The sequence below is a fragment of the Melozone crissalis genome, unplaced genomic scaffold (assembly GCF_028551555.1).
Source record: "Melozone crissalis strain CALT ecotype California unplaced genomic scaffold, PUWL_Pcris_2 ptg000027l_1, whole genome shotgun sequence".
NCBI lineage: Eukaryota > Metazoa > Chordata > Aves > Passeriformes > Passerellidae > Melozone > Melozone crissalis.
In genome coordinates, this window is record NW_026535805.1 from 23675164 (window position 1) to 23746789 (window position 71626).

Sequence of the window (71626 nt, forward strand, 5' to 3'; positions counted from 1 at the left end):
TGACCAATCTATACCTCCCATGGCAAACCTTGAGGCCACTACCTCTTGTCTGGCTGTTTGTTGTCTTGGGGAAAAGACCAACCCCAACCTGGCTACAGCCTCCTTCCATCCTTCCACATGGTTGTAGACAGTGATAAGGTCTCCCCTGAGCCTCCTCCAGGATAAACAATGCCAGCTTCCCCAGCTGCTCCCTATAGGACAAGTGTTCCAGATCCTTCACCAGCTCCATTTTCCTTCTCTGGACTCACTCCAGCACCTCCAGTGAAATTGACATCTATGTGGAAAATGAAAGACTGCTGGAAATAACAGTTCCTTTATCATATCATGCTTTTGTGTCCAATAGTATATTTGTAGTGGTCTCAATACTCAATCAGAAGAACTTTAAAAATGAGGTCTAGCAACTATATTAATGTTTTAAGCAGAATAAAAGTCTTTATACAAACAAAACTGATTTCAAAAAAGCTAAAATTTATCAGAACGTGCATTTGGCAGTCTTATGCAGCCAGTTTGTTTGAGCTAGGAATGAAGAGAACAAGTTACATGGGTTTGTGAAATTAGAGGGCTTTGAAGATAGAACATTAGCTCAGTTAGCACAGGGCCCTGGGGTACATACGCAGGCTCTCTTGAATCTCTCAGTACACAAGGCACATCATGTAGATTTTTGTTTCTTTCAAACTTTCACTCTTGCTTATGATTTTAAGCAGCTCAGCCACGCCAAGGTAACTGTTGAAATCAAGGTGTATTCAATAACGGTGTTTGGTATATTTTCTCTCTGTCATACTGCTTTTCTGTTCTGTGATCTTAGGTCAGGTTTATGCCGACAGTCAAATGAACTGTCACTGACCCACAAAGGGACACCTATCCCCCAAATTCCAATCTCAGTACAGTTGAAGGACACCTTCTCTAATGTCAGGCTTCCGCGGCGGAAAGCGCTTCCCACGGCGCACCGAGCTCTCCCCGTTCCGCCCTCGGTGCCTCGGTGCCTCCCCGCCCTCCCCAGGCCCGCCCCTCAGCCGCGCTCTCGCGATACCGGGGGCGTGGCCGTGCCCGGGGCGGGGCGGGAGCGCCCGGCGGTACGGGCGGCGTTCGGGGGCGGCGCCTCCACCCGCCCCCAGCGACTCCCGCCGCGGGCCGGGCTCTGCCGGCCGCACCGAGCGGCTCCCGGGGCGCGCCGAGGGAGCGCCGTTCCGCCCCGCGTGTCGGCTCCTCGGCGCCAGCTCCTCTCGGCCGCCGCGCTGCTCCGGGGCCCGCCCCGGAGAGGGGCTTTCCCGCGGCGCCCCGGCCGCGCTGCGCTGCCGCACGTCCGCGAGTCCCCGCTGCTCTTCCTCGCCGTTGTTGCGGCCTTGCCGGAGCCGGAGCCCCGCGGCAGGTCGGAGGTGAGCCGAGCCCCAGCCCCCGGCCGGCGGGGTGACGCCGGCCCGACGCGGCCACCCGGCGGGAGCGGCCCGCTTGCCCCGGAGCCGCCGCCGCCGCCCCCGGCGGGGGTCCCGCCCGCAGAGAGGCGGGGGCGAACCGGGGCGGGCAGAACTCCTCGTTCGTGGCTCTGTCCAAGGTCTCTTGGAATCGCTTCTCCTCCCGAGCGCTGTGCCAGCGTCACGACGCTTTCGTTCTTTCCTAGATAACTTTAATTATTTTCTGGTCAGATGTGGAGCTCCTCCTGTGGCTCCGCTCGGCTTTTTCATCACTACTTCGATGGACAAGTGACAGAGTCAGCTCCCTCCTACGGTCGAGACAAGAGACTGTTTTTTTTCCTGTGGTTGTTGAGGGAGTTCTGTCAGTCTGGCAGGTTCGGCACATGCTGCACCTCGTTCTTTTATGCTGTCTGTGCAGAATTTTGACCTTGCAGTAGAGAGGCCTCTGGGACAGAAAACGTCAAACTACAGAAACGGGCATTTTTTTCTAATGTTTTTCTGCCCTGGATCCGTTCAGTTGTAGAACTTTTAACATTTAAGTGACATCTCAGTGGAGGTAATGCAGTTTGTTTTGGTGCTAGCAGGGTACAAAACGAGTTACAGGCAACTTTCTGGTTTCAGGAAATTGTAGTCCTTATGGAAGGAATTAGGGGCTGAGAACCTTCCTCTTGAACACAAAGTTGTTCAGGCTTGTGGCTCCTGTGATTTGCATGTCAAATTCAGTCAGCTGTACGCTTTGGAAGCCTTCAGCAAGGTTTGGAAATTGCTGCTTTGCACACGGTGACTTAGTGCAGCTGTTCAGAGGACTGGAGTGTGGCAGGCATACTCAAGCTGCTCGACTGGGAGTATGCAGCAAGGAGGGAATAGGCTGTAAGAGCCTTGATCTTGCAGCAGTCCTTTCCATTTTCCCCTTGTCCTGGTACCTTCAGCTTTATCTTTTCTACCCAAGTGCTGTAAAGAGCTGAGCATCTATACTCTAACAAAACCTTCCTGAAAGTAAATGCATCTTTTTCAGGGAAAGTGTGCCAAATTTGTTTCTAGAAATAAGCCATACATCAAGATCATGAATTAATGTATTACCTCATTAGATAATTTGTTTTTATTTCTAACTCCATCCCAATGAAAGCTGGAATGCCGACTGCTTCAAGTCCACATCCAGATTTGCACCTTTACTGTCTTTTGAAGTTGAGAGGACGAGGACGGGAGAACAAATAGGATGCCTTAAGCGCCTCCTACAAAGTTAAGCATCTTCAAGTATGCAAAAGCCTTCCTCTCCTTAATTGTTTTTTTGGTTTTTTAAAGTGAAGCTAAAATCATTATTGGGTTTCATCCCTCCTGGGTATCTGTCAAGTTTGGCATGCATACAGCTAGAATGAAACTAAAGTGTTTATGTCAGTTCTGTTGAAAGAATACTGGCTTGATTAATTTCTGTTTAATTTTTGAAAATGTAAGCCATTTTATTGTGACAAAGTTCTGAATCTTAGCACTGGTTTCTGTGACTATTAAAAAATACATGAACACAATTGAAGTTAAATTTGTATGGACTAGGGAAGATTTATAAGAATGACCTAATTTTAAAAAGTAGATTAGTTTCCACAAGGGAATATACTAAAACTTGAATTTTGCTTTGTATTCATAGGGTAGAACACGGACACAGGAAGAATCCAAAAACAACTGAAGACCATGGCAACACACTGGAGAAGAATCCTGACAGTATTTGTGACAGCTCAAGTACTATTAGTGATAAATGCCTTTGAAGAAGAGGATGTACCAGAGGAATGGATTCTTCTGCATGTTGTCCAAGGTCAGATTGGAGCAGGAAACTACAGTTATTTGAGACTAAATCATGAGGGAAAGATCGTTCTTCAGATGCGGAGTTTAAAAGGTGACGCAGACTTGTACGTGTCTGACGTGACACTGCACCCCAGCTTTGACGAGTACGAGTTACAGTCTGTGACTTGTGGCCAGGACATCGTGCACGTGCCCGCACACTTCCGCCGCCCTGTGGGAATAGGGATTTATGGGCACCCCTCTCACCTGGAGAGTGAGTTTGAAATGAAGGTGTACTACGATCGAACAGTGGTGCAGTACCCATTCGGTGAGGCTTCTTACAACCCTGAGGAGATGGAGGCAAACCAGAAATACTCACAGTCTACAGAAGATGAATCTCAGGATGAGGAGTCTGTTTTCTGGACTATACTTATTGGAATCTTGAAATTAATACTTGAAATCCTTTTTTAAATTGATACACACTGGACTTAAGTCACACTTCATCCTGTGAAATTGGTATGAATGACTTGCTGTTGTACTTAATACTCACTATGTTTCCTGAAGAGATATTTAGGTTACATTTCCAAAACCAGAAAGGAAGTGGGGAGAAAAAGCCATATTTAATTTTATATTGAAAATCCTCCCCAATATGTAAAATGAGCAGCCAGGACAGTATTTGCAGTGCTCTTCAGAGACCAGGGCTTAAAAATGAATGTATAGTTGGGATCTTGTTAAATTCACTTAAAATAGGTGCTTAGGAAAATCAATTCCAATTCAGTATTTTCTATTGTTTTTTATAAAGAAAAATGAATAAACTACTGCACTTCAGTCCCCCTCTCAATTTAGAGCATATTTAAAAATAAAACCTGCTTCTTTTCTGAGCAAGCATCTCCAGTAAAACTGATCAGCAACGTGTTTGAGTGTATCCATGAAGTTGAGGAGCTTAGGGTGAAGGAAGGAGAAAACAATCAATCACCTAAGGGAATAGATGTCTGTATTCTGACTGCATGTGCTCTACATCACATCAGCCATCTGTCAAACAGAGGTTGGTCCAGTCACTCATCACCACTACAAATCCATGACCTGAATCAAGTGCATGTTGCTTCTTTGCTATTACTGCAGGGAGAGGGAGCCTTCAGCTGTTGTTACTTGTCAATATGTCATTCTCGTCTCATTAAAAACAACACAGCATTCAGGTATCTCAAACTTGAGAGGTGCTTTCTTACACTTCCCTTGATAGCTTTTTGTGATTGATTTTTTTTCCAAGCACATATTTATGAATAAGTCATTAGCTTGCGCAGAAAATTTCTGCTGAAAGGGATTTGCAGTATATTGTAAGAAGGTCATCTCATGCCTACTCTTCCTTAGAAGTTACTTTTACCAGGAATACTTTTTGCTTTGGTTGAGTATTTCAGAATAACCAGTTGCTATGCAAATAAAGTACATTACATTGCTCTGTAATTTTCTTTTCACAGGGCTTACTGATAAGTGCACTGAAATAAACAAGTATGTTGCTATAATTTTATACAAATGCATCTATAATTTAAATTTCATTACTGAAAATCTTCTCTTTTTTGAGTGGTAATTTGGCTTGCCTCTCTCAACATCTGACAGGACAGTAGTGACTTGTATCACAAAAATCACTATATAGACAAAGTTTATTTAGTAAAAAGAAAAAAAAAGTGGTATTGCTCCTCTTATAGAGTGGTTGATTAAATAGCACCAGAGTATCACTTTAATTTGTGCAGTTAAATTTTGGACAGCAAGTATTTAGGGCTTTCCTAGCCCTCCTTGCTGTTTTTCCCCCTTCTTCCTCCTCTTCTGGGTACAGGAGGGTCTTTCTGACAACAATCACAAATCCAGCGACCTAAGAAAAGAAAGTTATCAATTATTGGGAAACTAAGTTTGTTGTTCTCTTACCTATTTAGGCAGCCCTTCACCATTCTGTTAGATGCTTATCTATTTGCAGTATTTCCTTTAATGCAAACAACAAATGCTTTTAAAATTAAGCATCCTTTCTATAAAGCAGCATACACAATTCACATTCATTATGTGTAACCACTGGCTACACCAATCTTCATGGACCTCAAGAAGTGCCAGCACTCCAAGGAGGTGGTTATTACGTAAGAGTTTTACAAACAGTGCTTGAGTTTGCCCGTCATATTTTCAGGTGAATGACTACAGTTCAAGGTTGTGAAGTTACCCAGAGCAGAAATCAATGGCAGCTGGGGAAGCATTTAACTTTTTATTACAACAGCTGGAATCAATGGCTGCTTTGGTAATTTTGTAGTTTTGTAGACATATAATCTATTTTGATTATATTCTTAGGTCAGCCTCAAAGTGAAATCAGCCACAGAACCTGTACAGTTGTGACAGCTAGGTCCAGTGCTTCCCAAAATGGGGCAGTACAGTGTGTTTTAAGTACTGTCCAGGGAATACTGTCACTGCCACTGAATACGTATTCATGAACTTACCATGGATGTGGAACTACATGTAAAGCAACGGTACCACCTGTTATTTTCTTTCTACTGCCCTGAGCTGGCCACAAGATATGAGTGACTTGGCAATTTAAAGCTGCTGGCTTGCCTGCCTACCTATGGAGGTACTTCTGTTGCAGTTTTGATGTTTAAGAATAAAAAAGGAAATGAAAGGGTTTAAAGAGATATTTACAAATACTAAATTGAGACAACTATTTCATTTAGAAGCTAAAACAGCACAATTAATGTGAAAGCTATACTCTAGCAATATGCAGCAATACAGTTTCTTTTACAGGTTTCTTCAGTGAAAAGAGGCAATTATTGTCAGTATTCTGTGGAAATGGAGAAAACATAGTTCTGAGCGAGCCTGTTTGGGTTATGCTGTAAAAGCCAATTATATTTCCTGCACAGAAAATGTGACGTTTAACTGTGCACAACCAAATATACAGAAATAAAGCTTAGTAAAAAAATTGGGTCCTATAGTGTGAATGTTTTCCTATACTGTTTGTTTCTTCCTCTTATTCTTCACACTTGTTTTAAACTATTATTTCGAAAGAATATGTATTAATTCATTAGTTCAAGTATTAATTCTGAGAATGAGCCCAGGACTTAAGAGGAAGAGGGAAGGAAACAAGTAACTCTTGCTTTATTACCTGAAGGGATAGCATCAAGCCCCACACAAAAAGTGTGATAACCACGGTCACATACATCACAGAACATCATTTCTTCTTCATGGTGAGGCTGCCCACATATAATGCAGGTTTTACACTCCATACATTGCCAAGGGTAAGTCTTAATCATAGCAACAAGCTCCGGGGTCATATCAAGGCAAGAAGGGTGGCCTAGATTAAAACCAGCATTATTATTTTTATGCCTGAAATGAAATTTAAAATTAGTTAGACTGTTTGCTTTTACCAAACATGAAGCTTAGCTCACCTCCTGGTGAGATCCCACAGTGTGAGCACAGAGAACATGAAAGAGAGATGGGGTCGTAACAAAGAACAGAAAAGGCAACTGAACTCCTGCTACATATGGAGTACACTAAATATGTCCACAAACAGATCTGGATCCTTAGGAATTGACTTAGTGGATGTAGATACTCACCACTGTTGTCACACTGGGAGCAATGTATAAGAGCTTCAGGTTTTCCTTTCTTGTTGGACTCCTTACCCTTCAGACAAATTCCACATATAGCATTTGGAATGACCTTTGGCTGGAAGGGTAGAAGAGGGCTATAAATTCATTCCAGAAGAATTTACAGATTCAACAGGAAATGTCATCTCCTTAACTATTAAAATCTATAAACTATCTGTCAGGATGTGTGAACCCTGAAACACGTGACAATCACTGACAAGCAGCAGCACTGAAAAAAATCATAGATTAAACTACATACAATTTTCCATTTGTTATACATAGTGAGTTTTATGTCAATCCAGTTGGATCAAAAGCAAGTACTTGGCTCTTCCCATTAATTCATCACCTAACATTCTCCTTATGGTAAACTAAATGTGACATAGCGTGAAAAATTTCAGGAAGATTCTTCCAATATAGAATACTCTTTATGAACTTCTGTGTGGATTTTCTCTATATGAAGGAAATATATAGGGGTTTTTCTGCATTACATTTGTCCCTACATATAGAAAATTAATTATAAAAATAATAAACTTGATTTTTTTCCTATCTTCAGTTTCAAATTATATGGTTAGCTATGCTGCACAGGGCTGTATTCCTTTTATCATTCCTTCTTGTATCCAGTCATAATCATTTAAGAAACAAAAGTCTTGCATTTGACTAGAGATTTTAACATTTATAATTTTTCTAAGTTATCATCTAGAGTGTGTCTGGATCCATGAGATCCATTTAAAGGGCAAGAAAAATAGTAGGCTGTTAACATGTGAAATATACATCTGCCTAGGTATTCTGTACATCAACTCCGTAGATACAACAAGAGTGTCATCCTGATAAGGCCTTGGGAAGAATTAAAGCATTCTGAATTTCAGAAACACGGCAGTAGTTACAGTGTTGAGCTTTGACTGCTGCACACTGAACTCAGTGAGAAATGTAGTCTACAATTAATGTAGACTCACTGATGTTAAACTGACTAGCACCAGTTTTTAAAAACAATGTTGCTGCAAAGACCCCAACTAGTAGAGGGAGCTAAAGGCTCTAAACAGCTGTCAATAAGAAGAATCCCAGTCAAGTACCAACCACTCGTGGGGAGAAGAATGAGGTTTAATTTTAAAACAAATTTAAAAAGTGAAAACACAAAATAAATAAATAAATAAAATTACAAAGATCTTTTGCAATACAACTTATCTTTAAGTGTGTTTATTTCCCCAGCCAGTTTTTGACAGCACCTAGCAAGGTAATTAGTATCTTGACTCATTTCTAAAATCAGGATGCATTGCTTTAAGTTCTCTGAAGTTTTCAATGTGCTTTTCATGTCAAACCATGGCTACAGCCTGCATCAAATTGTTCGGTCTAAGGAGTTTTACTCAAGAAAGCAAAATACCCCAACAAATGTTTATAGGTAACTTCCTTCAAAAGATGACAGAGGCATTCATAGACTTTTTTTTGCTTATTTATTTTAAAAAAGCAAAGTCAACCTGTTTTATACATAAATATAATAATAAACAGTAAAAGAAGTCTAACACACAAACATCTCTACAAAATAATAAATATAATGGAAGGAAAACCACGCATTAACTCTTTTACTGTTAACTATACTACATGTCCTACATGTATACCTTTATACCCTGCTCCTCCCAACAAAAGTGGCACATGCTTAAACCTTGTCAGCGTGGCAGCATCTACCCTTCCATTGTTTAGGCTATTTTTAAATTATATTGTAATATAAGAAACCAAGCCTTTCCGGAATAGCAAGCAAACTTTTCTAATCAGACTTCTGGCTTGTTACAGATTTGTATTTTACTGCCTTTAATATACATCAGCACACTTCCCAATACTCCAGCCAAAGCGAGCTGCTTTTTGGACACATCCAAGTCTTACAGGTGTGTGCAGTTCACATTCTGATACACATAACTCTCTAGGCAGACACTGCTACAGATGCATTTATTAACAATGCTTCCATCTAGACTTAGTTCACTAACCTGTATTCATTAGAAACTGTGCATATTAAAGGGGGGTGAGAATCACAGCCTTTTAAGAATGAAGTTCCAACAGTATGGAAGTATTTTTACAAAAACAACAACAACGAAAATTTTAAAAACTCAAGACTATTCACATTTTAATCCAGTTCCATTCTATCACCATAAATGGCTTTTAGAAATGCTATTAAAAAATGTGTCAATTCCAAAGGAGAAGTCACAATATCCCATCTCATTAGGAGTAAATTTTCCTTTCGATATCCCCATCTTACTGGGATAAGATATGAGAGAAAATGAATGCAGGGTCAAAATGACAACTGTGATGTGTAGGTTTTCACTTCCATGCTGCTGTGCTGCAGGTCTCAAAGCAGCTTTTCAACTACACCATTTTTATTTTACGTCCTATTCTGAATGCAAAGCATTACATTTTCATATACAGTGACCCAAAACAGAAGTGTTGCAAAATAAAGATACTCAATACATTTCAGTTTTATGTGCAAAAAAATCTTTTGTACTTTTAACAGTACCCTGCGTGTGCAATTGTAGCAGTCAGTCCTGCAGCAATAGACTCACTACTTGGAACATGACAAAATGTAAAACACATGCTAATCGTTCTTTGTTAAAGAACTGACAATAAAAAAGACTCCATATAAAATACAGTATTTCTTTTACTTGAAAATAACTCAGTGGAAATGTATGGAATCCTGTAATACTCATAACGTGGCTATACATATATACGCTGATGCCATAGCAATTATCCCTCAATTTTAACTACAAGTAACCAAAAGATTAGTGTCCTACAAAAATAGTCCAATATTAGAGAACAATACAGAACAAAAGTATTATAAAGATTTCACAGGAAAAACATTTTGAGTCAGTTAAGCCTTCGGCTCAAAGTGCCTTAACATGCAGGCACATATGGTAGGTATATTGTTATCTGATGTTTTCATAGACTCACAAACAAGAATCATTCTGTCTTGCCCATTAAAACAGCTCATGTAATTTGTCTTATTGCAGTATTTCAAACGTTCCCACAAATAAGAAAGCCAATCCTCTCACCCTCCTAACACATCATCACCACCCCTGACTTAACCACAGCCAGACGGTTGATGCAGGCAATGTATGCTGACATTGTAAAGATGAGGCACTGTAACTAAGACCTTGTTACTGTGATACTGACAGAATCACAGTAAGTGCGTGCTGTGGGAATCCATTCTCAAAATGCAGTGCTCTATACTAATACCACTCTTGTACAATTTTAAGTTCAAATCAAAGCTCTGCTCCACCAGTCCTCTCACTATGCACTCATAAGGCCATTAAATAAATTCAACTAATCAAACACTTGGGCATCTTGCAGCTAAGTGAAGCTTCTGTAAACTAGTGGCACACAATTTCTAATGTCAAGTTAAACAAAGCTAAAGAAAAATTTCAGCCTTCATCTTTGGATTTCATGGGAATACTGAAATGCATTCTATGTCTACAACTTCTTACAAAGTTACATATAAAAAAATATATATATGTGGTAACCACATTCTAAATCTACACAGTTCACGCATTTCTTAATAAGTTCCTGAAAACAGAAAAAGCAACTGGAGCTTGCTGTCTGTAATGAACCTGTACAGATACTGTATGTAGAGGAAATTTATCAAAGCTGTCCAATTGTTGCTGGAAATTAGCTTCTTATTGTAAGTTATAGTTTATTTACTATTAACTTGGTAAACACAGATAGTAAATATTTATAAACACAAAATGCAAGCCATCAACAGCTCACTTTTGCTGAGACAGATTCTCAGTATGTACAAACTTGTCACTGACAAAAATGTTCCCTGTCCCTTAACTATCAATAAGTAATCCTCACTGGTAAACACTCAACCCTATCTTAACTTAGTGTTTTCCCTCCTTATGGATCTATTCCTGCTCCCACTTAAGTCAATAGAAAATTCTCATTCCTCTCAGTGGAACAGGACTAGACAATTACCTGCTTTAAATGTGTTACATTTTATTCAGATCCTCTCTCAGTATGCAGAATAGTAACATATAAACAATGCATGTCAATTCCCACTTCTGAAAAGTATTTTTATCATAATTCTTGAAATTATTATATAGAAACACTGAAGACTGGGGTCTTAGGTTCGGCAATCACTGCGTGATAGCTGCAATGTCTTAACATCCTCACCAAGTTTCTAGTTTAGATAGAAGCATATTGCCCACAAATGTTACTACATAGTATGAACTACTAAAAAAAGCTATTTTCCAAATACTATTACAGGGGTTACATAGTGTGGCCTATACAGCTGCAATAAGCTTTTTGCCTTCCATCCTATACATCATAATATTGCAGGATAAAAGGCTGTATTTAAAATTAATGTTGTAACAATATGCTCAGCCATACCACTGCACTTTATAGGACTGATCTCTTGGTATGCTGCCATACAAAATAGGAAAAAAAGTAATGGATAGTGAGTGCTAGCTTCAAACTGGCACACATTTCTGACTGCTATGTTAAAGCAGACAGAAAGATGTTGAGTTCCAATGATAAATCCACAATGGATTTTTCTAGCATTATTGCTATGAATCTAAGAAGTAAACCCAATAGGAGGCCACTGTACAGTTAGGGTAAAGAAAAGCCCCACACAAAATATAAGCAAAAAGGAAATAAGGAAGCAAACAGATGGAGCACACAACAGGAGAACAGCTAGTGAAGTACAGCAAGCAGAAGTTCCACATTATTAAAAAAACCAAATACTTCAGGAAGAAGCTGGTGAGTAAAATTCAGTCAGGGGCTTTTTTCTTCAACCTTGTACCCAGGAACTGATTTGGGTAATACAGAACGTTTGGAACCATCTTTTCTTGGAGTAGCACTTTTGTCTCTTGTTTTTTGTCTTCCCTGAAAAGAATCCTCCTGGTTGTCTGTGGCGCAATCACCTTCAGATACATTGCCAGACGAATTGTCCTATAATAAAAATACCATAGCTATATATTTTTTTTTTGGATAGACAGACAAGTCTTTCCTATGCCCCTTAGAGTCAACTAAGGTAAGAGAAGGATATGTCATTCCTTCTGCATAAGCATGGGGTTTATCACAATCTAGAACACCTTTGTTCACAACATTTATCATCTGTTTTTTTCTGGTTTTAGAGACTGCATCAGCAGTCATGTTTTTGCAGTTGGTCTTGGTACCAGTGTGGGGAGCACAACAGCATAATTCTCTGAAGTGTTTTCATTAGAAATCAGCAATAAATCAACTAAATGCAATATGCTGTTTACAACACGTAAAGGGCCAGCAAAAAGTTAAAAGTGCCCCTGTTATGTATTTAAAGCATACAAGGACTGCCATGAATTAAACACGTGAAGGTTTTTTTCTGCCATCCTCACCTACTGTTTTCACCAGGAGCAATCTAAGTATTTAATTTGGACTGCAGCAGAAGAATGCCATCAATGGCAAAACACACTTCCATATTTAATACAGAGCCAAACAACAGAATTTATTTTGCAGTAAAAGCTTCTTTTTTCTTTTTTTGAGGAATAAGGAGGCAAGAAAGAGGGGAAGAGGTTCAAAGATGGTGAGAGATCAATGTAGGCATAATTAAGAGCAGCAGCACAAGACTTTTCTCAGAAAAGTGTTAATAAAGGCTTCCAAAAAGCTCCAGAAGGAAGCAGTGTGATTACTCACATTTATCACAATAAAACCCAAGAGGCCAAATAACAATGGTGCCCTACATTAAAACACACTCTGTAAAAACAACAGTAATCAGCCTGTGCCCTAGGACCTAAAATCAAAACAGACAAAACAGACACAGAGCAAATGGTAGAGTGTAACACAAAAGCAGACTGAACTACGTGGCAACAAGAGATGGTAAGTTTCACCAGTACTTCAGGGGAAGGGTTATTTAGGTCAGACCCACTAAAACACTACAGAAGAGAAAACTGCTACCAACTCCAACAACGGAGCAGGGGGAGGTGTGAAAAAGGAGAAGTGTATTGTGGCACTCACCAGGGAGATCTGACAAATGGGAGATACTCCTTATCTGACCATGTCCCACCTCTGTTTTTTTTTCTGTCCTATATGCCCCCCTCAATGACTAACTATCCAAGAACCCCTGCTCCCACAGCCAAAACCACTTCACAGGAATCTGATTATCAATCTTCCACACTTCTCTACACTATTCAAACTCAGGGACATTTTTCCTTCTGCATTCTGTCACAAAAAAAATTTCTGAGCCTCTGTGAAAAATCAAAAGGATAGCCTGCTTGGTCCAGTTACTTTTCTTTACCATTAGTGAGAATGGAATTAAATGGAAAAGGAATCTGGGGAAAAAATGGTTAAAGACCAAATGACCAACTGTAAAAAAGCTGGAGTATGATTAAACTGAAAACTCCAGTTGACATTCAGCATGCTATGTTTCTATGATTTCGTCTCAAAAAAATGCAAGCAGAAAGAGTGTATTAAATACCTCTCTCTCTTTTTGTTAACCTACAAGCTGACCTCTTCCTTTCTTCAATTATAAGTTTCTTACAAAATTCAAAGAAGAGAAATATTTACATGACAAAATTTAGAGTTGTACATATCCACCATCAAACATGTTCATCAATCATGCTAGAAATTGCTAAATGCACTGTGAAATTCCACTGCTGTTAAAAGTAGGGTTAAACTTCTGGAAAGAGATTGTCCCCAACATACAAACTGCACCAATACACCAATGGTTCAGGTGTACTCAGCTGATTTGAATCTCAGCTGGGCTCTTGAGCATTTAAAGCTCTATCAAGATAGGTATGTGAAAGTTTCCCTTAAGTTTCAGCTAGCAGTTAATTTTGCATTTGCATAAGTGTAGAGAACATAAATATCTTTTAAAAGATGTATTGTAAGGTAATAAAAACACAATGCTTTTTACCTTCTTTTTAAATTGGAATTAAGTTACTGCTTCTACACTTAGTGTAGAAGTACACTTGCTGCTTCCACATCACAGAAAAAAAAGTTATGAGGTTATTAATGCCTTTGCTTTGGGGACAGATTCTGTGGGACTTCCAACAGCAAAATATACAACAAAATATACCTGAACTATAATATTCATTCTCCTCAGAAATGCCAGCAACTTCCCCTTGGGAAAAAGGCTATAATGAAGAGCTGCATTGGGAAGTTTCTTCAAAATTTCTTTAAACAAAACAAACAAAAGAAAGTTTTAAAAAAGGAAGAAAAAGCCTGAAATATTTGTTCAATTTACTCTGAAAATGGACCAAAACCAAAAAGCAATGGAGAGCAATGTTATGAAATAAACAGAAGTACTAAAAAAGGTCTTCCCTTCATTTTGCAAATGTTAAAAGATTCTAAGAAACTAATTAAACTAACAAAAGTCAAGGAAAAGGATTTTTTTGTTCAAGAATACTTTCAATTTGTCTCACCGAATTGCCTTTGGTTTTCCTTTTTTCATCACCTCGCCCTTCCTCTGCATCATCTGAATCTCCATCACTGTCCAGTGTAAGCAGCTCCGGATCCAAAGGAGGTTCATAAAGGGCTGTGTTTAGCGGCAAGTAACGAAGTTCATCTGGAGAGTATCTGAAGTTAAATAAATAAAATGCATTCATTCATGTGTACTTCATGCGTAAGTATTAAGTTACACAGTATGCAGGGACTTCAATAACAGTCTCCTTTTTTTCAGGAAGCCACATGCAAACATGCAGTTCGGAAAACAAAGAAAACATACTAATTTCTCCTTCCAAATGTGATGCCATGTATACTGCTTGTCTTCTTTGTAGAGCAGATATTCATGGAACACAATTTGCAAAGTTTTACCCAATCCATGTTACTATGCCCAACAGACCATACACTATTTTATTCATGTACTGAGCCCCCTAACATGTGCACAATTCTAACCCAGGGCACACAAACATGTCCAAAGCAAAGTAAACAACAGAGCTGTACAGCTGATTTTAAAGAACAAAAAACTGCAAGAAAACAAGAAAATGTAGTTTCAGATGAATGTACAGGTGTAATCTCACTGCTTGTAGCCAGATACAGCTCAACATGCATAATCCATGCTTTTTCTTTTTAACATTAAAGACTAAGAAAAAAAGTGGAAGCCCTCTTACTGCTGAGGACAAGCACTGTAAGGAACAGGATACTATTTTGCTGCATATTATGAAAGGTCACGCCCTTCACTGAGATGGAAAAGCAGTTTCACTAGCAGCTTACAATTGCAAAATAAACATAACATGAAGTAATTTTAATTCAATTGATTTAATAAAATTGAAGTCCTTCAGGAACATCCTGTAACACACAAATTTAGGGTGGGCTGTATGAACACTGGAAGGAGCAAGGCACATGCAGACAAAGAGCTTCTCTACAGAAAACCAAGCACATACAGCATGAATACCATCTCTACTGTACAATAAGAAGACTTCAGCAAAATCTTCAAATCTGTATAGATTTGTTCAACAGTAGCACACTGCTAGTAAAATCTTAAATTTATGTCAACAACACGTAAGTCAAGTAACACATTTTTCATGAAATGTAAAGTTTGCAATGTCTTTCTCTCTCACTTAAAAATCCAACATCAAACTTAAACCACAAGACCAAACTTTTTAAAAAGAGTTTCTAAAAATTCAAAATGGAACAGCAAGACTCGTGATCAGAAACCAGCATAACAACACTGACACAAAAACATTAATTTTAGCACATGCAGAGGCAGATGATAAATAAACAGGAGGGTGGCAGGAGTGAAATCAATGTCCCTTTTTACCATGGTAAATACCTGAGCAGGCTAAATCTCAGGCACTGCAATACATCAGCAGAGACAGTGCTCTTGCAGTCAGTGCTGTTTTCTTAACAACAGCTGTCACACTATGCATCTTTGAAGACTATCAAGTGTCTAAAACTAAAATTAATTTGAAACCTTAATGCAAAGACAGTGAAATGTTTTCCACCTGCTAGATGGAGACAAAAGAGATCAGTGCAACAGAATTGGCAGCTGGAATGCTTTTAAAATACCTTTTGTAGTACTCCTGGAACTGGCCGGGTATGAGAGCCACTGGATAAGGACTAACCTTTGTTCTCTCTGTAGGCAAGACTTTGTATTTTCCTTGAGGCACCTGGATAATCTGCATTGTTTAATATAAAACAATGACATTTTTGTTTCACATACAAACAGCTGAGCCTTCCTCACCAAATACTCCTCCAAGCATTATTTTAACTTGCCAGTTTTACTGAATTGAAACGACTACCTGAGTTCTCCCACGAGAAATTCAATGCATTAAAATTCTAAGAGATCCCAAAACAGTATCATGGATTAAATCCAATCCCTAAGTATCTAGTGGATTGAACAAAGATTAGGTAAGACCCCTTTAAACAGTATACTATGAAAAATAATATTGAAATTAAAATCTAGCAATTGAAACAGTAAACATTAACCTTTGTGACTAGCATCTTTAGCAAGAATTATCACTGTTGTTACATATTGTTTTAGAGTAGAAAGAATGTGCCATCTAATTCTGAAACCAGACTACTATAAAAAAAATCCATTAATATATAAATACATAATACAATGGAAAGGAGAAGCTTACACAATGAACCTTCCTTCTCTTAGAACGAAATAGAAGTAATTATCCACTATCTTGTCTCTTAACATGGTCAATACCAAAAAAATGAAAACTTTCCATAATTGTCTGCCATGTAACAATTTGCAGAGAAAACTTCTGCTTTACTGCCTCTATAGAAGAAGAACAGCACTGCTTCAAAATGTCAGATAATTTTTTTAATCAAGCACAGAGGCATGTAACATATACAATACAAAAATAATAAAACAAATAACAAAAAACAAGGGCATAATATTGACAAGCACACTTTTACATGTAAAAGAGTTTTCTTTTTTACTTCAGGTATTGTCAAGCAAAATTTTGGAGGTATTCAAAAGAAGAATTAGTCATTTATAAGAATAAACAACGGTCTTAGTTTTATGCTAAGATTATCAGAATAAAGACATGATAACAAAGTAACACTGAGATTTTTAGAGCTTTCTGAGACAAGTATTTTCAAGTTTAAAAAGTCTGCAGGTTAAATATATTTAGATTATTACTTTTAGCAGTATTACCCATTAATCACCCCCCCAAAAATAGCTACAATGGTAACAAAACCAACTATTTTCTCTTCATTCTCTTCATTAAAACAAGCAAGGAGCTGCTTCCTCCCAATTGGTAAGAAATTTACATCTACCTACATGTGTCTGTAAATCAAAATAGGCTCTTCTTTCCTCCATCCGCTCTCGGTTTAAATTGCTGTTGAATTCTGCAGCTTTCTTGGCAGCTTTTTTAATATATTCTGGAACTTTACTGGCTTCTACTTTCTGTGTGTTCTGCTGCTGCATTTGCTGGAATAAAAACAATTATATTAATTCACATACATTTCACTATCAGTTGGAGAAGAACCTTTTCTCACATTTCCATTGCAGATTTGGTTCACTTAAGTGGTAATTACTCACAGAATACTCTTTGTAATGATCTGTTATTCGCTGCCGTTCCTTCTCTTGCAGTATAACAGAATACTCAGCATGTTTGGCAGGGTATTCTTTAATCATGAGATCAATTACTTCATCGCTACGCAAAGCTGTTAGACCTAAAATAAATAAAGTAATGATGTTGCTATCTGGCAAAAGTAACTGTAGGTTATTTATATCTCACAATGACCAACTCAAAGGTTTTGAGCAGCTGAAGACAATAACCTGCTGTGCACAATGCTTTTCCTTCTCAAGCAGCAGCAAACTTGTGCCACTTAGCTTTCAAGGCTGACTGGGAGTTTGCTTGTACCGGAGGCTCGTGTCATTACTTACAGCTACAGACCCCTCTCACTGACTCAATCACCTACTTAAACTCACTGGTGAGGCAGAACCTTTGTTCTAGATGGGATCTCATGTACTGTTAGTTTCAGTTCCCAGTGCTGCTGAAGTTTCATTACCCTGCAGAACCTTTACTGAAATTAAGAGGTTTACATAAAGTCTCTATACAAATCAGGGAAGAATTGCTAGGAGAGCAATTCAGAGCAGCAAACTGCACATAGACTCCTGACTCCCAATTAAAGCATTTCACGCTCAGAAGTCAGAATGCCTCAGTTTGCAGCTACAATGCAGATCTCCTCCCCTGAAGGTTCCAACACAACTAATCTCCAGACATGGAAAATAACATGGAATGATTTATGTCATTACCACTAATTATAACTATAATTTTAAAAACAGGGGTAGTTAGCACACATTTCTATTAGATAGGTGAGGCAGAACATAACATTTTACCTCTATATATAAAAATTAGACACAGTTCTCTTATGCATAGCTAAGTTAAAAAATAGCTCAGAGGTGAGAAATAAAGGTGGTATACTAAAGATTGTTAGCATATAAAATGACATTACATTTTCACAGACCTTTGATACACAGAAAAAAACCCCATGGCACCATAATTTAAACTCTACATGTCCAAATGACATATATCAGAAGAGTAAGAAAAAAGCCCTTTCAATAAAAGCCTCAGAAATTAGATCAATCCATTTCAAGTATATTCAATTGCCTTAAAATACACTCTTCTAATTTCTAACATAGAAGCTGAACCATTTAAGATACACTGATGCCCGTAAGCCTCCAATGCAATGCAGCAAAATAAGACTAACGTATATATGAAGACACTCTGTACCTATATATGCAATGTATACCACCATGCATGTATGTATATACAAAGTATATGTATGAGACCACACTACTATGGTGGTCTCTTTTCTAAGAGAAAAAGACTCTAAAAGTTAAGTTAGAATATAGAAAAATCCCCTCTAAGTAATTAGAATAGTTCCAAAATATATTTGCTAATAATGAATCTGGAATTCTGATACAACATGGTCAATTTACTAAGCCAAAAATAAACCAGTTTTAATTTCAAAATTTATGTTTCCAGTTGAGAGGGATGCATTCTTCTCTACCAAACTGAACCCCTTTTTCAGAGTGCCATACTTTTTATACTGTAATAAGAAGTCTAACAATTTGTTTTCTTACCTAGTGTGCATTGAGTCTCTGTGATAACATTTAGTTCTCTGAGGTAGAGTTTCTCCTTGTGAGATAAATCTCGCCTTTCTAAATCTCAAAAAAAAAAACAAAAAAAAAGAAATAAAAATGGGTGCAGTAACTGAAACTCCCCCATAAACACTGTCAAAGTACTTCAACAATTTTGCTTCCAGGCAGCTAGAGCCTGTATTACACTGCTATTTCAAGAAACATGACAACTTCATAAATTCATTTTAAATTTAACACACAATGTAGGGACATGATAAATTTTCTTGACTTATAGTAGGTCAAGACCCTCTCTACAGTTATGACTTACATAAAAACTAAAGAAACCTGATGTATAAGTTCAGATACAGAAAATTTTACCAAGCACTGAAAGTGCAGTATTTTTTCTTCTACCATAACTTTTAAAACTAAATTCCCCAACAAAGAGCCAGATTTGACAATTCTAGATAACGGAGGCTCAAATACTAGAACCTCCACAAACATATTTTTAAATATTTTTCCATAGTGTAGGAATGTTGCCACAATTCAGGAAACAGAATGCAGAGATCCAGTTATAGTAAGAAATCATCAACAAATCATTAAAAATGAAATTGACACTAGTTTTCAAACAGTACTTGTTGATCTAAGCCTCAAATCAGACTCGTTTGCAAATTTTCAGTGTCAATACCACAAAATTTTATATTACTTTGAAAACCAGTGGATACATTACATTTCCAGTAATGAAAATATGAAGTACAAGTATAATTAATCCAGGTCTACTTTTCCTGGGTCTTTTTTTAACCATTAGCTCATCCCATAACCAAAGAAGCAGAGACTACATCCAAACTGTTTAAGAATTCAAATTTTTATAAGAACGACTTTAAAAATAAATACCTGGATATTTTCTTTTAAAGGAAGTCACACCCAAATATTCACTGACTTGTTCCTGAAGCATATAGTATTCTCCTGTTTCATCAGGTGGCCATTTGTATTCTATCAAATTTTCAGCAGGAAAATAACTGTACCTAAACATAAGAACAATGTTACAACAAATCACAACAATCCTTAACAATACTACTTACCTCTCTAGAAATTCCGTAATTCCCATTTATATGCCAATGAACAGTAACTACAAAGTTGGACAAGCACTTTAAAACACTGCATCCTGTTAACCCATTTCGAAAGTCACTTTGTTGTACCCAACTTCACATATATTTCTCTAAATCTCCATTTATCAGCATGCTAAGGGACAGAATCTGAAGAAACTGATATCCATTATAATGGAGAGGATACCAGGAAAAGCAACTACTACAGAATCAAAATTCATTCAAGTATGCAATGTCTTAAAAACATGTAAACTGTGCTTCTGATTGTAAATCAGATGCAACACTTTTTGTGGCACTCTAAAACAAAATGCCTCAAAATATGCTGGGAGGAACAGATATCTAGCTATTTATAGGACATCACCTCAATTTGTAAAGATGTATGAAGAATACACAAGTAATGACTAAAGAGCTAATACTCAAGCATGCTGAACAATAAAGTCAGACCTACAATAAAAAGTGGGAATTGTAAAAAGCAGTATTACCCAAGGTCTTGACTGGAAGTTTCACAGCTTCGTGAACTGTCCCCTGAGCCCATACGCCGCCTTTTGGATGGCTGGCTGCCATCATTGGAATTTTCTTCTGTGTCATCCTGAGATGAAAATAAATATTAAAAAAATTAAGACTACTCCAAAGATAATGTAAAACACCAAAAACATTGCAAGGCAATCCACAATTTAAATATACTTGAACTGGTAAGCCATTCTATGACAGTCTTAAACAACTCACAGGACAAACAAGACTCTACATAACAAATTATTCTTTGTTATAAACTATCTGCATGACACGAGGTAGCCCGATAGGAGAACTGGGTGGCTTCTCACCTGTGGCATAGGTAGAGTTCTGAATAGACAGAGCTGTAGCTCTGACCACCAAGTTCATATTTCCTGATGTAAACTACCTCTGGCACTTGACCAGACTAGCACTCCACACCAAAAGCAAGTGCAAAACAAAAACCCCAACTCCATGCTGAGAGCTGATGCTTACAAAATCAGGGAAAATGTTAGTGAAAGCAACACAGGACTTTACAGGTATACAGTTAAAATAAAAGGAACGGTATACAGTTTACAAAAAATATCATTGCAAGCAAGTAGCAAAGACTTGAGATGAAAAAATGTACAGAAGAAAAAACCCAACTTGGTATTACAACAGACACAGAAGAGAACAAGGCTCTTACAGGGGAACATTCAGACAGGTGTCACAATTCAGATCTCATGTGATCGATATAACAAAAGGGAATGAATAAGAATGAAGAGGAGGAAAAAAAGACCCAAGCAAGACAAAGAGTTCTGTGCAATCTAGAAGACAGTGACTCAGTTCATGTTGTGTTTTTCACTGCTCTGTTGTCCCATAATGCTGTGCAACTCCCACCTGCATCATCAGCAATCTCAAAGCATTTAGTGACCAACCCTGTCTGATCATAACTGAGATAAAGACAGCTGAAATCTTCAGGTGAATTGCCTACTGTGACCAGGAGTTGAGTCAAGAATAAAACAGTTACTTAAGTAATTGAATTTCTAAAATGGAGCAGAGTGACAGAATCAATTTCCTAACTTCTGTGAAAAGTTTAAGCAAGAGGAATTAACCTGTCAGAAATAAATGGATCAAGCCCAACTATACTTATTTATTTAGAAATGATAACACTGATAATTAGGTCTGCCTTTGCTAATGTCTTTCACTCTAGTATGTTTTACTTAACATATGACTTGGAATATCAATTTATAAATATTCCAGCAAAAAAAAGAATACATTACTTTTACTAAGTAACATTTCACAATGCTACAATCAAGACAGGCCATAGACAAAAAGCATTAGTCTCCTGGATTTTTGGCTTATTTCTTATTTTCTGCAACTTTTTACAAATATTCTTCTTCCTCTTTAAGGAGCAAAACCATCTTTCACAGTTATAAAAACTGAAAAGCAAATTTTAATGGAACTGTGTTTTCTTAGTGCAGCCATCATTAAAAAAGCCGTATGCAGCATCTCCACTCACATTAGCAGTAATGCCATTTCTTACTGTTGCTGAGAATACCCTGTGTGAACTCAGACGAATGAAGCAGCAGCCCCCAATCAAACCAACAATGCATTAGAATATTTTGTGACACAGCCGTCTTATCAGCTGTTCACTTCTACTTCCCACAAGAATATTAATGCACTCCAAATCTTTTTAACTGCTAGACAAAAACCTCAAAAGGGCCAAAGCAACCCGCTGTATACCAAAACTTCCAAGAGAATTCAAAACGTCATTAAAAGACAGATCTCAACCTGAGAGTTTGGTGGAAGTGCCTGATAATCAGTTTCTCATTTCGCTCACTAATTTTTCATTGATTATACCCGGTACTGTTACAAAGTAAGAGTGTCCATAACATAGAGACATCAGTTCTCTCCATTTCCATACTTGCTTCCTTATTTGCTTAAAATTTCACGAAATTCAATAAGACAAGTTGAGTTTGTTGCAGACGACTTAGTACATGAAGTGAAAACATCTGCAATCTAAAGGCACAATGCAGCTCAACCACCTTCACTGTTGAAAAACAGAAAAAACCAGATAGCTCCGTGGCTCTCTTTACATGAAAAATCAAGCACTGTCCAAAAAAGCCCCTTTATCCCTGAAAACGCATGTTTCTGTAAAAAGCTTGTTAGTCCTTACGAAGCATGGTGACGTTACAAACTTCTGGTACGTCTGTCACTGCAAGATCGATATAACGCTGCTTTAATAAGCGATAGAGAAGCTTAAACAGCTCGAGATGTGTTTAAAAGGGCGACTACCGATCCGCGTCGGGAGTCTTTGGCGCCACAAGTGCCCGCGGTGCCCGGGATGCGCGGGAGCGGCCGGCAGGGCCAAGGCGGAACTGCCGCGGCCAGACCCAAACTTTCCCGGCTGCGGCGCTGCCGCGGCGAGCACTCAGCTGCCGCGCCGCCACCGGCAACACGCCGAGGGACTTTCGGGAAGGAGGACGGCCCCGGGCACCCGGCCCCAGACCCGCGCTCAAAGTTCGGCCCGGGGCGCGGGAGGCCGCCCGCCGCCGCCCGGCTCCCCCAGCGGGCGTGAGGTGAGCCCGGGGCGGGCGGGTCGGGTGAGAGGCGCGGGTCGAGGCGCCCAGCGCGGGGGCCGCGCGAGGCCTCCCGCCGAGGCGGCTGTTGCGCCGCAGCTCCGCGGCCGCCGCCACCCGCTCTCACCTTGAGGGACTGCGCGCCGGGCGTGGCCGGGTCGCTGTCGCAGAGGCGCGGGGACAGCACGGCCGCCATGGCCGCCGCCGGCTGGGCCAACAGGAGCGACGCCGCCGCCGCCGCGCGACCGGGCCTCGCGCCGCGCCCGCCGGCCCCGCCCCCCCGCGCCCTGCGGGGAGCGGCAGCGGCCCCTACCGGCCAGCGCGCGCACGGGCGCGGCGGCTCCTGCTCCGCCCCCCTCCGGGCAGCCCGCGGCGACCCCGGCCCGCGCCGCCGGACCGGCACCCGCACCGACCCGGCGCCGCCCCGCGGGACCGGCGCGGGGGATCCGTCGCCGCCGGTGCTGCCGCCGCCGCCGCGCCCTTCTCCTCCTCCTGCCGCCATCGCTCGGGCGGCCGCGCGGCCCGGCCGCGAGCGCGGAGCCGAGCCGCCGCGGTAGCGCTTGGGCAGCAGCGCGGGACGGAGGGGCAGCATCTCCCCGGCGGGGTGGTCAGCGCCGAGCGCGGGAGCCGGCACCCAGCAGGGCCGGGCTGCTCCGCTCCGCCGGCAGGCTCCCGTCTCCGGGAACGTCAGCCGGGGACGAGCTACGTTTGTGAACCATCAGCCCCCGCAGGAGGGGGGTTCGGGGGGCGGGGGGCGCACTCGGAGGAGCCGCTACGAGCGCGCTCGCCCCTGCGACGGAGGGAGGGCGCGTGCGGCCGCTCCCCGCCGCTGCGCGGTCGCGCCGAGCCCGCTGCGCGCCGCGGTCGCGCCGCCTCCCGGTGCCGGTACCGGTCCCGCCGGTACGGGCGGGCGGAGCTGAGGCGCAGCCCTCCCTGCCCGCCGCGGGAACGACCCTCGTCCCGGGGACCGGGGCGGCGCGCGCGCCCGCCCGCACGCAGGCGGGCTCCGTGGGCGCGCACGGCCCCGCGCCGGCGAACAAAGCGCACGGCCGCGCCCCAGCCACGGCGCCGCCCCCGGCCGGGGGCTCCGCCGGCCTCGCGTGTGCGCCCACCCGCGGCCCGGGCTGCTCACCGACCCTCGAGGTTTGCCCGGCCGCGGCTGCAAAGGCGCTCAGACCCAAGCCGGCCACGAGGCGTTGGGAAGCACCCCTGCCCCGTCCTCGTTTGTTTTCAACTCCAACAATAGAACGGACGTGGCAAAGGCACCAGCGCTAAATTTCCACGCACGGCCGATCCAAAAGCTGATGTCTACACACCTCACAGATCTGCGAGTCTCATTTAAAAAAATACAATCGGTGCTGCCCTTGCCAGTTATCCACCAATTCTCAATAGCCTTGAGATTGATCCCATCATCCTCCTGCCACTGCCACCAGAAGCCCCCAGACCAAAGTGACCTAACTCGCTCAGTTCAGTATTTGTCCACCAACCAGACCCGAGGCAATACTTAACCAAAGGTTACGACCCGGGGAACCTAATAACTGAACTTACACTTCATTCAAGGCAAACGGCTGGAAACGTGCACAAGTTTCTAGGACTGCAAAACACAGCTTCCCTCCCAGCCAAGTTTCTAGGCACACCAGCATTTTACCATAGATACCAACTATGAAAACAAAAAATGAACACTGCTTTTCTTACAAAAAGCATGCTTTTAAGAAAACTGATACCTGCAACTGCATATAAGCATTGGTGAACAGTCCTAGACACTCAAGAGACAAGCAACATTCAGAATTTTGCAATGTTTGGCCTCTCACCAGCTGCTCCCACTTCCACAGCAGAGCATTACAACAGATGAAGCCCATATGTACTCAACCATAAACATTTCCAAAGCAGTTTTGTTTGGTTTTTTTTTTTAAACAGAGCAAAAACGAGCAAAATTATCTCCACTATACGTCAGTTTCAATGTGCCAACACCAACAGGACAAATATGAATACTGAAATAATGATATTTTGAAAATTTTCAAATATACCATGTATTGTGATGCACAAATGCAGCTGACTTTCAGAGTTTTAGTCATAATAACAAGCCATTACCAAAGCCAGTGCAATAAATGTATCAGTTTCACATTTAGCTGAAACCCAAGTGTCTCTTTGAGCATCCCAGAGGCATCTGCTGGCAACCTAAAGGGATAAAAGAGAAAAAGTTACAAGTGAACCTATATATCCAGCATTATCTAAATGCTAATTAATCGTATTAGGAGAGTTACAACTATTAACAACAATGCAAAAGTTTAATAAAATTAACAATTCCTATTCAACGTTAAATACATGTTCTTGCTTCACAGTGAAGCTCCCACACAGACAGATCCAAAAGCTCAGCACCAAACCCCCAATTCTCTCTTGTGTTCACTTGTTACAATTTAACATACAGTAAGAGCACCCCTTCAAAAGCAACTGAATGTCAGTGTGAATAGACATCAGTTTTGCGAACATTTACAACCAAGAAATCACATCCCCCACTCTTCCACCTCCAGCTTACTACAGCCTACTTGTAAATTTATTGGGCTCTCAGCCTTTTTGGTAAAATTGTTTTCAAAACTAAACTGTATGAATTGATGGCTGGAATAAACATATTCCTTGGGAGAAAGAAGTTAACTTGGGCCACTTCACTAATCTGTTTGCATCTACAGCTTCTCAGTCAAAGCACCTCCTAAGAGGCAGCATACTGTGGGATGGCACCAGAAAAGCAGGTAGATGCAAAAACTGGATTTGGTACTGAAGGTGAACCCTTCAAATGTTTTATGTAACTCACTAAACACAGGTTGGTTTCAATCAGGTTTTAAGAACTGATGATGAACACTGCAAAGCAGAAGTGTTCTTTGGCACTCTACTAGACAGATAAAAGCATTCTGAATGCCAATGGGAGCTCCAAGGTAGTTGGAATACTAAATTTATATACCAACACAGCACAATCTAGAATCCTTTTATTTTAGGTGTTCCAAGTTCAGATGACTGATGTTAATTTGAAGTCCCAGGAGCATGTCTGGTGGCACCTGGAGTTACCATCCACCCTGCAGTTCCCTGCCACCCTTCTGTTCCATGACACCTCACACTACAACTGCATAGCATCTCGCGTGGAATGCAAGAATCCAAATGGAGATCCAAGTACACCGGACAAAGAAAAACAAAATTCGCTGAACTCATGGAATTGTACTGGCACAGCAGGCAGCAGAAACAAGTGGGTGACAGGTATGTGCAGCTGGGGCTGTTTACCACTTACTGAACACATGAAGACAGCAACCCTCAGAGAATTAGGCAGAATCACAGCAGCACCTTGAATTGTCACCTGGGATACTACTAACCATAAAGAATGTAAAAGCTTCAGGACCACCTGAAACAAGTTAAGCTGCTGAAATTGAAAGAACATCTAGGAGATAACACACAGTTTTAAAAGTTGTTTTTAATTTTCAAAAGGTGTAAGAAATAATATGTTTGCTTACAATCATTGCCTGATTTGCCTTTTCCACAATTAGCACTGATACCACATACTTATAACGGTCATAGTTCAATTCCTTCACAGCATTTAATATTTCTTCTGAGATTGAGGCACACAAGAAGGCACTAGAAGCTCCATCGTATGTGGCATATCGTAGTTTATTCTATCAAAAACAATTTTGAAAGATCTTAGTTTTCATCCTAGTAGTCTTTTGCAAAAAACACCCTTTACAGTCATTATCATTACAAGAACATGAGAAGAACTAGTGAGTTGAATAGTCAGTACAGATGATGGTCTCAAACAGCAAAGGATGCACTACTTTTACTCTGAAATGTTTTATCTGTTTTTTTAAAGGTGACACACATGCCCAACCAATCTCCATTTAACAGTCAGGAGAGTACTCTTCATTATTTGGGCTCAGTTCACTGGAAAACAGTGCTACAAATATCTGTTCCAAATACCCAAGATATGTCCTCCAGACAGCAGAATTAAAAAGATCCAGATATAACTGTTCAAAATACCACTAATACCTGTGGATTATCTCAACAAATTGTTTTCTTTTATATTTGCTCAATTTGTGTATGTACCAATCTGACTATCAAGGATACCAAGTAATTTTATGCAGGTCCTGTGATATTAGCAGAATTAACAGAAATCCACAAATTTGATGTCATGATCCTTTGCTAACTGGACATTTTGTAGATTATGGTACTTTGAACTGTGCTGTAGCTCAATTTGATTTTAAAAAATGCAAAAGTTTATGAAGCTTCAGCTCCACCTAAACAGCACACACTCAGCAGTGACCTCACAGAGGCCCTTCTGCACTTCGCAAAACAGAATACATTCACATTACATCCATGTGCCAAAACTCAAAAGAGGGCAGAAATTTATGTGTGTTTAAGTTTATGCAATATTCACTGTTCTGTAAATACTTCTGCAAGACAAGCTGCTCTTGCAATGAGACAAGTAATTTAAATAATACTCTACCGTCAGTATCGCTTGAGCTTTGTCTTGTAATAAGTCATCCTGAACCTTAGTGCGTGGCTCCAGTCTGTACGTGTTACGGCTTTTTGACTTTGCCTTTCCTTCTGTTGGAGCCGAGCCTGAAGCATCCTGTGGTTTTTTAACTTTTGACTGTACAAAATAATAAGAAAAAAGCCGCATCACATGTCAATATTTTAAAGATTCTAAATAATACTTAATGGTGTACAGATAAGAGAAAAAAAATCCCCAACAATTAGTCTAGGAATATGTTAAAAACTACAGAAAGCTAGAAGCTGGTTATCATCTTCTGGCTGTTTTAACTACTGCTTTGCCTGAAACAGGAGAAGTGGTTGACTTTGACTCAATTTTAAATTCTTTTCCAGCAAAACCCAACTGAACTTTGCATTTAAACTCATCCATCAGATACAGCATATTACCACCCTGAATCCGCTCCCTTTTCCTAGGAGAAATACACAGATATAAATGTACCCATCCAAGACTGTTAGCCACAAGTTCAAGTTTCTCATTCGAATAGCCTACACAATACCCAAAATACAGACTTGGTTCATTTACTACTTCATTTTGCTTGTCCTTATTCCTTGTTACTAAAATAGTAGCTTATGTAATGATGATTTAACTTGCTCATTAAAAAAAAAAAAGAAGGAAAAAGTAAGCTCCAGTGTGCAAAGCTTTGTAATTTTGCTTGGAACTGAAAACAAGATCTCTGAAGATCACGTTTTCTCCTCATCCAGCTATGTACTCTATATCTTCAAGACACATAACAAAACCTGTCCCTCTATGAATGCAAGAAGTAAGTCTGATGTTGCAAAAAAATGTCACCTGCTGTCCACCACGGTGGCTTAAAACAGAACAGTAAAATAGTAACAGAGACAGAAAAGCACAAGGAACAATGAGATCGTAACAAATGCCACAGGCAATGGTCTTCCATACCAGCTACTTCCTAACAAACAACTTCCAAGTTTCACTGACTTTTCAGTCTCAGCTCTACTTCCTGACTACTGCTAGAACCCAACATGGAGAGAAAATCATCAGTTCCTTACCAGGAGAGCAGAAAAGAACTCAAAGGTGAAATAACATCACAATGCAAGGCTTATGCTAAGAAGTACTGAAAAAAAGTCACTTATGGATAATATAAAAGTGTAATGAGAATTATTTTAGAAGATGCACTACTCAAGGGCTCAGAACTCTTTCCATCTGAGGAGTTTTAAGAATCAGGGAAGAAATGCAGTTTCTTCTCTGTGAAATTGCTTGCACATGCATTCTGTCAACAACTGTGGACATTACCTAAAAGTATCCTCTAGTTCCTTAAAAGCAGTGATGTTGGCAGCCTTAGTGCAAATTGCCCGCTGGTGTTTGTTGAACTCTGAATAGCATTTACTCTAAAAACACAAGGACCAAACACACTTGCACTTAGCCTGTGGAAACTCATTATCTACTAACTGCAATCTCAGATCTCAAAAGACTAAAAAACAAATGACTAAAGCCCTGACATGCTCATCACACATCACCTAACAGAAGAAAAACCACCTCAAGTCTTGCAGCTGAGGTCTTCAAATGGGCATCCCCATCCATGTGAGCAACAATGAACTTGTGAAAAAGGGTGCAGTCCAAACAGTGATTCTTTGCTGACATGGTTCAGCTTGAGGCATATTACTTTCAACCTCTATCACCAATGCTGGAAGAAAATTCATGTCTATAGCACACAACTTCTAACAATGGTGATATTTAAAAGTTTACCTGCTATTATTAGTGACAGAAGCTTTCATAATCACTTGCAAAAAGTCATTGCATTTACTAGTGAGGCAACCAAAAACCTTGATTTCTCTACAGACATGGCTAGTAAATAAACCTTCTTCTGTATATCACTGTATAAAATACACAATAAACCCCGAAGTTTTAGTACAATGGGGTAATTATGTTTCTGTAAAATATTTGCACCCTCTGAATAAAACGCTCAGAAGTTCAAGAACTGACTGCATTTGAACACTTGACCAAAAAAAGCCTGTTCTTAGGCTACTCAACTTGAGTACATTGGCTTAACTTTGGACATACAGAAGGAAGATTGCTAATAGGAAAAAAAAAAAGCTTTTGCTATTTACATGAAATTCTGTTTGTTAGTAAGTCCATTTTAACAATCAATAGGTTTTAGTTGTTAAAACAAACAGGAAAGAGTTCTTGTTTATTCCTTCAGAAGAAGGTATGGGTTCTAGGTCAGAGCAGCACCCCGAGTTGGACAGAGTGCCCCACCAAAGGCAGGACGCCCCTTCTCGTTACCAGCACAGCAGCTCGGGCTCGCAGCGCCTGAGGCAGCACGCCAGCCGCAGGGCATGAGCCAACATCACACCTGACCGAGCAGAAAGAGCGGAGCTATCCCAAACCGGGCACGAACCGAGAGGGAACACCGTTCCTCACACCAATGTTCACAAGATCACACGCGCCTTTCATCCCACCTTCTCTCCGCCCCATCCTTCCCTCCCGAGTGAAGCGCCGCAGGCCCGGACCGGCACCCCCGCCTCAGTCGGGCACCACACCCCCCCGCGCCGGGGCCGCTGTCCCCGCTCCCGGCGGGGCCCCAGCCCGGCCAGCTCAGCCCTCGGAGCCGCCCCTGGCCCTGGCGGCCGCTCACCATGTCTTTATCCTGGCGCTTTTTCCCTGCGTCCTCGGCTGCGGCGGCGGCGGTCCCGCTGGGCGGCGTGCGGCGGCCCGGGCCCTGCCCGCGAGCCGGCCGTGACGCGGCGCGCGCGGGCAGCGGTAACGGAGCCGGCGGCGGCCATGGCGGAGCGGGGCCCCGGGCCAGGCCGCGGGCAAGGGCGGGGAGGGGAGGGGACAGCCCTGCCCTGCCCTGCCCTGCCCCGCTTCTGCCAGCGCCAGCCCGCGCTTCCTGCAAGGGTCACCGCCTCGCCCCGTGCCTGGCCCGTTTTGCAGAAGTGCTGGCAGTAAAGGGTAGCAGCGGTCGTGCAGGTTTTGCTCTGGCCTTCTGTCTTTGACAGAGAAACGACGAACGGGAAGAAACACAAATTAAGATGGACTGAATGATATGTCTTCGGAACATTGTAGATTTTTATATTTCTTTTTTTTTTAAATAGCAGGTAGGTACTCCAGATGGCAGCTAATACCGATTTCCAATGGGAACTGTTACCCTTGCTTAGTGCTGACAGCTATGTAAATATTTCTTTTCTCCTTGAAGCCATGGATTCAGAAATTACATATGTGAGGGTAAATTCTGCCACCTAATTAGAGAGGAAAAAATGTTTTAAATTTAACTTTAATAGCATATTTTTCATTATTATTAGTTGTGGTACTTCATTATCAAACAATTTCTTGTCTATCTAATGAACGAAGAAGTGTGACTCTTTTAACTAAATCAGAAGCATTTTCATCCTTGTTAACATGGCACAGTTTTATCTGTGCAATTTTTAAAATTTAAATGTGTGCTTCTGAATCAGTCCATTTTTCTGTTTAGACTAATGTGAAAATAGCATGAATGCCTAAATTGCACTAACATTGCTACAGAATTCACGTGTTCTTCCCCTGCCTCCCTCTAAGGATCTTGCTGGTTTTAAGGACTGATGCTCTTGGTTTACTTGAAGTAGCATCAGTTTCTCTGCAAGCTCAGATTAGGCAGAACGTTTGTGTATAAACCAGGATATTTTGCTTCAGTCTATCTTGTCATGGTTTCAGTAGATATAACCGTTCTGAAATTCACCCGCCTGGCCTTGTGAAAACAGAGCGATGCTTTCCCCCAGTTTTATGAAGGTAGTTCTGGTTGAGAGTTCCTTTCATCACATATGTGAATGAAACTTGCATTGCAAACCCAAACTTGTTTACAGACAGCGTATTACTGTCTGTGTAGCTATGCTGATGGGTATGTTCTTGTAATTCTTTTGTTCTCTTGTGCTTTCTGGCTTTCTTGTTACAAGGATTCTTTTTGTGTGTGTGTGTTTTTTCTAGATGGCATTGCCAGACTCAGTCACTACTTGCCTTTCTCAACCTGTGCACTATGCGATTTGCAAACTTGGATTTGAGAAGAAAGACACCTATAATATTGATAATATTTTATCTGGAAGTGGGGAAGTTTGTTGGCCAGCTGTTACAGAGCATGTGTGTTACCTTGAATCAGGTTGGTGTTTACCTGCTGTAGTAGTGATGCATGTGAGACTGATGCAGAATTTCAGTACAGCTCAGCAATTCTAGCTGAGTTGTGACAGTTTGTTACAGTACAGCATTAGCTCTGCTGCAGATTAGACTATGTAGAGTTCTTATCTACAAAGAGCTTTAAATTTTTCATCTGCATTTGGTATTTGGCTTTTGCTGGCTCCTAAGGTTCGTGTAATCTGTGCTACCTAAGTAGCTCCTACTTTGCCTTCATCTTGGTTCCCAACTTTATGTGCCTGTAACATAAGGGGTTCAGTTCTTCTTCTCTCCAACCCCATAATTGTTTTGTTCTTTATATTCCTTTTGTGCTAAATTTAAAAGCCTGGGGCCATCAATATTGCTACTGTTGCTTCTGTTTGTGTTTCCCAGCTTTCGGTTGTGCAGAAGTACAGTCCTGTTTCAGTTCTACGTGGAATAGATTGTAGTTGGTTTTTAACCAAAACAAAGTATTTATGTCCTGATGAATTAATTGAATTTTAATTTGCCAAATTGCATCATGTAAGCTCTGTTATTAATTTCCAGAAGTGGTAGAAATATCTTCAACCATAAGAATTTGTTTTCCTACAAAAAGTGTCCCATCAAAAAGAGGCAGTAATACCACTCCGTAAGTTACCACATCCATCTGCCTTCTTTAAAGGCCATAAGTGGTGCAGTTTGACTCTCACTGAGCCTGCACTAGCTTCCAGCTTGATGTATGGAATTTCTACAGAAATTCTAGTAGTTTTTTTACATTTCAACAAAAGCAGAACACAATGATCCTATTTACTTTCATATTTTCTTGTGTTAAGTTTTTGTTGGGGTAGAATTTTTGGGTTGTTTTTTTGTTCTATTCAGAGAGGGTGCTTGGTATTACCTGGATTTGCATTGCAGTTTTACTTTTTAATACCTTTTCTGTGTGGTGTTTTGGACAGTAAATTGTATTCTATTGGTTGTACTAAAATAGTCGGGATAAAGTTGTCTGTGCTAAATATGTACACAAACTGTAGCAGATTTTATCCCTGGTGAGTTTTAAAATATTAGGCCTTCAGGAAGGTTGGTACCCTAATCACCTTCTGTTTTTCAATTTAAGATCAAAGTGTGGATTATATCAAAAGCATACGATCGTTAGGACCTGTCTGTGAATCTGTTAATTCGTACTTCAAATCTCTGACCAAGGAGCAGTTTATAATTCAGTATGCATCGTGGTTCCACTGGACAAACTGCACAGAGGTATGGAAATTTCTCTTAAATTTGTATTTTGGCACCTGAACTCTTTGTGGAAGTTTAATGTGAGAACACAGAAGAGGCATCCATGAACCAAAATGCTTAGAATTTGTGACTAATTGTCCTTCTCTGATAGATGTTTGCTTATAATTTTTCTGACTTTGTAATTAGATTTTGTGTTAGACAACATGGGAGCTTTGGGCCTGTTCTTACATTAGTTTGTAGGATTTTGTTTTTTAATAGTATGTGCCTAATGCCAAGTTTTACCTTGTAAAGTAATTACGGATATTTATAAATATGTAAGTCAATAGATATCAAGAGGTACTCTAGGGAAATTTCTCTCCAGGTATCTACACTTCTGTTTCTTTGGCATGGTTTTCTTTCTACATTTGCACAGCAACTATCACAGAGGAATATTTACATTTCTCTGTGCTATTGGCTATGTCATCTTTCCTTTTAAATATTGAGCACAACATTCTTCCTCTCCCCCATCATGCAGGTATTTCTGGAAGTGTTTGGTGTTTTGCAATCTACACAAGCTACAGAAGTTGCTCTAGGCTTAATGAAACTAACATCATGCTTGGAGCGAGCCTTGGGTGACGTAAGTGCCAGCATGAGGAGTCTTTCTTGGCTTTATAAGACAGGAATGAGCTCTTGGATTTAATTGTACATTGAAAAAAATCAATGTACAATTACCCTGTACATTGATTAACCCTGACATTACCCTGTTCTGTAGTAGTACACTAATAGCCCACGTGCATTTTGAGTTAGACAGAGGTTCTTTCCTGGATCCAGTTGTGCTGATGGAAACTTATGTGGGGCTTCTTCACCAGGGCTTGTAGAGTTGCTTGTGTGAGTGCTGTTACTAACCAATTTAATTAGGAAAGAGAAGTGTTTGATTGATCACTGTACACAGTAGGTATTTATTAGTTTGATTTATTTAACTGAAGTAGGGTAGCATAGCTTCCACAGAAGATCTGATGGTGTATTAACTTCTGGGAGGGATGGCATACAGTTGGAAAAACAGGCTACTGGGTAACTTCTTTCCTAGGGAGAAGGGAGAAACAGCTACTTAAACAGTTTTTACTTCTGGGCTGTTTTACAGCCAGGTAAGTTAAAATGGCTAGTGTTCAATATCTATGAGGAGCTCTGGAGAAGGAAATGACAGAGAAAGAGCTGTGGGCTAACTTATAAACCAATTTGCCCAATTGTGGGTCGTGGTAAATTTTTCAGTAAAACAAATCACCAAAGATCGGGAAAAAATGTCGGGGAGAGTACAAGGAATGGAAATTGTGATAGCAGTTGAAAATTGAGATGCTATTATTGTCCAACAAGGATAAAATCTAGTTTAAAGAACAGTCGGAATCAGAAAATGAACCACAAGTCTCCTCCGTTTCACATTGACAGACCCTGTAAATTTCTATTGTAAAATTACACTGTCCTTGGTAGAGCTTATTCCCTTAATTAGGTGTTCTTGTTGTGCCTTACTGGTTTTTGTGGGATTTTTTGGAAGAGAAAAGCAGTATATGTACAGACCTTGTGAAAAGCCTAACTATGGTCACATTAAATAAAATACCCACTCTTTCCTCATATGTTGTCTAAATTTTAATTTGTCATGAAATTACAGAATTTAAGGCCTTTTTAAGGATTTGGTGGGTTTTGTTTGGTTAGTGTTTTTACAATAATGAAAATGGTTATTGGGTAAAATAGTCAGGGTGTATGTTTGAAATACAAAGAAGTATAATAAATTATTTATTATCTGTTCTGCTCTTTTTTTTAATAGGTGTATTTACTTAAGGGTAATGATTGTCCTTTCCTTCTAAGAGACTTGCTTGCATCTGAGCAGCTTGCAGATGTCTTTGGACAAGCTGTAGTAAGTACATAGTTTTGAAATAAGGAATAACTACTGAGCTGGTTTTCTTCCTACCAAATGTACCTTGTGTTGATTTGCATTAAATTACATTGGATTTATAGTACAAGAAGTAAGAGCTAAACTTGATCTCATTTGTTTGCCTGTCATAACTGGGATGTCTAATAGCTAGTTTGATTCTTCCCATATTATATTCTATATCCTGTACAAATAAGCTGAGAGATTCTCCTTCAGAGAATACTGGGAATTGCAAGTAAAGAGTTTCTATTACTGTGACAAGTGATGGCCAGTCATCTTGACAGTAGACATTGTAGTTTCTTAATAACTTCTGAACTTTACTGCCAGTGAAAGGTAATAAAAGTAAGAAGGGTAAGAAAGGCAAAAAATAATGTATTTCTTCATGCAGTCATTGCTTTCTTTATTGATTAGATGAATGTACTGAGGGTATTCATTGGATCTCCACATGGTCTGAACCTTCGTAATGTTTTGTGGCATGGATTTGCATCTCCACAAGAAATTCCTGCCAAGTAAGTTACCAGGAAAAGAACTCTCCTTTTCTTACCAGTCAGACTTGTGAGTTCTTGGAAAGGGGTTAGTAACCCCCTACTTCTCTTATGGGAAAGAAAATAAATTTCCCTTGCAGCTTCTGCTTCTTTTGGAAATGGATTCCCATAGAATACTTCAGCCATCACAAAGATGGCCAGTACTAGGTCCAGTGGGTTTTGTACTGTTAGGGAAAACAAGAAAGTTCAACTTTTTTTTAAGCCAGGGCAGTGAGGAGTAACTTGGAACAGAGTAATGGGGTAGAAGGAGAAGCAACAGCAGCCAATGTAGAATACAGTGATGCTTTTTATCTAATTCCTCTCTTTTTTTCATGCTTATGAATGCAATTAATTAAGTGCTCCTACTTAGATGGGGAGAGTACATTCTGAGTGTTTTTTAAAAAAGTGAAAAACCCTCTTTGTTCCTAACTCACAAATGTAGGTTCTTTGCAGAAAAATTTCTTTATATAAGCTTTTCTAATATATTGTGGTATTCTCCCTAGATACTGTGCTATGCTGCTCTTTTTAACTGCAGGATTGGGTCAGTTGTTAGAGACTTATCTTCTGCAAACTAAAGGTGTTTTAGTACATCGACCTTATGTGATCTTCATTAGCTTAGAGGAGCTTGATGCATTTCCAGGCAAGTATTTAACCACTAGCAATTTTTTTATTATCCTCTATTTGCTATTGTTTCCTTGTCCAAAAGTGCTGTTGAAAATAATGCATTTCCCAGAGTTCCAAGATTAAATTTTAACTAGGATACCTGTACACACTGTCATTAGATGAACCAATCATGCTTGTGGGGCAACTTCTTAGTATGTAGACAGTTCACTGACTATTGAGTAAAAGACTGCTGCATTCTAAAATAATTGCAACACATTGAAACATGAAATATGTCTGCTTCTAAAAGACTTCAACTGTATGTTACATTTTTTAGAATATGCTAATTAATTTCCTGTAACCGTCATCTAGTTTGCCTTTATGAAATCTAACTTGGTCCCAGCAGGAGTGCCCTGAGTCTTACAGGGAAGGTAGTGTTGAAACAGAGTAAAAGATGGTGACACATCTTTACTACACTAATGCCTTTCTCAGGGAAGGATTTGAAGTGTCAGATTAAAATCTTCTCCCTGTCCACACACCTTGTTTGGATTATTCCTACTATTTTAAGGCAATAGCACCATATAGGGGATCTTGGTGTCAGTGGTGATCATGGTCAGTTTGTGCTATATAATCAGTGGAACAACTGTCCCAGAAATTGAGACAGGGATTTTGGGAACCAAATCAATAATTATGTAGTGTAAATCCTATGGCTGTTGATTGGCTTTGAAAAAACACTTACTGTAATCAAGTTACACTTATCATTTTAAGCTTTCTCTTGAATAAGACATTTATAATATGAATTTGTAAGTGTGGGTTTCATTACATGGTAACATTGAAGTATGAAGTGTTAATTTATAATGCTGTATTTTTAACACAGAAAATTTATAAAATAGTAACTACGTGCTCATGTTCAAATGTTCATACTGTTGTATTAATTCGGGCTGAATAAAAATGATTCATAAATATTATACTTTTCTAAAGTATCTGAAGAAGATAGAGAACAACTCAATAGAAGCTGGGTCCAGTTGCTATGTAGTCTTTCAATAAAAAGCAAGCATGGCTTTTTAAACTGGTTTTACTCTATTATTTTACATTATCACCACAAATACAATCTTACATATTTAAATTCTGATCTTAAGTATGGCTACTGTTGTACTTGCATAGTTAAAAGAAAATTGATAACTTTTAAATTTCCCTTTACAAATGTTGACATTATATCATATTTTCAGTAAAATATTTAAAATTCATTAGTGAAGTGTAGATTATGTGTAATTTTTCAATGTTGTTTTTTTAACTTGCAGATCTTAATAGTGAAATACTTTCCATAGCTGAAGAATTTGTAAAACTGTCCAGTTTTGTATTAAAAATTATGTTACCATTTTGGATCTCTGCTTTAACAGCTTTCAAGCAAAGCAGGTAAGATTTTGTAAATTTTTTTATTAGACACGAAAAAGAATATATTCTGTATTTTTATAAATACATTTGCAGATTCCAAGGCTTCATACTAAATTACTTCACAGCATATAGTTATGCTTTGTTATGGCGATGTCTTGGAAAGTTCGTTGAGTTATGGCTTTGTTTTGTGCCAACTATTATAAACTATATTTTGAAAGAGAGCTGTTGGAGATGTAGCAAAAAAGGAGAGGTTTACAAAGCAAGTGGAAATAAATCTTCATATGTTAAATCACACATATTTAGAATTTAAAAAAAAAGTGTATTGTTTTGTTTTCCTCTCCCATGCTCCATCTTTTTGTGAGTTATTCTCATCTCTGGGCTTGGATTCAGTGGTCAGTTTCTGTTTGGCACAGGTAGTCATTTATTGTTTGTTTACAAAGTGCATTACAAAGGAATTTTGTAAGGGTTGTTTAGCCTGAGACTGTAATTCTGAAATGCTTTATATTTATAAGGAAGAAAAACTCCCATTTGGATATCTCCGTTACTTTTTCAGGTATGCTGACAGTGTGATTCTCTTACTTCCTCAGCTGGAAGCTGGACTTAGATTGCTCTTCACTACAACTAATAAGTGTCCAAATCGATTGCTAACAGCGGAGGTAAACTTTTGTCTAAAGTCAATTATGATTTAGTGCTTACAAAAGAGTTATTCTAGAAATCTACAGATTTACCCTGCAAAATTTCAATCAATTTTGGAACATTATTTACAATTCTCCAGTTGAAATTCATGATGCCTTTAATATTTTTTTAAATGTCTGCCTCTAAAAAGGACTGAAAAAGTAGCGGAAGATTAAAGTTCAGAAACAGTAGTTTAGGGTGAAAAGCAGGACATGATATATTTGCTTTAAAAAAACTCAGCTCAAGATTCCAAAGTGCCTTTTTTTCATTCATAAGGGGACTTTTTTGCTATTCATGCACCTCTGATATCTCATGCAAATGAATAAAGTTTTATATACATGACTAGTTAATTGATTTTGTTTGAAAACTAAATATTATTATTTGTGTTTTGTTCTAGTCTTCTGCTCTCTACACCACTTTTGATGAGGTACTGTGATTTTTTTCTAAATATATATCAGTGTCAGAATTTAAACCATGCATGTTTCCCATGACTAGAGTTAAGAATGCACTTTCTTTTGTTGAATATGGCATTATTTCTACCTTTTCTCCCAAACAAAAGATGGTGGACAGTAAACACTTTAAATTTGGAATGCTTCTGCAGATATCAAAATTAATACAAATTGTAATGAACAGACTATGTTTTTTTCTAAATATTTTTATCTTGAAATTCATCACTCCACAGAAACAAACATTCTGCTATTTTTCCTAGATTCAGTTATTCAAAATAAATACAAATAAATCTTGCCAGCATAAATCATCAGTTTTAGAAGTTGATTGGATTATTTCAAGTTGTTTGTCAGTAATAATTAAGCATCTTGATTCTAGAGTGGCAGAAGTAATCACATCAGATTAGGAAAACTATTTTAGTTGGTGTTTCTTCTTTGATTATATGGTCTTCAATAATTCAATAAGTTTCTATTCAATTTTTTTTCCTAGATGCTAGCAAAGCATTTGGATAATGAAGAAGTCAACCAGCTACCTGTAGTTCTTGAAGAGCCTGCCATGGAAAGTGATTTTGAAAGTGTTCTAGGGTTTTGTCATCATCGTCTTTTGATTGTTTGTTTCACTGAGTAATAATCTTTACGATATGCCTGATACTCAGTTATTTCATATAGCTTGTGTCCAGCAGCTTAGAACCTTAGAAGCTTGTTAGCCTTTTTTATTGTGGAGGATACAAAGTCATACCTGACAAGCTATATTGCACTGGGGTATGGAACTAGCTTTCTTTCTGAAATATAAGTGTCTCAGAGATATTTGTTTTCAGACTTCTGAAGTTCAGCTGAATGGAGCAGGAGCAGAACTGATGCCTCATACAGGGATATTTCAAAACTTATTTCTGATTTCTTGTGAGACATGCCTTACACTGTCTGGGCAGATAGCACAAAAATGCAGCTCAAACCTACCAGAGCACATTCTGCATCTTACTACCCAAACATATTGTGAACAGAAAAACCAGAGGAGCTGAGTTTAGAGGCTTTTTGAGAGTATGAGGACATCTGAGGTTACTGTCCTGTTGCCAGAGGCAGTGGGGCTGTGAAGGGCTTGGGATACAAAGCTGATGGAAATCTGTTAATAACTGTCACAGTATAGAATGTATGTTACAGGTACAGTTTGCACTGGGTTTTTTCTGAATATCTGGACCTCTATAATATAGACATGGTCACATACTTGTCCTTCAGAGATATTCTATACACAAAATATGTTCAATTCTGTATGAATGCACATGGAATAGAATTCTGTATTGTTGGTGTGTGTTTCCACAGGACTTCCTTTGGGATTTCTTGAACCACCAGGAGGGCCCACGTATAAGAGATCGTTTAAGCCATGGAGAGATCAATCTAGAAACATTTCCCAGAGAAATAGCTAACCAAATAGTTGGATTTGCTATTACTATCCTCTGCAGATTCTCAGATGAGGCTATGTATTCTCTTAAGGTAGGGACCAGTATTTTCTTCTCATAATTTTTTTTTGTTATTTTGGATACCAAATATAATTCTAGATAGAGCATTATGACTGAATCTTTCCTGACAACTGCTTTTTGTGCAAATGACATACTCCTCCAAGTAAAAAAATGTGAAAGTATGTTTTGCCTAGTTTTGTAGGGAAATAAGTACAGAAGGTTTTCCAAAATGTTACCCTTTCCTGTTATACTATAATTTGTTGGCTAAACCAGTCCTTATTCAAATGGTTGATCCATAAATTATAATGATTACACTTAATTTTGTCAAACTGTATTGATGAACTAGCCTGTTTATCTGCAAAATTATTTGAAAGGTATGTAGAACATCTGGCTCACCCACTGAGGTATGTAGTGTGTAGTTAATGAGATTTTCTTTTCCTGAGACACTGTAAATAATAGTGCCTTGCTAATGGAAGTGTTATTTGTATCTATACTTACACTATGAATTTGTAAACATTGTTTGCCTAGCACTGTGTTTCTCAACATCAGCAATTATTGTTTACTCTCCTCAGTTTCCTGTTTATACTTGAGATTACTTCTTTCAATATCATGCAGCAACCTATGAGATAAATCTTCCATTTATTAGTTGCAGCTCTTTTTTAGTTTCTCAAGATATATTGTGTGCTGCTGCATTAAGAGAATACTTGGTTGCTTTTCTGTCAGCTGCTGTCAGGCTTCATAGTTAAAATATGTGAAATTAAGCTTTAACCACTTATTGTGCTGATTACTTCTTTCAGCCCTTAGACATTTGGAAGTGTTTATTGACATCGGTGCTATAGGTGGCATGCATAAAATGAAGTATAAGTCAAAATCTGCATATGATTAGCACAGCTTAGAGAAACTGATGTGTATTGTCTGTGATCTTGTAAATCAGGAACACATGGTCATAAAACCACTGATGAACTGTGCAAGTTGCTACCAATCTCGATTTCATCCAATTTCCCGGCTCAAGAAACAGGTAGGTACTTCCATCTGTGACAGCATTTTGGTCCTTAAAATTGTGAATCCTCAAAATTATCTAATTCTTCATGCTTTGATTGTCCTAAAAAAAGTTCAAACCATACATATTTTTTATTATTTCTTTTGGTTTCTTTTTCAAAACACAAAAGAAATCACAGTTGCTAAAATGAGATATAATTATGCACACTCCTGTTAATGCAATTAATACCATATTTGTGTTCTAGATCACTAAATAGTCTAAATCACTACATTCTTACCTGAGTGTTTGCTTTTCTGTAGTTTTCTTAATCTCCATATGTTTTTTTTATGTCAGGACCACTGCTAGGTCCTGTCTCCAGGATTAGGCTGTTACTAAGTTTTTTTACTCTATGAAGGACAGCTGATTAAGATTCTGTCATGGTAGCAAAATTTACTCTCCAATGTCATAGTAGTTCTCTGCCAATCAGTTTAATGAAGTGCTTGAGGATGTTTCTCTATTGATTTGAGATTGCACTGGACATACCTAGTCCTTTTACTTTTCAACAGCATGCAAACAGTGTGTTGCAAAAGTAATGTTAGTTAATTTTTTATATTTAAAAAAACCATAGAATATTAAATTAGTTTGTTCAGATAATGTGTTAACATGGAAGTGTACATCCAGACTTTTTGCCCTAACCTAAACCTTAAGAAATGAAGTTGGCTTACACGGTTATGACTAGTGAACAAATAACCTACAGTTTTTGTTGCAGTTTTTTTTTCTAAATGGGCCACTAAGAAAAGCATGTCGAAGTCTGTACTTTACAAAACATTTTTCGTTATGTTTTTGAGGTGCTGGAATGTATGAAGAGCATCCATTTATGGCCTGAATTGGCAACAGTGCCTGAGGAACAAGAACAAAGGATTAAAGGGTATGTGTGTGCTATATAAGATCACCAGATATAAAAAAGCAAATAATTCTTTATTCTCAAAAGGACTTAGAAACCAGTGGGTAACTTTATATAAGATAATAGTTAGAAAACAAATGTAGCATTCTATCATCATTTGAAAAGGAGGAAGTCATTAATAATATCACTGGAAGATATTGTACCTGTTTAGAGCTGAGAGAAGAAAATTTAATGCATCTATCATATAATCAGTATACTGTAGGCTTTTTATGAACGGAGAATTAAGAGGGGTTCTGAATATTGCTAACAATGAGAAAAGGTCACTTTAGTTGGAGAAAGAAAATCATGCTTGTAAGGTAGAGGGAAAAGAAATTATATGAGAGCATAAGAGTGGATGCTGAATACACTGCTATCCAAAAAAATCTGCATCTTGATCTGTGCCATTTAAGAAATAATGACTGTTATAGTGTCAAATATTATATTTCCTCTCTTGTTTTTAAGGTTGGAAGGAAATGCTGAAGCTAATACTTTAATTTTGATGATATCTGAAATTATATCTCAGTTGCAGCATTATATGCCCCAGAATTGCTGTAGTTCAGATGATCCTATCAACAGTGTCTTAACAGAGAGGTGAGTTTTATGCCCTCCTGGTTCCTGCTGTCAGCTTCTACTTGCAGCCCAATGTAAGAATTCTCAAACCTAAATTATCCTGTCCCTGTTTACAGAGAAATACTTAAAATGCTGTATGCATTTTTCTAGTGTTGCTGCTGATTTAATCTGAAAATTTTAGGATTGCAGCTGAATGTCATCTTCAAAATAAGGATGAGACATTGTACGTTTTAGAATTACAGTGGAGATTTTACTTAGAAATTAGACTGAAAAAATAATATTTTTTTTTTTCAGACCATGAAAGCAAAATACTTTAAATATTTGTGTACTTACTAGATTAGGTTGGTTTTTAGCCTGGTTTGTGCTAAAATTGCATCAGAAAATCCTTTTAGTGTGCTTGATGTCACAACTGTGTGTGGTGTTCAAAATGGCAATACAGTGCTATGTAATTCTATTCTTTATGCTCTAATATCAAAATTCAGAAAGAGAAAATGTCTTGTTATACTTGGTGTCAGATTTGGAGGTATGTTAGTTCTAATGCCCAGTTTGGAATAATAATCAAAATAGTTTGACTTTTAATTGCCACTCTTAGAGCAGCCTTAAGAATCCCATGACTGAATGAATATGTGAACCAAGCACTTCTAATCAAACCCATTAGGCATGGGTGGCATCTATCAAAGAGGATTTTGCCTGTTGCTGATTTTACCTGTTACTTATATTACATGTGGGTCTTCTGCTTCCTACCCACCAATCGGCAAATTTATTATTTGGAGGAAAGAAGCCTAATTATTGGTGTGTTAGACCTTTAGAGTTTTCTGCCTTTATCACTTCAAGTCATTAATGTTCTGCTATCTCAGGGATAAACTGAGCATGAGGGGGATTAAGAAACACTTCTATAAGAACAGAGTGTTTAAAGTGATGTGTGACACATTAGTGTAGCAGATATGACAGCAGGGAGATATTTGTGAGCTTTAACAAAGCGTGATCTGTTGTGGTGTTGATTAAAAAAATGGCCTCACCACCTGCATTTTACACAATGTTGAGTCTGCTTCTTGTTTTGCCCAGGAGAAAGACCACACACTAATGGGAGTACTAATTAACAGCATTTGTTTCAGTGAGTTTTATTTTGGTGGAGGTTAATTCATTGTGAATTGAGCTATGGTGGGAGGCTTCAACCACAGCCCTGCTGTGATTTGATGTGTTCAGTGTATAATTTCAGCCAGGCAGTTTTGTTTATTGTGGTTGTGTTTCTTTGATCTGAAATGCGAAACATATTCATCATAATCAGTTTTGCATTTATATTCAATAAAGTGATAGAAAACACAATCACTACTCCTACTACACAGATCCTTGCTTTTTTTCAGTCATGAGGTAAGGGCAGTTTGTTTCCAGGTTTTCTGAATTAAAACATTACGAGTCAAACCGCACTTAATATGAAACGTATCCGATGTTTAATCCAGCTAACAAAAGATTGACGTTAAAAAATCCCTTTCTGTTTTGGAGGCTGCTGGTGGAACTTTCTGATACACGCATTTGCACGCTGTATTCCCCACGACCTGTCCTGGAAGTAGTGGTGATACTCCGCAAAGTAAGCGCGCAGTGCCATCAAGTGTCCCAACAGGTTATTGCCGGCGCTGCGCTGAGACACACGCAGTGGCTCAACAAGACTCTGCGCTCCCGCCAGAGGCACACCTATCGGCGGATGCTGAACAGGTTGGCTGCTGGTTTTGCTTTATTCTGTGGTTAGGTTTATGGGAGAATGGCTGCACGCTGCTGTTGCTGCCTTTCAGTGGGCTCACTTGGAAGTTTAAAGTCAACAGTGTTCACGTGTTCTTGTTAACCATTTCAGAGTCAAGTGTCAACCAGATCTGTGTATTTACCAGATTATTATCAGATTTCTGTTAAGTAGCAATATTGAAATAACAAGAAAATCTCAAATTGGAGAGTAATTTGGGGAGCATTGCTAGATTATGTCACTGTAAATTGCAAGCTTTCAAATTAAGTACTACTTGAATGTTAGATTGTATTTTTTTAATTTCTGGCTTTTCCTGTTTAGGTATGTAAATGCTATTCAAGTTTTATCTGACTGCAGTAGGTTTAACAGATTTGAAGATTCTATCTACTTTATTTTACTGCTTTTCATCATTACACCTGAATCAGGCTCTTTATAGATAGAAGAGATTTTATTATTCCATTAATTTTTTAGTGATCATAGGAGCTTTCCAGAGTTTTATAAGTATTGTGTTACTGGCAAGGTAATGTTCCTAAAAATGTTAACCATATTATTTAAGAAATATAGCTTTAACTGACACCTGATGATACACATTTTAGTGATTTAGTTGAGCTGTAGTTTATTATCTATGGCTTAATGGGAGCTCACGAGTTTTTCTTTGGAATCTTAGATATTTGTCTTCTCTTCCCCCCTCATTTTCAGTTTATAATCTCTGTTTACTTTTCTGGGATTTGCACTGCTTTTTGCTGAGGGACATTTCATAGTTGTTTTTTCCCCCAATTCTGCAATGTCTAGCAATTTAGATTGGGTGCAGAAGTCTTAATATTTTTTTTTAATATTAATGATTTCTTTTTAATTTGGTTTTAGTTTGTTTATTTAAGTATTTTTATTTTATTTCTAGCATTAAATTCTTGTCTCCAGTGTTGCGGCTCATCTTACTATTGATTACTCTGGAACTAGTCAGTGTTCATTCAGTTTGTAAGAAGAATCCTTTTGATTATCAGCAGTATCTAAAGTGAGTATATAAATTTACTTTATGAAAATAGAGATTGCCCCAGAATTCCATTTTGACTTGTACTGTAGAGATTTTTCATCATTGTAGTCATAATTTTACCTTGGACAATGTTCACTCAGGAGCTAAAATAACTTTCTTGAAGTGTAGATAGGGAATATTAATACATAAAAGTTGCATTCACTATGCTGATGACTTTACCCCCTGTGTGTTAATTAACTGCTGGTTGGATATCACATACATTGTGAAACATTTGACCAAGAAAGCAAAGGGAAGCTATTTGGGGAAAACTCTGTCACACATTTGGTCACTATTCTTTCTATGGTGCTGTTAATTGCAGTTCTGAAGATTTTCCCATCTTAGTGTGAGAGGGAGAGTTCTCCAAAAGTAGAGCAAACCTTAATGTATTGATCATCCAGTCCTCCTGAAGGAGATTTGGAAACTTGAAGATGTTTGCAGCTTTAAGTCAGGCGTTGCAATATTCTTCTCTTCACTTTTTTTTTAATTTTTCTTTTTAAATCCTTAAAGGAGTTTTTCTCTAATGTTATTTCTCATAGGTTTTTGAAGTCAGTCTTGCAGTACACTGAGAACTTGGTGACATACACAAGCCCTGACAAAAACAAGTGGGATGAAACCATGGAACTTACAAAGAAGACTTTGATAAAAATAAAGAAAATCAGTGACAGAAAGCTGATGTTAATGCATCTAGCTATGTGAATGAAATGGGATTGAAATTGTCTGGAAATTGTTATATCTAAACAGTTACGGAGACCTCATATTTGATAAATCTAATTCAAAGACAAAATTCATAAGTAATTTTCAAATTTTGGATTTCTTTTTATCAGGAAGTAGCTGCTGATAATGGAGATGAATGATCAAGGTTCCAGAGAACAGGTTGTTTGTCAAATCCACTGAAAAAGATAAATTGTGAACTAAATCAGGAAGATGCAAGTTCTACTGTAAATATATCTTGTGTTTAGTGCATTGATTGTTCTTATATTTTTTGTATTTTTTTTGTTTCCTACTGTACTGAAAAATACCTAAGAAAAAAATGTGAATAAAAAGCTCTGGAAATTTTTAAATCTGAAAAGTCATTTTTTACTTTGGAATACATCGGATATTATGTCAGAGACTGTGATTGACAGGTTAAGAAATTATGAACTTTCATCCTAAAATAGTGCTCATTGTCATCTGTGGTTGTTATTAGTTGTGAACAGTCTGATCTTGCTCTAAAGTCTGAGGCAGAGCTGGTAACTCAGTAACCAGTTGTTTATAGATGAGGATTTAAGGGAACAGGATGGATACTTCTGCAGGGTATGTGTTTGTTTTGTTTAATTTCATATTCTCATTCCAAAACATATTTAGTTAGTTAATTTCATATAGAGTGAATGTGAACACACACATGCTCACAGACATGTGTTCACTGTGGTTTAGAAAGTTATCCTCTTATTGCACACAATATTAATTTGAATATTTTAGTTTTTCAAAATAAATTCTCCCCCTTTTTCATCACCAAAGAGTAGAACTTCGAAGAAATGCATAGGTTGAAGAACAGATTCACAGGAGACCACCAATGTCTCTCCATTTGCTTTTACCTATGGAGAGTAAAATCAGAGGCTAATGTCTGGATAATGTTTGGCTCTACAAAGGATTAAAGATTCAAGTTACATTTTAATAAGCTTCTTTGCAGTGTTTCTTCACTGGAAATCACAGCTAGAGAATTGCTAGTTTGGTTTATTCATTGTGGGGGATGGATATAAACTAAGATCATATTGCTTCCTTTATGCTACTCTTGAAATATATTGTGTATGTTTGAGATTTAGCTTTGTTCCCAAAAATTCTTTTGTTGCCATGAAAATAAACTATGTGAAAAAGTTTGAACTGGATAAAATAGATTAAATCTAGAAATAGAGAATAAATAGTCTAATGTAGTGCATAAGCCTAAAAGTTCAGCTTTTTTTAATGCCTGAGTCAGCAGATCCTAATTATATTTTTGGAGGCTTATTTTGTATCCACTGACTTTGCTCGGATATATTAACTTCTGCTAAGTGTATCTTGGTAGTGACATTTATGATGACATTTGCTTTGATGGTGGTAAGTATTCTAAGACAAAAATCATTTAAGTTTTGTATATTCATTGTAGGAACAAGGTCAAGAAATGACCACACAGTCATGTTTTGAAAATACATAAATGGCTGGCACACTTTTTCCTTTTGAAAGTTCATTCATGTACTAAAAGCACCTAATAGACTGCACAAGTGTATTTTCAACAACATAAGTTCTCCTTTTGTTGCCATATTTAAACTTTGGTAAAATGATCTTGCATTCAGTTCACTGCATTTGCTTTATCTAAGATGAAGTACATTGACAGTTTCTTCTTTCCTAATTAGTGCCACAGATGTGATTTGCTGCTTCAAGTTTGTGGTAAGAAGCATGAAGGATTTCTGGCAATTCTGTCAAAGATGCTTTTTCAGTTTGTTTTCCTACCTCCGAAGCTCTCTGATGGGAACACTGCTACCATCTATTGTTAAACAAATCTGGAGCAGGCTGGGACAATCCAGTTAGTTATTCTGACTCAATGCTGTCATTTACCAGAAGGGCTTATGCATGCAGGGCTTATGGCTTATGACAGCCCTGCATGTCATTTGCATGCAGGGCTTACGGATTTTTCCTGCTGTTAAAAGACTTGTGGAATAGAGCTGTAGAATAAGTGTATATTCTACAATGCACATTGAAGAACAAATGGCAAGAGATATGGTAGAGGTCATTTGGTTTGTCCTTTATCAGTTACTTACTTTTCCACTTCAATTACTCATCTTTGCCATCTCTTTAGAATCACTTTTAAGATATAAGAAAGAGTCTAAACTCTGAGCAATCAGCATTTCTGAGAGCAAAAGAAGCTTGATGTATTTAGAATTGTACCAAAAAATGTTTTCTTCCAAGTGTGGCATTTCATCCAAGTATTAGTTGTATCTGATTTAATTGTTGGCCTTGCTCCCCAGGGTCTGTGTTTTCCTTGAAGTATTCATACAGTAAGTCTAAATATCTATAAATCTATATACAGATTTGGAAGCTGCAGCACCCCATGAGGAGGTATGTTGAATTATTTTGTTTACGTGGATAATGCTAATAAGGGAGTGATGATGCATAAGTCAGTTTGTCCAAGTTCAATTAGTCAGTTTATCAGAGAGTCACAGAATATGCCAAGATGGAAGGGGCCCACAATGATAACTGAGTCTGACTCCAGGCCTTGCACAGAACCATCTCCAAGAGTTACACCCTGTGCCTGAGAACACTGTCCAAAAGCTTCTTAAACTCTGTCAGGCTTGTGCTGTGACCACTTCCCTGGGGAGCCCATTCCAGTACCCAAAAACCTTCTGGATGGAGAACATTTTTCTAGTATGGAGAATATTTTTCTATTTTTTTTCCAACCTAAACCTCCCCTGATAGAGCTTCAAGCCATTTCAACATTTGTGATTTTTGGTACCTTCTAGGGAGCATCAGGATCAGCTACAAGTTGGCTGCGGTGGGCGTTGCACAAGTACCATGAAATATCCTTTATGCCTACACATCTGTGTGTGAAAACAAAGCTTGTTCTTTGCGTTCTTTGAGCCATTCTCTAGTTTGTGCTCTCCTCAATAGCAATAGGAAGGGTTAGAAACAGAACCATGTGTTCTTATTCAAACATAACACCAGCAACTAAAAGTAATTAAAACCTTATTAGGGTTGTCATCACTACTGCCTTATGCAGAAACGTTTACGTAAGAGATAGAGCAACAAATTTGATTTACTTCATCTTTTAATAAATCCCATCTAGCGGTTTTCAAGCAGCTTGATGGCCTTTGAAGTGAACACATGGTGGCAGTGTTTGGCAATTCAAAATAACACTCCATGCTGACATCCACTTTCTTATCTCTTTTCTTTGGATGTGTATAAAAAATCAAGTTTTCTTCTGATTTCATCAGTTTTGTTTATATGTGTCTCTGATTGTGTCTTCTGTAGAAACTTGTTTTCCCATTTGTTTCTGATCACTTTCGGAGAAATGGAACGCATCCAAAAAAAGATTTTTTGCAAACATTTTAGTAGTTAAGTAGAGGTTCATCACATTTTCCACACTACTTTCTGAGGACTTTTGGAATTTGTCAGAAGTCCATCAGCTTCCGCTCTCCTTACATAGTTTAAAAGAATTAGATCTTTGAATTTAATAAATAATTTAATAAAACATTGTTTTTTACAAAACATAAGTATTGATATTCCTAAAAGAAAAAAAAAATCAGATTGTCACTTATTAATTGCTCTGAGAACACCAAAAAAAGGGGTTTTTTCAAAAGCAATATATGTATTTTGAGCAAAAATTAGAATTGTCAAGAAATACATTTATTGAGAAAATTTCGCTAAGGTCTCAGCCTTATTGCTGTGCTAATGATTTTTCAGTCTGTTGAAACTGAAATGTGCTACTCATATGCTGCCCTGTGAAGAAGAGCTAGTTGAGCATTGCTTGTTGGGTGGGCTTTGAAAACCTTGTCCACGGTAGCAATTTCAAATCATGCAGAAAGGTTAGAAAAGATTTTCATTCACATGATGTGATTTTTGTACACCATGAAATCTTGTGTAGAAATGTTGGAACATCCCCAGCAGAGCTCTTTTTTGCCTACATTACATGAGTTCATCTGGTCCATGTGTGGTGTATCACCTTTTTTTTATAAATTGGTCTGCAGATGCAGAGCAGATTCCTGGCTGCTGTGAACTATTCCTGTTCCATCTTCTTTGGGGCAGATCTTTTACTCTGGTAAGGATCCTCCTCACAGTGTTCCAGTTTCCCTTGAAGGGGATTGGTTTCTAGTTATACATCTTTTTCAGGCTTGTGTATTTTCAGGGGACTGGAAAAAACAGCCACGTAGTTCAGATAAATTTGCTTTATAGCAAAACCTCATTAATTTAGTGGCTTGCATTGCAGGGAAGTGAGGATCATGTGTGGGACCTCACAGCTACAAAGCAAATAATAGATTCTTTAATATCGTTGTGTTTCTGGAAAAACTTCCCCTGGATTAGAAATGAGTTTTCTTTTTGAGGCTTTTTCAGGGCAGCACTATAAGTTAGAACACCTGATATTTGCTTTTTAAAAATTTTTAAAGATCAATGGAGATCTCTTATTTAAGAAGTCTTTTAAGCCATATAGATTTTCAGATAGAAATTGAAAGGAAAATGCCTGTTGTTTGTCTTCCCTGGGCCTCAGGCAATAGGATGTAAATATGGGTAGTGAATACTGTGTGAGATCAAACTGGCGTTTTTTCTGAAGGTGAGAATCCAAGACAATATATACAATTAAAGCCAACAGCCTTGCCTACCAAAAGGAGTCCATGCCTTCTGGCATTCTCCACTGAATACCTCCTCTGTTCCTCTCCCATGTATATGCATCTCACAGTTTCTCAAAAAAAAAAAAAAAAAAAAAAAAAAAAAAAAGCATAGTAGAACCAGCCAGTGCCAGTTTGTTTTCCATGTTTTCTTTTCTCTGTAAGGGATTAGTTGTAGTAACAGATTTCATGTGCCAGAAAGTGGGTGAACATTAACTATTTTGTCATGCACTGATCCTTCCCACAGCCCTGCAAAATTTGAAATGCAGGAATGGTTATTCATTAACATTTCTTTGTATCTACAGGAAGTACATTTACTATGTAAACATGTTTTATATAGAACATACAGCTGTTTTGAACGAGCACTCAATGAAACATAAGAGTACAGTGCCTACACTGCCACTTCAGAAACTCTGAGATACCACAGCATTGTGTTTTGGAAGAGTGAACACACAACGACTTTGTGGAAGTTTCTTTAAGAAACCAAAAATCTTTGATTTGCTTGATCGTTTTTGTGCCTAAAATGTATCTGCACACTGAACCACTAATGTGCAATTTTTAGAAGGGCTGAGGGAGGAATGTGTTTCTTTGTGCTCATTTTAGTAGAGATCCCATTAAGGAAAGAATAGTCAAGCACCATCAGATAGTCTATTTTTCATAGACTGCAGAGAATATTGCCACCAGAAAAAAACCAAACTTATGGCATGCAGAAAATGTGCCTAGAATATCTAGAAGAATCACAGGCTGTTTGTTCTGAGAATATGAGTTGTAAATCTGTGAGGAACTTCACTAGTAAAGATATGTCCTTGGGTAATAGGTGAAATTGTCCCAGATACACCTCTCTGCAAGCAACTCCACTGGCTGAACTTCACTTTAAGAGCATTTTATGGAATTGGGGTGTTTTCTGAAATGGTGAGGAATGGTTCTGTTTCCCAAGCAGTCAGTGTTTTGGCTGTGCTGCCACCTCTAGGTGGCTGAAGCTGTTTTGCCCCTTCAGAGCTGCAGGATGGTGCATGGACCCAGGTACTTCTCAAGGTGTACATTGTATCCACACATTTTATTTTAACAATTCCAGGGACGGTGAATTTATCACTTCCTTGGACAGCCTGTTACAATGCCTGACCACCGTTTCGGTGAACAAATCTTTCCTAATATCCAGCCTAAACATTCCCTGGAGCATCTTCAGGCCAATTTCTTCTTGTCTAATTGCTTGTTACTTGGGAGAGAAGATCAAGTCTCATCTGGTTACAATCTCCTTTCAGGTAGTTGCAGAGAGCAATAAGGTTCCTCCTAATCCTTGCTCAGAAAAGCCCAAGATGGAAGAATGGAGTCCTGGTTGTCTAGTCAGTCCTGCATGCACCTTTTATTAAATGCTAAGGAAGGGGAGGGTTTCTAGTCATATCAATGGGAAAATACTGCCCTTAAACTGGCAGGATAGTACAGTGATAGGAGATGACAATTGGATGAGCTCATAAATTTTGAACTAATGGCATCTGTGCAAAAGCAGAAGGTTAATTCTTAGCAGTTGATAAAAAAGAAGTGTAAAAAAAAAAAATAAAGGCAAAAAGGTGCAGTTGACCCTTCAGGATATAATGCACTTGTGTCAACATGGACTCTGCCCAAACATTGTTCTGCCAGGGAAGCAGCTGGATGCCCTGCCCTCTGGTTTATATAGCGCCAAAGGGAAGGGGTAGGGAGAGATAATGTGAGGGAAGAGGGAGGAGAAAAAGAGGCAGGAGGGAAGATAAAGCAAACCCAGCTCACATCTTCAGCACCATGCTCTGAACTGAAAATATTCTCCAGCTGACCCTCCTAGCACTCATTTCTTGATATTTAGGAACCTGTATCAGCAGAGAATCTGCCTCAAAGTCACAGATGCTGTCACAAGCTGCTTCCATTACAAATATTTTTCTCTGGGAGGGTAGGAAGTGATGGAGAAAGGAGCAGGGGAGAGAGTAATGACTATTCCTGTCTGGCCTCTAATATTCAAAGTCTAATTTATAGTATTCCATGTAGCATGATGGTGTCATTTTAATGGTGTATTAACACTGAAGTCTGGAATATTTATTTGGTAGAAAATGCATCCAATACTAAATATACCTCTGGGGACATGGCTGTGGAATGATTACAGAACTGATGCCCATCAAATTGATAGCATTTCTCTGTCCTCCTGAGTTTTCTGCTGTAAAAGTGGGGCAGGGTGTTTTCTGGTTAAGAATAATGGTCTCAGTGCTACCCTTGGGGGCAGATGTGTCCCAGCACCTGCGCTCTGGATCCAGGATACAGAGCTTCTACACAATTATCTTCCAGTTTGCTATTAATTTCTATTCAAATTAATCAGTAGTTACTTGACATGAGGAATCACATTGTGAGCTTTAAAGCTTTATCAGACACCATTGTTGTTTATTTATTTATAGTCTATTATTCATCCCAGAAATAGTGAACAATTTAACCTGATTTGTAACATTTCTTTTTTTTTTTTCTTTTTTTTTTTTTTTTTTTTTTTTTGCTTTAGTTTCCCATGTGATTTGCATACATATAAGGAAGCAGGGTTGGGGGAGAAGGGAGGTTACTGTGGGGCTAGAATTTTTTTTTGTTCATTGTCTATACCAGCTAACATGAGATAGTGCCCAACAGAATTTCTTAGCATCCCTTACTTTTAAACAGGTGAACATACTGAAGCAAGACAGACATGGATCTCAGGAAAGAGCAACCACATATGCAAATACTTGTACTTGATTCATGGAGTTTAATTTAACATGAACTGTGTCAAACCTGTGTTGTGGATATTTTGAGAGTTTGTTTTCATTAACATTCAAGCAAGGTGCCCTCCTGTCTGTGGGAAAGACAGGATGTGTGATGGAGGGAGCCCAGCATCTGCAGCCTGGTGATCTATAGCTGTGGCTCCTGCAGGCTCAGAGCAAAAAGGGTGTGAGCGTGAGCACCCTGGCCATGTACGTTGGTGGGTGGGTGACAGTGGGGATTCTCTTGCCAGCAGCCTTGCTGGATGGCAGGGATTGCAGCTGTTAACAATCAAAAAGAAGCTTTCGTTTCCTTTTGACTTTTACAAACTGGCCTAATATAAGTTCTATTTATTCAGGTGTTTTTATACAAATTTTCCAAAGATATCGAGTTTGACCTTTGTGTATGTAGTTTCCCCTCCAATTAGTGAAAACCATTTAGAAGTGTCAAGGATGGGGCTAGAAGGGACCTCTTAAGTGCTGTGTGCTGCTGGTTCAGTCAACCAGATTGCACATGATCTTTTTCAGCTCTGTCAAATACCAGAAATAACCTGTCTCTCCTGCTCATCTGTTTGCTGTACTGCTGTACCAGAACCTTGTCCATGTTCCTTAGAAACCCTCTTCTAGTATCCAAGTTTCTTTTCACAGCCCATTCATATCAATTTGTTCTTGTGCCAATATTGTCCCCTAGTTGGGTGGCTCTGCTCTCTGTCTAATGTTTGCATATCACTTCAATGTATTTATAATAAGGAACCATATCCTTTCTCAGACTCCTTTTTTTTTTTATGTTAAACAAGCACAGCTTTTTTAGTGTCCACTCATAAAATAGGTTTGTTATTTCATGAATAGGCCCTGTAGCATTTCCCTGCACCTGCTCTTGTTTTAGTTCCTCATCTCTAGGACAAGACTTGCCTAGGATTGAGGTCAGATTAACTGAAATAATTCCCACTTTGGTGGCACACACTCTCAATTCTAACATGACTTTTTCAGATCCCAATCCCCGTTTCTAGTATTTATGTGATCTTTGCTTAACTCAGTATAATTTTTGAGGCGATCATTCATCCACCTGGGTTTTATGCCACCCTCATAGAGTTGTCCCTTTGGCCAGAGGTTTGACATTTCGTGTCTATCTTATCTTGAAAGACATTACAGGTTTCATGTGAAATCCCAGTTAATGAGATTTTTAACCCAGTTCACTAGACTACCACACTGCAATGAAATTCTCAAGTTGCATCAGATTCCCAAATTTAATTCCTATTGCTTTATTCCATAAGCAGAAGCACAAAATGAGGAATTTGTGTTGTTTCTGTAAATGCCCGTAGAGTGTTTTTGATCTCAGCCTGGCACCCTTGTTGTGGGTGATGTGAATGGGTGATGGAGCCTCTGTGCTGCTGCCAAGGGCCAGTTCCCCAGGATGGGCAGGTGTTCCCACCTGAGACAGGACGTGCTGATGCAGAGGCAAGAGCTCACTCCAGGAGAGATGGACACTCACCCCAGGCTCCATCCCACTGCTGCAGCGGCGCGTTTGAACAAGAAGAAAGAACGCGGTTGGCAATGGAATGGGTAAAGTTTTACAAGGAGAGCAGGTGTGCCTGCTTGAAAGATAAACTCTTCCCCCATGCGACGATAAGATAAATGATCCGAACTTGTGATTTAGTTAATGTTTCTGTCTTTAGCCTGCTGTGTACACAGCACCCTACTGGATAAGCTGCCCAGAACTGCATGCCTCTGTATGCACAGAGCTATAATAGTGAGCAATATCTTTCTCTCACCCTGTGTCCTTAACTAAACAGCCTTTAATCATTATACATAGTTATTATATGTTCCTTATTATACAATGCAGCAGCTACCTTGCATTAAAAAAAGCCAGTGCCTACATTAAATATCATCATTGGCTGTGTCCTGAGGATCTTGTTTCACTGCTATTTCAGGCTGTCACGGTTCTCCGGAGCAGTATTTAAACTATGTCTGAATTTAGGCAAATGCTTTTTGTTCATGTGCCTTGAGAATTAGAGTTAATCCATCTTTCTCACCAAGGGAAAATTCCTCCAGAGGCATCTTGCTCTTGTTTCACTGCTTATTGATTATCACTCCCAGTTTGCACGTTACTGGCTGCGGTGTTCCAGCTGCATTTGAATGAGCAAAAGAAAAGCCAGCTGGTGCTCTGTTGTTCTGATTTTTATATCAGCATTTTGGTTTCAAAGACATTTATCTAATCTTATTAACTGGCTTTACCAAGAGGATTTCCTCACAGACTTAACTGGGAGAAAACAAATAGGCAGCGAGGAGGGGGTGGTGGAGGATGTCTTCTGTTATTCTGCACAGAAGCACATTCTTACCTACTGGGAGAAAAAATAAATCAGGTTTGCCATTGACTCAAATGCTGACATGTTCTGACTAAGGCAAAGCTCTTCATTTTCCCCTGTGTGAATGGCCTGTAAGAAGACAAAGCGGTGGGCATTTTCTTTCCATGCAAGTGCAGAGAACAGGCCAGAAGGCACAACCTGCTCCAGGAAAAAAGGCAAGCAATGAGCCCATGCTCCCACTCAGAGGAATGAGGCCTGGGGACGGGGGACTGTGGCCATGTCCCCAGCATCTCTCTGTTATCCCTTTGGGGTGAAAGATCACTTGTTTTGTATGAAGCTTTCTTGCATGAAAAGCATGACTAAAAACCATGTGCGCAGAGTGCAAAAATGGAATAGATTTGGGAAAATCAGTTCTAATGGTGCCTACACATTTGGAATCTTTGAGGGTAACAAGAATGAAGCCTAAGGTCCAAATTACCAGTGAGACACATGGACAAGCAATGATATTCATAAATTCAGAATCATATTCAACATAAGGTAAAATACAGTGAATGTACAAGCCTTACAAGAGTGGTAGCAACAGGACGAGGGGGAATGGCTACTAGCTGAAACAGAGTAGATTTAGAAGACAAAATAAATATGTGAATATTTATGAATATGTGAGGGAGAGAGAACTTCACTTTCTTAGGAATAAAATGCAAACAATTGTACCTGTCCTTATGTTTTATACTCAGTATAGTCAAGGCTCATTGGGTTAGTCTTGGACTTGCTTGCTTGCCTTTCTTTCTTCTTTTCCTTATCACTGCCTCTTTTGCTGTGTACAAATCCCATGCTTACATTAAAACTTTCAGTTGATTCCTAAGGAATCTTTTTTAATTTACATGTGTTAGCTTTTAACTTAAAAACTCTGTTTGGGTTAGCACTGGTGGAGAATAAAGGATGGTCCTGGGCTGAGTCAAGAGAGTCATAGATGGCTTTTCTCCTCCTGGGAACAAAAGGGAGTTTCCAGGGAGTTATAGCCCTAAAGTCCCATGCAGAGCAAGATTGGCAAGAGCTACTAGCTTTCTCTAGCTCTCTCTACATGCTGAGAATTATCCACAAAGGAGACTGTTTTATCCTGTCTAGAGGGAGAGCTGCGCAATGATGCATTCACATCCCATGCCCATCACAGGTCTTGCCATCCATGAGCAGGCACAAAAGCCTGTCCAATCAATTCAGAAGTATTTGAGATCACCTGAAGATCAAGCCCATTCACTCATCCTCACTGCTTAGAGTGTCTGCCCAGCTCACCTTTAGGCATGGCTGGGCAAATCTTACTGCAGCTTCCAGTCTGCTCCAGCCACCTGCAGCTTCCAGCCACCAAGGCTGTGAGGCAGTGGATTGCACAGGCATGAGCTGGGAGTTCTGAATTACACACTGTAGCCCCCCTGGGAGCTGAAGGATGGCATGCTGGAGGGCACCTACCTCCTTCCAGTCTGAAGAGCCATCCTGCCCTGACTGTCACAGTAAGCTTGCCCTGCCTCTTGCTCAAGGGTTTTGTAGAATAGCGTATAGCAAGGAGTTCTGTCTGAGAGCACATCAGATAAAATGTCCTCAATCAAGGAGCATAATAGAGAGCATCAGTGCATCTACCATGATGAAAATCTACATGTTTTTTCCCAGTGAACATACCTCCAATAGCACCTACATTTCTGTAGGCTCAGCACCTGTCCTCATGGGTAGGCAAAATAAGTGAGTGTGTGCGAGGGGGTGAATTTAAAACAATGCTCTGAATCATCTCCTTAAACAGAGACTTTGTCACAAAAGAACATCTATTGGTTGCTCCACTTAACTCACCTCCAGAACCAGCTAAATGTAGGCAGAACTCTGTAGAAAATAACTAAGTCCATGCTGGAAGTTAACAGAGTAGCCACTCTGGATTATGTCCCTGTTGCAGCCGTGTTCTGAGATGAGAACAACTTCTTGGTACTCCAAGTCTTGCATTGTGCATCCCAAGTGGAGGGTTTTATTTATTATGTGAACAGATTTGTTTCCTTCTCTACTATAATTTAAAACACATTTAATCAAACAGAGACCCTTTGAAAATCTGGATGCTCAGTGTAGTAATGACTTTTAATTTTAAGATGTGAGTCATTGTCCCCATGGTCTGAACCCAGACTATCAGAAAGAGTCTAGCTGAATAAGGCAGCCAGTGATTTTCTTTTCCCAACAAAGATGAGTTCCCCATGCTAATAACAGAGCTTGATTGCTCAGTAAGTGAAGCTTTGTTGGGGCATCTTCCAAGGATATGATAAAAGTCCATGTCAAATTTTTAGTTCACCACCAAGTAAGAAGCAACGTTTCCCACCTGTGAGAAATGTTTTTGTGTTTGTTCAGTGTCAGTCAAAAGTGAGCCAAAATTGTCTTTAACTAGAGTTTTCATCATGGGATCTCTCACAGCCCAGTGTGGGGTCTCAGGAAAGGGTCTTGGCTTTGTGCTGTGAGCTGTGGACTCCCACTGCTGCACATCCAGCCCTTTCCAAAACTGTGTCCTCTGGGGTTCTCTGGAGCTGCAGACCCAGTAGAAGCACACAAAGGCACAGACAGGCTTTGTGCCAGACTCTAACATAGTGTTACAAACTGCTTAGAAGAACATGAAAGAAAGATCTGAAGAAATAATAAGCACGCATACACACATACACACACAGATATGTCTTAATTTTATTTCTTATCCTTCAGAAGAGTTGGGAAGGGGTAAAACTCTCTAAGTTTTTCAACTTCTTTTCCATTTGGTGGCCTTCTTTCGGGATCATGGCTAGGTAGATTTGTTCTTTCTGTCCCCAGAGGGTCCCCTGATTCAACTGAAATTCCTGCAAGAATGTGTCCCTCCTATTTCCTCTTTTTCACCTGGAGCTTATTATTTAGTCCCTCTTAAAGCAGTTTTGCATCCTCCTTCTTACTGACAGTAGCACTGCTGTAAATTTGCCTCCTTATAGCTGTTGAACTTTCCTTGCCCAAGCAATCTCTAAATAGTCACACTTTTGGATCAGTGCATATTTAGTAAGTGACTGACAACAGCAGAGAAATACTTTGGTTTCCACAAGAAAAGAGGGATTTCATTCCATCACAATATTTTATGGCTTGAGAGGACCATATGAACTGCCTAACTCCTACCATAATTCTTGAATTGCACATAGATAAATAGAAGTGTTATCTTGTGCCACCTGCAATGCTAAAACTTTTTTTTCCCCCCACTGATAAAAATATAAATATATGTTATATATACAAAAGTCACACCCACTTAGTGGAGATTGAAGTGCACAAGAAAGATTTCCCACTTCAAATTGCACTTTGAGAAATATCAGTTAATTTTTAATACACTAAAAACACTTAAATTCAAAGAGCTTTTATCTTGTAGTGTCCTAGTTTCTTAATTAATTGCCATATGGTACCAGGTGAAATGCTTTGTGGAAGAAATCTAAGTCTCCTGTGTCATTATTTTGCCCTTATTAATCAAATGTATGGCCCAACAGCTGTTGAGCATTCTGTGTGCAATACTTCTTCTGTATTTCATCATGGCAATGTACCCACCTCCAGGCTTGGAACAACTACAGGAGTCAGAGCTTAGAAGGCATTTTCTAGGATTGCACATTAGGTGTATTTCTGTTCTCACTTTTTGTGTGCATTTAATCAATTTTGTACAAGCATCCAAGCAAGGTGAGTGTAATATATTTGTAAGGAATTCATCCAAACTTTGCCAGTTACTTAAGAAACAGTGAAAAGATGACTTCGCTACCAAAGTTTACTGGGATCCATCTGTGTAGTAGTTTGGAAGAAGCACATGGTCATGACTCTTCCCTTTTTTCTTTTTTTTTTGCCATGAAATATTATACAGAATGATGACTTGGTGTAGATGAATGCTTATGCTCCACAGCTGGGATGTGACTGATTTAATGAAGTGTTTTAATTAGTTCAGGTTCTGTGGACTTGACTGTATATCTAGACCACATATTTCATCTCATCTAGCAAATAAGTAATGCCAGAATTCAGGTCCAGTTTCACTTATTAAGAAATCTACCTTTGGTTCCAACTTAAATATCAAGTGTTGACTCTCTTCTGAAGTTGGCTATTCCTGTGAGTTTCTCTCAAGGCTGTGGATATTTATAGTGCCTTTCCTTTTCTGGAATACTTGTGTGTTAAAGAGACCCAAAGCCACCCTAGTTTCCCCTGTGTGTATTCCCTCCCTTTTTCTTCCCCTTGTTCCCTATTCCCAACCTTTCTGTCAAGCAGGTACCCTGGGGGCATGGGCCATGGTTTCCACTGGAGGGAGCTGGAGGATGAGCTGGCTCCCACCCTGCAGCGCCATTGTCCTTCCCCTGGGGCTGGATCGGTGGAACAAGCCCTTCACCCTACCACCCATGCTTCCTTTGGTTATTGAACTTGTGAGGAAGACAACACCTGAAAAACAACTGGCCAAACAACATAGATTGTTGGATCAAATATTAATGAATAAGAACAGTAAATCTTGCCAGAATTTTCTTGGCCGTATCTCTCAATGCTTCTCTTCTCTGTATATGTCTAGAGATTTTCTGCATCTTCTAAGCTCTTTTTTGATGCCAAGTTAATCATTTTCCCATCTCCTTCAGTTACTTCTTTGAAATGCCATGTCTTGAGTTGGAAATGCAAGATGTGGCTGGGGGTGTGTGTTCTATTGCCATCTGTTAGAGGTGGGGCAGTTATCTTCTGTTAATTGGGCCACCTGTTAAAACCAGGTGGGGCAGTTTTCTTTATCTCTTCCACAACCAATCCTCCCTCCAGAAAATATTTTCTGTTAATGGGCCATTGTGTATCACTGCATGACTGATAAAATTACATCATCCCCTTGTGAGACACTCTGTCCAGGGGGAGGAGCCAAGCATTCCTACCTGGATATAATCTGAGAGTTGGAATACCAGAGACAGCCTTCTCCCACTGGGTTCCCAGAGAAAGATCAGGCCCATCTACACTACCACTGGATCTTCAGAAGACTATACCCTTCTACAGGCTCATTATCTGTCACTCCAGGAGGACTGCAGCCGCCATTCAATCTGACTGCTACCAACACCCTGACCCACAGGGTGTCAGTCATATTCTGACTCTGTCAATGTTGTTTTGTATTACTGCATTTTTATTTTACTTTTATTTTTTCCCTAATAAAGAACAGTTATTCCTACTCCCATATCTTTGCCTGAGAGCCCCTCAATTTCAAAATTACAACAATGTGGAGGGAGGGGGTTTGCATTCTCCATTTCAAGGGAAGCTCCTACCTCCCTTAGCAGACACCTATCTTTTCAAACTAAGACATGCCATCATCTTGGGAGAGTCTGAGGACAGCCATTTGCCATAAGGTGAGACAAGGACCATCATATTTGTATGAGTTAAAAGGAACTCAAATCAAAATTTGTCCTTGAGATAGTATCAGTCTTCTCAGGTTATAGCATCCTTCAGCTATAATGCAGAAGCTGCAGTTCTAAGGTGCTTGTTGGAGCCAGTTTAGCCAGCTGCCTTTGGGTGATGTTTTATACTCAAAGAGAAGTGGCTTTTACTTCTCTAGGCAACTCTTGTCCATCATCACTGTGTTATCTGAGCATGGCTACCACCCTGCATGAGCATTGAGAAATTTGAGCCTATTTTAGTGAAGTATTTGCCTCCTGCTCTATATTTCCAGCAGGTGGAAAACTACAGATGCAGGGTTTTTTCTTGAAGAAAACATGCAGGAACAAGCAGCTGTTTTGCATAAAAAGGACCCATCATTTCTGGAAATGACTGGTCGCCTGAACTTGGTTTTATAGGTCGCTAAAAAATAATACAACGTTTATGGGCAAGGATGCACCTGGAACACAAGGAATTTTGCATATGGTGGTGGATTTATGGCCTTCTGTGAAGAAAAAGATTAAACTGCATCTATTTATATATGTGCACTCATAATTTGTATAAACCCAGATGTTAAAACACTTGCATATCACTGCATAAATAAATAACAAATAAGAACAAGATTTCTGAATTTAGCATGCCTTTTTAGTGCATCTTTTAGTTCTTGAAGGATTTTTCTTTTCTGAGTATGAAGCACAATTTCCTTTGAAAAAAAAAAGGAAAATCAACACGCACCATAAATGACAACTTGTTATGGATGTAAATATTAATTATACATTGAAATTCTGGAACTGTTTTTACTAGAAGCTTGTTAGCTTGTTAATTATCATAATTATCATACAAGGAGAAAGGGAAGAGAGAGAGAGACTGATTAATGTTGGTAATTTGCCTCATCCTTTCTGTGCTGTTGCCTTTTTTTTTTTTTCAATTTTGGGAAAATTAATTCTGTGAAATTATCACTAGGGTGCTGTGTGCTCCAGGATACGTCTGCACGATGTGGCATTGTTCTGGCAGAATGCAGACTTAATTCCTGCTTGGCACCCTTCCTGTCCCTGTCTTCCACGCCACATTGGAGTCTGCCAGTCTTGGGCAACACCATATCGTGCACTGCTCTACCCTCAAAAGAAAACTGAAATAAAAATAGGGACAGACACTCAGTGCTCCTGAAACCTCAGACAATAAGAGAAGTAAAGGAAAAGGGTGGTGTTTGAATTACAATATAATAGAGGAACATTACTCCTGATAGGCACAAAGCTGTTAGTGGATACCAGTGTGTATCATGGTGTGTTCTTGGTGTTTTTGGAGTGGTCTAGGAGTGAGATTTCTCCTCTTGCTGACTTTTAGTGGACTCTTTGTTTTTTCTGCTTGCACCTACGTGGGTGGAACAGCCCTGGATACTGAGAGATGACAGCAAAAAAAGGAGAGAAAAAAAATTCCCATATAATGTTTGCTCATGTGAGAGTTTTATTTAACTCTGAGGCAGGAAAAAAAGAAATTAGGTTTAAATCTATATTTCATCATAGCAAAAATTGGCCTTTCAGGTTTTTTAAAGCTCCATGTGGGCTCCTGGGTTGCCCAGGATACTCAGGAAAGATCTGGAAAAAAATTGGTTGCAAATCCACTAAATCTGCAAAGAATACAGAATTAGTCAAATTCTGAAAAGTCTGTGTGCAACTTCAGAGGCACCTTATCTGACTAGATAAATGGGTGACATGGTGTCATACAAGGTTCAGCTCTGTTCAAACAAAGTGGTGCACACTGAAGGGGAGAAAAAAATGGATGTGCTCATGTGCCTTACAGGGCTCTCAATTACCTGCAGTTGCTTGGGAAAAGCAGCTGAGTGTCACAGTGGACGTCTCAGTGATCATTTGGATGCAGAGCACAGCTCTAATTTATTGGTCAGGCAAGATGTTAGACTGCAAAAGGAGCAGGATAGAGAATAATGTGTAAAATGCAAGCAATTAATTATGTACGTCGATGATGCATTCACATTTGGAATAAAATATGCAGGACTGGACACCCAATACTCCCAAGTTCCACAAGAAGCCTGCACCAGAGCAAGACAGAGTTCAGAGAAAGGTGACAGGAATGGAAAAGAGCGTGTGAAATTCCCCATCTGAGAAAAGACTGAAAAGACTGGACAGTTTACATTTTTAAAAAGGTGAAAAAGTGCTGATGTTGTACAAATACCATAAAAGTAGGCTGTGATATACTGCTAGCAAACAGAAAACCTATTTGACCTGTGTTACAATCCAGACACAAGAGAGGAGTGAGCAAATTGAAAAAATAGTCATTTCAGAGCTAATTTAGTACAGAAATTTTCAGCACATGTATCATTTGCCTCAATGCTGCCAGACATCAGTTGCTAAACCTTTAACAGCAAGTAGTTTGTCAGGGAAGAATTGGGCTTGTGGAATGAACGGCAGGTGCTGGGGACCCACCACCCATACCATGTGCCCTTGGGACTGTTCCATGGGACTACATCTGCTCTGATCCCACAGAACAGACATCCAGTGGCAGCAGCCCAACCATTGCACTCCTGGTGTGTGCACTGTGGTTTATATTCATCCCCTGGAGAGGCACTGGGTAGAAATGGCCTCTCCACCCCGTGAAGAAAAGTGTGTCCCATGAGGACCACAGTGAGAAACTATTCAAAATCACATCTCAGATTCAAATTCAAATGGTAATGCAGATGCATCTTCTGAGCCCAAGATCAAACTGAGACTCAAAGGCTTGACATTTATAATATAAAGAGAATGTCAGAATTACATTAAAGAATCTTGGAAGCTGATTATTTTTATTTTATTTTTATGCCTTTTTTTTTTCATTGACAATGAGAGTGCAACATTTTAGATTAAGAATCTAGGAAAACACCTATGACAAGTCTCTGCTGTGCTTTCATAGTGAGGCAATTACAGCATGAAATTAAATATTCAAGTGGGTTTAATACAAACTATTATAAACTTCTGCAAGCTCGACATGCATGTCTTAGATAAATGTTTGGGATGGTTTTTGTGTCACTGTCTCTTTCTTGCTCTTGTCCACATTGCAGCCTCTGGAGTAGCCTTTGAAGTGAAACAAGTCATATATTACGCTGAATCCAATAGATTAATTTTTAAAAAAATATTTGCTGTTTTCAGGTTGTCAGAAAGATTCACAGCTTTCAGAGAACAGATAGATCCAGGCTGAGGAGACCGTACAGAAGCTGCAGGCAATATGAACATATGGGGTTTGACATGACCACTGCCACCTGATCTAGTCCATCAGGTGGGATGTGGTTGACCCTGGCTCAGTGCCAGGTGTCCACCAAAGGCAGTCCTCCCTACTAAGCCGGACAGGGGACAGAAAATGTAACAAAAGGCTTGTGGCTCAAGATAAGGGTGGGGAGAGATCACTCACCAATTACTGTCAGGGGCAAAACAGACTCCACTTGGGGAAATTAATTTATTACCAAACGAGTCAGAGTAGGATAAAGAGAAATAAAACAAAATTTTAAAACCTCTTCCTCCCAACCCCTCACTTCATCCCAGTCTCAACTTCACTCTCAATTTTTCTCTACCTCCTCCACCACAGTGATGCAGCAGGAGGGGAATGGGGGCTCTGTTACCAGTACAACAGAAAGCAATTCAGCCCAGCTAGTTCTGAGTTCAGGGAGGGCAAGTGAAGACCACTGGACTGTTTGGTCCCTGATGGGTCTCAGCAGCTCCCCCGCAGCCCCTTCCTGCAGCCAGCACATCCCAACAAAAGGTCTTGGGAAACTGCCCTGTGGAGACCACAGTGTGACATCTGGAAGATGCACCTATCTCTGGAGGAGAGTAGCTCTGCCATAATTATTCAGGTCTGATAATTAACTGGGATGTAATTAGATATAATCACCCTGACAACAGTGTGCACCTTTTTCAACAGACAAGGAGGAGGCCTTGTTGTCCACCTGTGTCTGATCAAAAGGGATAATAGAGGAGCAAGCCATTAGTGTGCACGTGGTAAGGGAGCTGGGCCAGTGCTCCCATTGAAGGCCTGATAAGTGATACAGCCGGGCATGGGAGAAAATAATTAATTCATGATATTTTTTTAAACTGTCTTTGCCATCATGATCTCAGTTGTCAGTAGCCAACCTGTTTGAACAATACCATATTAAAGAAAAAAAAAAGGCCAAAAATAAGCCAGGCCAGCTAAAAGGGAAGAGAAACGTTTTCTGCGCTATCAGCAGGGTTCAGTGAAATTATTGTGTCCTTTTGTTGCAGCAAACAACGAGGGAACAGCTGAAATGCTCTATATCCATCTGCACATGGCATCTACCCAAACCCTGCTTAACACAAATGTGCCAAGGCCCATGACAAGGGCCCTGTCCTCTGCTCATCCAGAATAGCCAGGGCTGTGCATGGAAATCCCCCATCCATGGAAGAAATGCCTAAAACTGTGAGCTGGGAGTGTCTGGTGCCTGCCTGAGCCTTGCTTTGAGGGTGGTGGAGGTACCAGCAGAGCTGCACATAGGGAAGAGCAGCAGCAGGGTCTTGGAGCTGTGTTGGGGATGCCTCCACACCCTGAGCAGCTTCAGATAAATTACCAAAAGCTGCTGTTTTCTGGAGCATCACCACCAGCAGCTTTCTGCCTTCACGCACTATTACGGCTGTGCCACTCCTGTCAAGAAACACACAGCTTTCTCCCTTCCCATGGAATGGTGTCCTATCAGGCCCTGCTGGAGAGCAAAATGGGCACTGGCAAATATGTGCATGGGGTTCCCCTGACACCCACAAATGCTGATTTACAGGGTTCCTCTCAGGAGATGCTGCTGTCAGCCTGCTTGCTGAGGCTCATTCCACCCATCTGCAGGGACCTGGAGAGAAAACGTTTCCCAGAAGGAGACAGGCACACAACTTTGGTGTACTGGACCACACACAAAAATTGTATCAGAATGGACCCTTTCTTTTGCAGGAGGAGAGGGACCAGATCCAGCAACCAAATATCTCTGAAGTAAGATGAAGTTCATGCTTGGTTCCCAGACCTAAAGGCTGAGGAGAACTCTGTAAACTCAACATTTCTGTCCTTCTGATTCACATCTGTGCATAGCAGAGGTTTTTTCCCTTAGCACCTTTGAATGATCTTTCAGGTTGGCAAAATATCACCAGTCTGTACTTGAACTGCAAGTTAAGGCTTTCTAAAGAACAACAGATCCTCAAGATCTCTTAAAGCAGAAATTTCTGCTATGCTGTATATCAGAAATAATTAGAAATTGATACATTTCTGTGGAGAATGCTGTTAACTGGCTTTGTGATGGGTTCATTGCTATGCGCACATACAAAAAAGCCATGCTGGGGTCAGAGCCAGAGCCCTGCTAACATCAATTTTTGGAGCCAAAGAAGTCTAGCCAGAAGTTAGACTCTGTTTAAACCACCCAGCTGCTGCAACATAAGGGTTTTTTCTCCTGTAAGGGTTGAATGTGTGGGTCTTAGGCTCAGTGATGTTATCTGCCCATGCTTGATTCACTCTTACAGGGCGAGTTCTGGATAACCACCAGCTTTCCCCATCTGTGCAGAGTGGCACAGAGACAAGGTGTCTACAGTCATCTGCCTTTAAACCAACTTGCTCAATGTACTTGGTGTTCCCCCATTCCTTCTTGACAGAAATTTTATTTATTTTTCACTTTTTTTTTTTTTAATTTTTCTGTTACCTTTGGATTCTTGCATTTTCCTCCCCCAAGGCAGATGTGGACAAATTACATTTTCATAAGTTCAAAGACAGTTGCATATTTTTGTTGTTGATATCTTGAAAACGTTTGATGAGACTATAAGTAAGTTTTCGTTACTTATAACCAAAGGTCCCTTACTCCTTTGTGTTCCCAGATTCATCTGCTTCTTTCTATGGTTCCACTTTGCCTTTTCTAACTGTGGACCCTCGCATGTACCACAGTGAAAATACTGCAGACCACTGGGGAGACTCCTCACCATATTAAGCAAAAATGTCTCTATGGGCGCAATCAAAGTCTGGAATCTTGTTTTTTCTAGGTATTTCCTAGCATTTACTACATTTTGGCAACTGGTGCTGCATTCATAGAAAGCAGGTACTGGAGCAGCATTGGTGTCTAGCTGCTTTAAAATGCCATAAAGAAGTCTTCTGGAAGTTTCCTGAGCTGCTAGGATTTTTTTATGTCAATACATAGGAGTTTGGTTTAAGCCTCTCTGATACTGCTGGGGAGGAAGCTTTGTGTGGTGGGAATAAGGCATATGAGCTGGAGGGAAAAGCTGAGCTCTGCTTTGGGCACACTGCAGCAGCCACCCTGCCCTGCTGTGACCCCCTGCTCCTTGCTCCCACTTGCCACTCCCCTGCTGCTGCCTGTGCCCTTACTGGGTCTTTAGAGCAGGGATTCTTTACATCCTGACTCACACTGCCACACCTCCAAATGGAACAGCACCAAGGGGACCTGTAGGAGCTGTCTTAACACAAACATCAGTTTCTTTCCTTTCAGTAGCACTGAGTAGTTCAGCCAAGCCTCATTTGGTAGATTTGTGCTCACCAGAGAGTCTCCAGCTATGGTGCTTCCCCAGGGATCAGGTGCCCATACCATTTTGTATTTGTAAGACATTCTTGTCCCCTCCAAAAAAATCGCCCAGCTATCACTGCTTTGTGGCACTTTGGTCAGAATGCTGGAGGGGAGAGTAATTTCCAGCACCACCTCAGACATGATACAGATGCCTGATGAAGCAGGGAAGAAAGCAGGGCTAACGATAGCCAGCCCAATTAGCGCAGCACCCTGGGCAGGGCATTTCATCTGGGCCCTCCGCACCGCCTGCCAGGACGGGTGCAGATGTGTGAGCAGTGAGTGACAGGCAGAGGAGCTGGGACCTGACTACATTCAAAATCCTTCCCTGAGATTTTCCAGCTTCCTTTTTCTCTTTCTCCCCTTTCACCACGTGAAACGCGCAGTGGGCTGTATATGCAAACACTGACAGATGGTGACACTCGGCTCCAGCTCAGGCAGATTAGAAAGAGAACTCAGTGTTCAAGGGACCAATTACCACTCTGTCCCCTCGGGGAAGAGCATATCAGATGTTTACTGGGGGTTAATAATAAATGAATTGAAAAAAAAATTGCTCTTCGAACGCCATATTCTGTGTATTCATGTCAGCAGGTTGTAATTAGCTAATTAAATGCTTGGACTGACAGAACGGCCCCAGTGGGGGTTGCAACATCGCAGACCAGTCCTGAAATATGAGCAGGAAACATCTTGGAATATGTAGGCAGGAGAACAGTTAACACCTCACATTTAATGGGAAACTTCTTCCTGCAAAGGTTACTGGCAGAGCTGGGAGGAGAACTTGGACAAGTCCTGTGTCTGCAGAGCTTGCTGCCAAACAAGCTGGGGACAGCATTCAAGTGAGGGGGGCACGCTAGATAAGGAAACAAGCAATCAAGGGCTCAAGGCAAGCAAAACGTGGAGAGAAAAGGATGAAGCATTTGAAATTAGTATAAAATTCAATATTCATTTCTAGCTGATAACTATTCATAGATAACTATTCAATATTCATAACTAGCTGATAACTTCCAGTTCCTCCTTAAAAGGGTAGAAAGCTCCATGGTGGTGGGAGAGCTACCAGGAGGCACAATCTGCTATAAATATAGGTGTCCAACCATGTGTGATTAGTTTGAGTCATCAAAACCAAAGCTACACTTAAGGAACATGAAAGGCCCACCTTTAACCTCCTGAAGCAGAGGAAATGAGAGGGCACATTCAACCTCTTGGCTGCCGTTCGGGTATTAGCTCATGCCTTACACGCCTGCCCTCACTGCTGGCCTCCAGAGATGAGAGCGTTTTGTACCACTGGCATGTCATCACTGCTTGTTTGCTTTCCTGGCTCCTTAGTAGCAGTGGGGTTGGGTTCATGAACAGCAAGGCACCTGGCACACTATACAAATAGGGGAGCAAAATCCGTGCCAAATTACAGCACAAATAATGCATCTGTCTGGAGCGTATCAAAGGAGGCATTTGCAGCACTGGCAGTGAAAATGATAGTGTCTCAGGATTTTTCAAGCCCCAGGTTTCTTTGCTCTCCCTTTCTAGACACAGTGCTTTGGAAGTAAAAGAATGCTTGCAAGGGATCAACTTGGAAGTATTCAAGCCAGCCCCATAAGAATCCACGCTCACTCTCAGCAGCTACGTTTTGGTTGTGCAAGATGACACACAGCATTGTGTGCCTGAACCTGCAGCCTGCCAGCGTGTTGTAGATACACAGAACAGCGTTCATCTGGCACTGGGGTCCTACCTCCTTGATGCTACAGGAGTTTATTACAGATGAAAGGCTGTGTGGGTGTAAGGGGTGAGAAGCATGCTAAAGATGCCTCTAAAATGTGAACAATGAGATATCCACAGAACCTGAAAAATCAAGGGCAAACCTGCCACTTTGCACCCTTCATTTATTACTGCATCAGAAGTTGGGGGTACACAAGGCATCTCGTTTGAAAAGTTTTTGAGACATGCATTAGACCACGTATCTAGATAGAAGACAGAAGAGGAGCCAGCAGATCAGGGCTGCATGCTTGGTAATGCTGGTGTACCCAGGACACAGGGAGGACGACACTCTGCTATACCCTCTGTGTGCAAGGGGTTGCCTGCTGTAGATAGGTGTCATATGCCTCCCAAAATCAGAAATGCTCTGATGAACTCAGGAGGTCTAACCAAACTTTTCTTTGCTGCAGCTGTGATGCTTTCCTCATGCCCCTGCTAGTGCTCTGTGCTCTGTGCTGTAAACATGCCCACCCAAAGAGCCTGAGAGAGGATTGCTGTGATGCATTGCTGCCAGACCAGGATGTAAGTTTGCACTATAGAAGCTTGTTGATCTTCCCTTTCCTCTCTCCCCTAGTGCTTATTATGATTGCAGAGTAAAATCACTGCTGTGCCATGTATGCCAACCTGAAATGTCCCTGCTCCATGCTGTCCTGCTCTCCCATGGTGTCATCCAACCTTGGAGGTCAGTCTGAGGGGACAGATGCAGGAATAACCAGTGTTGTCTCCTTCTTGTGAGGGAATAAGGCAGGTTACTTTGCCCATGATTCATTTGAAAGACTTTCCTTTGATGAGCCAGCCTCACAAAACTGCAGTTGTTTAAGCTCTTCTAAGGGTTTTTAGCACTTACTTGTTAGGCAAATTATTGAAATAGCCTTTTTAATAGTATTTGGCCATCTGGGACAAATTCATCTCTCCTTTCTAAGCCAGTAAGCTCATGGGTGACAGTGCAGGTGTGATTTAATCAGGTGGAGGCACGACCTTGGTAACTTCAAGGCTGTGTATGGGGCATCTCTCCCACATCCATCGTCCATGGGCAGCCTTTGCAGCACATGGATGCTTAGAGACAGTGGGGTCTGAGTAAGACGCTCCTTCATGGAGGTGCCTGTCCTGATGGCTCCAGATGTGAGTTTGTAGTAGTGTTCCCATGCTGCTGCCCAAAATCTTGGGAAAAGCATGTGCCCAAAGCCACTCTGAGGCTGCCCTGCCCTGGGTGAGCTCTGAACCTCTCCAGCTGTGCAGGCTTGACAGGATGCTCTGGTCCCCAGTGAAGCCAACAGACCTGAAACTTGGACAACTTGTGACCCAGCTGGTGACTGCTTTGCAAAGGGCTCATGAGAGTGCCCTTACCAGAACAAGACTTGTCTTTTGGGTTTCAGTTCCCATGTAGTCACAGTCAGAATAACCCTTGGCACTTTCCACTGTGGGAGTGTAGGCTGAATTTTAAAAAAATCTCCAGGAGCTACACCATGAGGGCAAGAAATTAACAGTGAGCAGACAACATCAGCAGGCTGGCTCCTGAGCACAGGGAGCAGCCATCCTACTGCCTGCCTCCTCCCTATCACCTGTTGCCATACTCATCCCTGCTGAGATGATTATGTTATGTTGTTTTTTAGATCTTCACTTCCTCAAGTTCCCTAGGTTCATTCCCTGAATAAGTAGCACCATCTTTACATACCTATGTAAGGGTTCAGGACCATAATTTGTGCTTTGCAAAGTGTTTCTGGACTATTCCACAAACAGCTACACTCTACTTATTTCTGTACCCATTCCAGTGGAGCAAGCGATGCTTACAATTCGTCTTGCTTCTAAGAGCTTTCCCAGATCCTGGCCATATAGCTCAACTCTTTGCAGAAATTATTTCTACAGGTACCTGTTGGCACTGTTACAGGAAGATATTTTCTGCACAAATATGCATCAGAGAATGTGCTCTTATCACACCCACTGAGCTGCCTGAGAGAATGGAAGGAAAGCAGGCAGCATCCTCCAAGGGGAAGGAAGGCCTGGTCAATCTGCCAGCTCCTTGTTACCAAGCTGTGACTAGCTGGTGCAATCCTGCCCAACCATAATATTTCAGAACTGAATCATCCAACAACATCAGCTACACTTGTAATTGCCATCTCAAATAACCACATGTATTTATTATTTGCCAGCACATGCTTTATTGGTGCTCATTACAAGCCATTAATGAGGTGTCTGTTTTAATGGTATTTATGGAGCTAATAAGCAGGAGGTGGAAGAAGCCTGCCCTCTGCCAATACATATGATTTCTTTGCTGGCTTTTGGGCTGCCATTTATCCCACCCACAAATGACAAATGCAGGATTGTGGGGTCTGCCTCAAACACACCTGCTGTTGTCTCATTTTAACAGGGTGTGAGGAAACAGGAGTGGGGAAACAGGAGGCTGTATGTGGCTGAGGAGGAGGTAGAGAGGTGAAAGGTTTGACCCATAGAGAGGACCAAGAGCAGTGAGAGGAGTGATGCTCACCCAGCAGGTCCCCCAGCCTGTGCAGGCACACTGTGCCCCCCCAGGAATGTGTG

At 40.0% G+C, this 71626-nt stretch overlaps 3 protein-coding genes across 11 annotated transcripts; 2 read left to right on the forward strand and 1 right to left on the reverse strand.

The window, feature by feature from the left end:
• Window positions 1-1212: 1212 nt before the first annotated feature.
• Window positions 1213-3670, forward strand: CUNH6orf120 (chromosome unknown C6orf120 homolog). 2 transcript variants are annotated; one of them, XM_054280548.1, is made up of 2 exons: window positions 1213-1376; window positions 3052-3670. In XM_054280548.1, the coding sequence occupies exon 2, from the start codon at window positions 3096-3098 to the stop codon at window positions 3651-3653; it is 558 nt and encodes a 185-aa protein (XP_054136523.1). In that variant the 5' UTR covers window positions 1213-1376; window positions 3052-3095; the 3' UTR covers window positions 3654-3670. The 2 variants fall into 2 exon arrangements, with proteins under 2 accessions (XP_054136523.1, XP_054136522.1); XM_054280547.1 differs by lacking the exon at window positions 1213-1376 and adding an exon at window positions 1881-1968.
• A 1293-nt stretch (window positions 3671-4963) lies between these two features.
• Window positions 4964-30146, reverse strand: PHF10 (PHD finger protein 10). 8 transcript variants are annotated; one of them, XM_054280539.1, is made up of 14 exons: window positions 30063-30146; window positions 27419-27565; window positions 26436-26594; window positions 25030-25116; window positions 20371-20477; window positions 19677-19807; window positions 18789-18872; window positions 17238-17371; window positions 16977-17126; window positions 15752-15861; window positions 14167-14320; window positions 6764-6872; window positions 6313-6501; window positions 4964-5049 (listed from the first exon to the last, which is right to left on the reverse strand). In XM_054280539.1, the coding sequence occupies exons 1-14, from the start codon at window positions 30063-30065 to the stop codon at window positions 4964-4966; spliced, it is 1650 nt and encodes a 549-aa protein (XP_054136514.1). In that variant the 5' UTR covers window positions 30066-30146. The 8 variants fall into 8 exon arrangements, with proteins under 8 accessions (XP_054136514.1, XP_054136515.1, XP_054136521.1 ...); XM_054280540.1 differs by lacking the exon at window positions 26436-26594; XM_054280543.1 differs by lacking the exon at window positions 4964-5049 and having other exon boundaries at window positions 6412-6533.
• ERMARD (ER membrane associated RNA degradation) lies at window positions 21712-46070 on the forward strand. The gene is made up of 18 exons (XM_054280549.1): window positions 21712-22938; window positions 31388-31556; window positions 32661-32800; window positions 33294-33395; window positions 34578-34667; window positions 35094-35191; window positions 35710-35846; window positions 37108-37222; window positions 37755-37857; window positions 38274-38303; window positions 38813-38899; window positions 39640-39810; window positions 40711-40794; window positions 41604-41683; window positions 42161-42289; window positions 43772-43981; window positions 44902-45015; window positions 45570-46070. Exons 1-18 carry the CDS (start codon window positions 22633-22635, stop codon window positions 45727-45729), a joined length of 2325 nt encoding a protein of 774 aa, XP_054136524.1. The 5' UTR covers window positions 21712-22632; the 3' UTR covers window positions 45730-46070.
• The last annotated feature ends 25556 nt before the right edge of the window (window positions 46071-71626 follow it).

Excerpts from the sequence above, each read along its gene's own strand:
- ERMARD (XM_054280549.1), top strand. The coding sequence starts at position 22,633 with ATGTGTTTAAAAGGGCGACTACCGATCCGCGTCGGGAGTCTTTGGCGC. Across the intron at positions 43,982-44,901 it reads TATCGGCGGATGCTGAACAG|CATTAAATTCTTGTCTCCAG; the intron begins GTTGGCTGCTGG and ends TTTTATTTCTAG. Across the intron at positions 45,016-45,569 it reads GATTATCAGCAGTATCTAAA|GTTTTTGAAGTCAGTCTTGC; the intron begins GTGAGTATATAA and ends TATTTCTCATAG.
- CUNH6orf120 (XM_054280548.1), top strand. The coding sequence starts at position 3,096 with ATGGCAACACACTGGAGAAGAATCCTGACAGTATTTGTGACAGCTCAA.
- PHF10 (XM_054280538.1), bottom strand. The coding sequence starts at position 23,530 with ATGCTGCCCCTCCGTCCCGCGCTGCTGCCCAAGCGCTACCGCGGCGGC. Across the intron at positions 15,862-16,976 it reads ATTTTGATTTACAGACACAT|ATTATCCAGGTGCCTCAAGG; the intron begins GTAGGTAGATGT and ends TAAACAATGCAG. Across the intron at positions 14,321-15,751 it reads TTCCAGGAGTACTACAAAAG|ATACTCTCCAGATGAACTTC; the intron begins GTATTTTAAAAG and ends ATTTAACTTCAG.